General features: G+C 37.7%; 2 protein-coding genes across 2 annotated transcripts; both read left to right on the plus strand.

Moving 5' to 3' along the window:
* Nucleotides 1–419: 419 nt before the first annotated feature.
* Nucleotides 420–54,282, plus strand: LOC141389563 (uncharacterized). The gene is made up of 2 exons (XM_073961257.1): nt 420–2,222; nt 54,128–54,282. The coding sequence occupies exons 1-2, from the start codon at nt 458–460 to the stop codon at nt 54,280–54,282; spliced, it is 1,920 nt and encodes a 639-aa protein (XP_073817358.1). The 5' UTR covers nt 420–457.
* Nucleotides 54,283–62,167: 7,885 nt separating this feature from the next.
* Nucleotides 62,168–63,676, plus strand: LOC141389566 (uncharacterized). The gene has a single exon (XM_073961271.1). The coding sequence runs from the start codon at nt 62,168–62,170 to the stop codon at nt 63,674–63,676; it is 1,509 nt and encodes a 502-aa protein (XP_073817372.1).
* Nucleotides 63,677–72,089: the final 8,413 nt, after the last annotated feature.

Raw genomic sequence — 72,089 nt, forward strand, 5'->3', positions numbered from 1 at the left:
ATGAAATGCATGCAAATTTTCCCTTTCCTTTTGAAATTTAGTCGCAACTTAATAATTTTACTCCTGAGAGATGATTAAAATAAGTTCTTAATTTATTTCAAATTAAGTCAAAAACGGTAACAAAGGTCTCCTAGGAATAATGTAGGGTACTGACAACGGATAATAGATAAATTCATTTACAGTGTTTTAAATAATTATCAACAAAAACATGCATGAAAAAAGAAAGGCCTGTCGCCTGTCTGTGGGTCAAAGAGCAACAAACAAAAGATGGCAAAAATATTCAACAGAGCCAAAGGTTTCAAAAGCGCTGCATGCTTATTTTCGTAAACAGTTTAAAAACTATTATTCCACCATCAGCATGGGCCATCATGTGAAACGGAAAAATATTCTGCTGATAATTATTTTAACATTTCAAAGTATTTCCACAATAAAACTACATGGAATTTTACAACAGAATATGGCACGTATTGAATCGCAACGAGAATTATGGCTGAGATTATTAAAGCAAATGGATCAGGAAAAGGATTTCACAATCGCTTTGTTTGTGGTGAGGCAAATGGATATGGATTTTTTGGATATCTTAATGGATGTAGAATTGGGTAAAAGTGTTATAATAAATGTGGATCTTAGGGAAAGCATCAATTTGAATTGTACGAACTCAGATTTCATAACAATTGTTGATATGCCGGTGGATGTGGCGCTAGATGAATTTGTTGAAACAATTGCAGATAGTTTGGATTTGCGAAGAAGTAATCGTATAATTGTGATACTTAATAAGGATGAAGGAAATGTGGATGTAAACCATGTTGAGATACTTTTCCGTAACTTTATCTATTATAAAATGTTAAATGTTATTGCGGTACTGCAAGATTTCGTGGAGAATAGATTTATATATACTTTCCAGGTGTATCCTGAGTTTATGCTTCAAATCAAAAAGTTTGAGAATACAACACATTTATTTCCCAACAAAGTGAATAACGTTTATGGCAAAGAGCTGAGAACAATTCCCGATCAAGTAATGCCACGTTCTGTTGTTTACACAGATGATCGGGGACAACTGCAAGTTACCGGTTATATAACAGAGTTTATTAACATGTTTGCCAAGTACATCAATTCAACTCTCATATATCCTGAAGATATGATACCAGGCAACACCTTGTTCTATCGTGACTTTGTTAATTGGACTCAAATGGATCTACTCGATATACCCTGTAGTATAACACCTCTGATGGGCGGTGAAACTACCCCGCTTATGTCGTACACCTATGAAGTGCTGAACTGGTGTCTCATGATACCCGAGGAGGAACCTCTTTCATATCAGGATTTTCTCAAAGGTTTCCTAACATTACAAATTCTGCTGGGCATCTTCGTAATGGATGTGATTTTTACCATCCTACTAACACTTTCGCAACAGCTTATGCACTACAGAAAATATCACACAATTGCGGTGGATTTGACAAATATCCTTATAAATCCCCAGGTAATTTTGGCTCATTTGGGTTCCTCATTTAAACTGCATGCATATCCCGGTTTATCACTGCGCATCATTTATGTAGCCATGTTCATATCGGGTCTTTTGTATACCACAGCATTCTCGGTACAACTGAATGCCTTCCTTACCCGCCCCACTGTACACAGCATAACAACCTTGGATGATATGCTAAAATATAAACTTAAAATTTTAGCCGCTAAAGATGAATACACCACCCTGATGAAGCTTTCAGGAGATGATTTTATTCCCTACCTGTCTCTATTTAAAATCATCGATTCATACAAAGATTTTGCCGATATGCGAACTGCCTTCAATCGAACATACGCTTATCCTGTTACATCATCAGTGTGGTATGTTTATGCAACGCGCCAAAAACTTTTTACCCAACCAATGTTTCATCGAACCGATATTTGTTTTAAAAGCATGGATCTGATGGCGTTTGTGTTGCCACGCAACTCCTTGTACAAGGAACATTTGGACACACTCATTATTCGAGCAACAGATATGGGTCTTTTGAGTTATTGGCTACAGAATAGCTTTTATGGTTTGGTTAAAATTGGCACATTAACTTTCGAAGATTTATCAAACTCTGAGGATGCGGCATCGTACATTAAAATGGAGGACTTCATTTATGTTGTTCTCAGTTTGACGAAGGCCTTTAGCCTTAGTTTCGTGATATTTGCTTTAGAACTAGCCTGGTTTTATCGTTCATTAATATTAAAGATGGGATGTTGTAAAGTGAAAATTAAAGAACAAGCTTATGGAAATATCGAATTTTGTAAATAAAATTATACTTGTATAAGTGTAAACTGTACTTTTAATGCTTTTAATGTGGAATTTCGTATATGGGGAAGAAGTTTCTATTACTCCAATTTACTTTAATGCAGTGAATTCAAAATGTACCAATTCTTCGACAGCAAGATAAAGGTGGTCGATATTTAAATGACAAATTCCATGACTTATCTTTCATTACAAATGAACACTGGCAGTCCCTTATTTCAATCGGGGGAACTACATTTAATACTCATAAACACAAGGAGAGATAATTTGTGATGCAGTAAATAATAAAAACCGTATACACTTTTTCAGATGTAATTCGAAACATTTTAGTTGTAATTCGTAACATTTCATTTGTAATTCGAATTATTCAATTTGTAATTCGAATTATTACATCTGTAATTCGAATTATTCAATTTGTAATTCGAATTATTCCAAAGGGAACCCTTTCAAATGATCAAAATGTGCCTTATGGAAATAATGGTTATAGAAGGTGGCTGGAGAGAATAATATCTCCCGAAGAGATGAACCGATTATGTCCAAAATTTGGTCTTCATAATATCTCGTCCAAACTATCGTTTTGTTTTTATACCATCCAGTATGAAGGGTATATTAAGTCTGTTTTTCTGTTTATAATGCATTGAAATATACATTTCCGACCCTATAAAGTATATCAAGAAAAATGTCTAAAATCGTCTTTTCCATTTCAAAAAAATCAAAAACAATTTTTTGATACTACATCAATGATTTTTGGTACATAGATTAAGAAAAAAATCGTTATTCCAACTCTGTTTTCGTTACCAACTTTCATCGTTGCGCGCAAAAGATATGACCGTTTTAAATATGATAATAAGAAAAAATCTTAAAAAATCGCGGCTTAATATAATGAGCTGTGATGCAAAAAAAAATCGAAAAGTATCAATGGATTCGCGAAAAATCAAATTTGTTAAATAATTTTACGTATTTACAAACATATTTTTGAAACAATAGCGCTTATACTTACAAAAAAATATATAAAAAAAATTATAACAGAATCCCGACATTGTAAGAAATAAAATGAAACCTAAGTCGTGAAGGTTGTTATTAGCAAAAAATTCGAAGAAAATATGACGAAAAAAATTATAATCGTATTATTCCAATTTTATTTTTTATGGTTTCATAGGAAATGTTAAAGAAAAAATGTTTGAGTTCTTCGTCATTTTCGTCAAAATTTCACGCAATAAACAAATTTTCCGTTGCAACAAATTTTTCGTTTATAGTTTTCCTATTGGCGAATATTACACCACAAGGAATTCCAATTGTCGCATATAAACCGCGTAATAATGAAAATGACATGATGCGCATCCGATTTTCCAACGTAGCGAATCAATCCCTTTTATTTGGTGTACCGTTTGTGAAATTCTATTTGGCGGCCACGATGTAGCGTCTGTTTCATATTAGGGCGCAAAATACAGTTAGATGGTCATAATTTCCACGAAGTTCATTTACATTTTATGCGCATCCGATTTCGATGATAACCTTTAAAAAATACATCATTTGATGTCCTTTCATTGCGATCCATCAAGAACCGTGGATGTAGCATCCCACTTAATTTTTAGAAAAAATCAATTGTATCTCCGGATTAGCGATAGTTTTGAAAAATATGTTTTCGGACATTTTAAACAGGCATATAGCTCTATTTATCTCAGTAAAAATTATACTTCCAAAACGCGCTTCAATTGCAATTTTCAAAAACATTTTTTGCAGATTTTCGAAATTTAAGGGGTATCATATCCGCCGATCTAGTGGACGGATTTGGATGCGTCATGGCTTATTAGATTCTGAACGTAAAAAAACTAAGTTCACGCAGGTTTCACCGACAATTTAATGACAGTTGCAAATTTTTAATCAAAACAAGTAAAAAAGTATCAGTCGGCTTTGCCGACAGAGATATACCCTCAGCCTGTGAAAATTGAAACACCTTTTTCACAAAAAACTTATGTATTTAGGGGGTTTCAAAATTTTGGTCGTATGAACCGACAAAAATGTTGATTAGGATTAAAGTTCAAGAATTTTGCGGAAAATGCACTTAAAGGAATGGACCGACATAGACCTTGGGGGTGCTATAGGGGGTTTTTACACCCTTCGGGCTGTTTTCTCAAGAAGTATGGACTTGCCCCTGAAACAACTTTTACCATCGTAATTGAGGCAGCGAATGTAAGGTGCTTCGACAAAAATCAAAGTGATTCAATAGCAGGTCTTAAAGTGAACTTATCTAAAATTTTGTGTGGGAGGTACGGGATGGAGTGGACAAATATAGTCCATATTCGAACCTGATCTATATCTGGTAGATATTATGAGAATGTGTAAAGTATGGACCAAATCGGTCACTCCCATCAAGGGTTATCGTGCGCACAATTTTTCCGAATATTTTTGAACTTTTATGGGGTAGGTACCTGAAGGAGTGGAACGATATGGCTTATCTACGAACTTAAATTATATTTGAAAACAATAAAATGAAATGAAAATACGAAGGCCAATTTTTGGCCGGAATCGGCATTTCCGTTCGAGAATTATCTTGCGCTTCAACCCATAAACATGGTGTCATAGGGTTTGTTTTTCAACTTTCAGGCTATTTTTTCAGGAAGTATGGACTTCCCCTGAGGAAACTTGTACCTTCGTATAGGAGACAGTGAATACAAGATGTTACAACAAAAAGCAATGCGATTCGAGAGCAGGACCTAAACTGAACTTTTCCGAAATTTTGTGTGGGAAGTACTCGAAGGAGTTTGCCGATTGAGTCCATATTGGAAAGTCATCTATGTCTGGTAGAAATTTCATAATGTGCAAAGTATGGACCAAATCGGTTACTCCCTTCAAGAGTTATCGTACGCACAAATTTTCCGAACATTTTCGAACTTTTGTGGGGGAGGTACCGGAAGGAGTGGACCGATATAATCCATCTTTGAACTTGAACTAAGTTTAGACAAAATATTACAAAAGCCAAATTTTGGACCGAATCGGCAGATCCGTTCGAGAGTTATCTTGCGCTCCAACCACTACACACGGTGTCATAGGGTTTTCTGTAACTTTCAGGCTATTTTCTCAGGAAGTATGGACTTGCCCCTAAGGAAACTTGCAGCGTCGTATAGATTACAGCGAATACAACTTGCGTAAACAAAAATCAAAGCGATTCGAGACCAGGTCCTAAACTGAACTTTTCCGAAATTTTGTGTGGGAGGTACCCGAAGGAGTGGACCGATTGAGTCCATATTGGAACCTCATCTAAGTTTGGTAGAAATTACACGATGTGCAAAGTATGGACCAAATCGGTTATTCCCTACAAGAGTTATCTTGCGCACAAGTTTTGCGACAATTTTTGAATATTTGTGGGGGAGGTACCTGAAGGAGTGGACATATATGGCCCATCTTCGAACTTAAATCGAATCTGGACAAAGTATTTCGAAACCCAAAATTTAAACCGAATCGTTTGATCCGTTCGAGAGTTATCGTGCGCACCAGCCAGCCAGCCAGACAGACGGACATTGCTAGATCTACTCAAAATTGTCTGAAACGGATATCGTACAAACATACTTGGGGTCTAAAACCATTATTTCGATGAGGCACATTTTTGGTCGTATCAAAGTGTAAATACCCTCTTTAGCCTAAAGGCTGAGGGTATAAAAACAGGTTTTTATAAAAATTTACGCACAAAAATTTCGACTTTAAGCTGAGATTGTTGTGAACCTTTGAAGGCTACACGCCCGAGTTATACATCAAATAATGCGTAATCGCGAGTACTACAATCTTTTAATCAGTTTTTAAACGAGAACTGTTGCGCGTCCCCATTAAAACAAAAAAGCCACTAATTGAAAATTGACTTAAAAAAAACCACAGCTTCCGCTCAAATTATAATTTTAAGAAATCCATCGGTGAATCTTGCTAAAACAGTTTATTTTACCTAAATGTGTTCAAAAGTTATGGTATATTACAACAATAACCCATACCTCAGTTTCAACATAAGTAAATTTTCTACAAAAAGGCCGATATACACTTTCATACGGGCAAAATGTGCTTCATCGAAATAATGGTTTTAGACCACAAGTATGTTTGGACGAAATGTGTCTTAGACAATTTCGAATCGATTTAGCAATGTCCGTACGCCTGTCCGTCTGGCGCACGATAACTCTCCAACGGATGAGCCGTTTTGGTACAAAATTTGGCCTTCGTAATATTTTGTCCAAACTTAGTTTAAGTTCGAAGATGGGTAATATCGGTTTACTCCTTCAGGTACCTCGCCCACAAAAGTTCGAAAATGTTCGGGAAATTTGTGCGCACGATAACTCTTGAAGGGTGCAACCGATTTGGTGCCTACTTTGCACATCGTCAGATTTCTACCAGACTTTGATGGGGTGGACTAAATCGGTCCACTCCTTCAGTTGAGAAAAAAAAATAAAGTTGTAAAAATCCCCTACGGCACAATTTGTAATGGTTGGAGCGCACGATAACTCTCGGACGGATCTGCCGATTCGGTCTAAAATTAGGCCATCGTAATATTTTGTATGAACTTATTTTAAGTCCGAAGGTGAGCCATATCGGCCCATTCCTTTAGGTACCTCTCCCACAAAAGTTCGAAAATATTCGAAAAATGTGTGCCCACGATAACTCCTGAAGGCAGAAACGGATTTGGTCCATACTTTGAACATGGTAATATTTCTACGAGACATCGATCGGGCTTGAATATGGACTACATATGTCAACTCCTTCACAAAATTTTGGAAAAATCCAGTTTAAGGTCTGCTTTGGAATCGATTTTTTTTTGTTGTAACAACTTGTATTCGCTGTCCTTATGACGACGTGCAAGTTTTTTTCAGGTGAGCCATATCGGCCCATTCCTTTAGGTACCTTTCCCACAAAAGTTCGAAAATATACGAAAAATTTGTGCCCACGATCAGGGACGTACGCAGGATTTCATTTCGGGGGGGGGGGCAACTTTACCAAAAATCATGAAATTTAAAAATGTTATGTATCGTTACGTAAAGCTATTTTAAAGGGTTTCTGATGATTTTATGCACGAGAGGCACTAAAAACCTTCTAGTCTAGGCAACACGCAGTGTCGCCAAACGTCATTTGACATTTTTTTGGAAAGTTTAGCCTAAGCAAACTCAGGACAGTTTGACATACGACCATGTGTTGTGTTTTTGTGGCTATTAGCATAAGTTTTAAAAATATCGTCACTAATATGGATTCTGGAAATCCGTTTGGTGAAAGAACTTCCATGCAAAAAGTGCGAATATGTCGAATAGATGTATGCTGTGTTTGGAGGATATAAACAGTTTGACCCGAACATAACGCCGTTTCTTCTTTAAAGTGCATATATTACACACTAATTTCCGTGCCATTAAAAAAGTTTTGTATTATTGTAAGAAAATAATATTCGTTACTAGCAAAAAAACACCAAAGCTTTACTATTTTAACAGAAATGATAGAGTCAATGAAAGCCAACTAAGCTACATCCTGAAAAAAATAGGTTGAGTCGAAGAACTCCGTCTGATACATCAATGGTTTCCAATAACCAATCACTTCTGTCGGCACAGCGGAGGCAAAGTTATGAAAATTCATCATTTTTGATTTCTGGAAAACAAGAAAAAGTAGCAGTCGGGTTTGCCTACATATATATTTTTTTTTTTATTTTATTAATAGATGATATTACTTTTACATGTTCTTTCATACTTTATATAATATATGTAGTATACTTAATAAATAGTAATTCACTTCTATATTTGGCATAGCTACAGAGCTGTAAGCCATTTTATACTTCAATCTCTTGTCTTTAGTACAATGTGATAAGTTACATATATACATTAATTAACTAAATTCATTAATTATTAGGTTTCTATATTTAACACAGGTTGTAATGTACTTATATAACGAATGAAAATTCGCACCATTTAAAACATTCAATACCTCATGTTCTTCGAGAGTATTTGAACCAAAATATTGTCTTCTATAAGCAGAATATATAGGGCATACACCAATAAAGTGAAATGTGTTTTCGGTTACATTCATATTACAAATTGGACAAAGACCGTTTGTATTATTATTTCTTGTAAATAATCTTGAGTTTAAGTCCAGCAATCCACCTCTGGCCTTTATAATCCAACTTGTCATATGTGCAGATAAGTCCTTGGTTAGGGTTGCTATTTCATTATATTCTAAGTGAGAATAGAGATCGTGGGATTGTGAGTTCCTTGCACTATTAGAAAAATCATTATATTCTTTGGCACATAATACTTTAACAATCTCCTTCCAATAAATACTTTTGGGTACGTTATTATTGGGAGGAGAGTATTGCAATTTTACACATATATTTGACCACTCTTTTGCCCAATATATATTAAGTTCAATAACTTTTTCTGCAAGTATTCGTGGGAGACGTTGGGGGTTCAATCGCAACACCCTGTTTATATAGCAAAAATGCATTTTTAGAGTGTGCGTATATAACGTTGAAAGGCCAGATTCTAGATGTATCATGTAGTTTGGGGTATTGCTAGGAAGGTATAACAATCTTTTAACAAAAAATCTTAATAACTTTTCAACGTTTTCATTCCTTTCAAAGCCCCAGATTTGTGCACCATAAAACATAATTGATCTCGAACAAGCATTAAAAATTTTCAATTTATTGGTTTTGCTTATTTTAGGATGCCTTATATATTTAGACCATGTTGAATTGATGGCCATTTTAGATGACGCAAGCTTTGCTTGTAAGTGTGCATTAAAGGATAGGTTATGCGTTAATTCAATACCAAGGTAGTTATATCTGTTAACTATTTCTATATCTTGATCTGCATAGTGCCATTTTAAATTTGAAGATATTCTATTTCCTTTACGAAAAACTAGAATCTTTGATTTTAACAAATTAACCTTTAACCTCCACTTAAGACAATACTTTTCTAGGGCATCTATCATCTCTTGCAATCCGTTGGGTGAGTCAGATAAAATGACAATGTCGTCTGCATAGAGTAAAACCTTAATATTATTTTCTGCGACTTCAATCCCACCAGGTAATGCATCAGGCAAATCGTTTAGATATAGTGAAAAGAGTGTTGGACTGAGTATGCAACCCTGTTTCACACCAGACGTTACACAGAAGGGCTTTGAGTATGTACTGCCATCCCAGACTTTTGTGGTTGTGTCGTCGTATAAACCTTGTAAGATCCTGATAAGTTTGGATGATATACCCATACCGGACAGCTTGTAAAAAAGACTGTTCCTAGGAATTAAATCAAAGGCAGTAGAAAAGTCTACGAAAAATGCATAGGTGTTTTTATTAATGTTTCTTTGCAGGAAGACTATATTTGTGAGGTTAAAGATGTTGTCGACCGTAGAGTAGTTTTTTCTGAAGCCTGCTTGATACTCATTAAGAATTTGATTTGTATCAAGCCAGAACGTGATACGGTTTAATAAAATATTACCAAAGATTTTAGCTATAGTGTCTATAAGTGACAATCCTCTGTAGTTTGTGACAATATTTGGGTCTCCTTTTTTGAATAGAGGGATCAATATTGATTGTTTGAACGCCGTAGGAATTTCCTCATAAAGAAATATCTTATTGAAAACCTGTAGAATTTCCTTACGAAAGTTGAGCGGAGCAAATTTATAAAATTCGTAAGGTATTCCGTCTTGGCCTGGTGATTTTTTGGGCTTTAAACCTTTTAAAACATTTGTAAGCTCGAAAAATTCAAAAGGAGAATCTAAGACGGGATCTATATATGGTAGACACCAGCTTATGGGTTGTACATTGATATCATTGTGAAGAATATTCTCAAAGTGGTATTTGAATTGATCAACGCTGAGATTTCCCCTGGGTGACTGTTTTGAATCTCTTAAGGACTTAGACAATGTCCACCAATCCTTACTACATTTGATCGAGTCTAACTTTTTAATATTACTGTTGTAAAAAGATCGTTTCTTCTCAGCACACAAAGATCTGAATTTGACTCTTGACAAGAAGTAACGTTGCCTGTCAGTTAATGAATTGGTTTTTCTATATTTTTGCAAGTTTCTCTTCATATTGGACCTGAAACGGAAACATTTCCAATCAAACCATTTTTTATGTGGCTCAAATATAGTTTTATTTTTCTTTCTCACGCTAGATTCTTTTATTCTTTTAACAATTTCCTCAATCATGCCATTAACTGAAGAGTTTTGCGAAAATAGTGGTTTTCTGGACAATGAGTTTAAGTTATGTTCATATTGTAATTTATAATTACTCTTCCAGATGAGTTTATGTACAAGTTGTTGTTTGTTTTCAACACTAGCACGATTATTGTTTTGGATTTTTAGTTCGAGGTTTAAAGGCATGTGATCTGAGAATATTTTGGTATCTACTTTTAATTTCGAAACGAACTCCAGAAAAGTGTATGAGCATATATAGTAATCAATTACTGAATTCCCCATTACTCCACAAAAAGTAAAATTCCCATCCATATCGCCTAACGTTCTACCATTCAAAACAGTACCTCCAATGTCTTCAATAATATGTAATAATTTTTTACCATTTGTATTGGTACATTTATCTTTAGAATGGCGTATTTCGTTAATATTCGAGAAATCACAAATAACATCATCCTCTAAAATCTGCTCTTCCCCAATTCTAGCATTCAGATCTCCCATAATACAGAAATTTTCAAGTATTGACTCTTTTAAGAAGGTTTCCAAACATTCCGCATCTCTTTTCCACTTAGTACAATTCAAGTACGAGGGAATCAAATGAAAAGTTCGCCCATTAATGTTAGCTGATAAAACACAGTGTCCATTTACAACAATAAATTCAAGTTTAAGTTTGTCTTTAACATCTTTCTTGAAACCGTAAAGACATCCACCGCTTGCCCGACCTGCCCTATTTATTCTGGTTGCTTCTATCCAATAAATATTATAGTTTTTAAAAAACGATGAAAAATATGAGACTTTATTTGCTTCAACGTGGGTTTCAAACAAAAAGAAAATTTCAAATTTATTTATATAAGTTAAAAAGTTACCGAAATTAAGGGCATTTTGTAAGTTTGAAATATTGTATGCTAGTAAATGGTACGATTCGCATTGCTATTGTTGAGAGGTATTTGCATTATTAGTTTTATGGAGATTATCTTTACAGATTACATTAAATGAGCTGCCACCAATAATTTCAATAAGAAACTTGGCATCATTTTCAGACGCAGCAACTACCTGGCCTTGAGACCAATAAAAACGCTTATTATTTATAAAAATAGAAAATTCAGCTAAACGAACATCAATATTGCTTCTCTTATTTAGCACTTCTTTTTTGAGTTTTCGCAAGTTGTATCTAACGTTTTGATCACTTTCTGTGTAATCACGCTGAATAAAAACGGGTTTTCCAAGCAAGCATCTTTTTGATGATAAGACTTTTTGAGCCTGTGAACACGAACCCAGACTAAATATGAAAATTTTTCCTGAGGCAACCATTCGTGTGTTAACGATATCCACATCTACTTTCATATCGTTTGAACATATTTTCAAAAATTCGTTTTTTGCCATTGTAGATGATGTACAGGGCAAACCGCTAACTACTATATTCGAGAATCGAGATCTCCTATCTATAGTTTCCAGTCTTGAAGTTAGCCTCTTTACGTCTTCTTTAAGTTTACTGTTTTCTTCTTTTAACTCACTTATTTCACTTTTCAATACGGCCAAGTCTTCCTTTTTTGCAACATCATGCAGCTTCTACCTACATATATAGGCATATAGAATACGGACTACATAGCCAATTTTTGTTCTGTAAATTGTAAAGCCAGGAAGTTTCCGAATTTTGTCTCCATTTTTGGACGTATAAATTTTCCGACATTACTTCGAAATATTTGGGGTGTACAACTTCTCGATTATTGGCGTTACCCAGCAAAATTTATTTGAAGTTGTTCTATGTGAAGTAAAGATTGAATAGCTTTTTTAGAAACAGTTTACGCAGAGTCATTAAAAATGCATTCCGTTCTTCACATTTTGACAATGTCCGATTTAAATCCATTTCATAAAATTTTCACATTTTAGCAATGTTTAGATTTATAATAAAATGTTTGTATCCAAAAAGATAATCATAGGTGCAAGAAATATCAGTCTGTATATTTGTTTGTAGCCTAAATTAGTTAAATCATGAGTGCAAGTAACAATGTCTTTTTAAGTGAAAGAAGTCATGATTTTTACAAGGGCATGGTGCAGCTAGGATGCAATCAATTTTAGATGTTTATCACCTATTTCGCATGACCCTTGCATAGCGTTTTAAGATGTTTTAAAATTATTTGATTTTTATTTGCACTCAGTCGCTTTTTACAATGATTTATTTGAGATATTCCATTGTTTTATATTCATTATATTTCAATTTCATTAAGACTATCGAACTATTATCAAACAAATCAAATCAATGAGAAATCAGCGCTTAATAGATTTTAACTTCTCCCATATCCTCAAAATGCATGTTTGCGAATCAATTTTTAAATTAATCGAAAAATCAATACAAAATACATTCCATGAAATATATATTTATCTACTACAAAGAACTAATGCAAAATGTGTGCTTAAGAAGCAAATTAGACAGTATCCTCACTTCACCATGCCCTTGTAAAAATCAAGATTTTTTTCACGTAAAAAGATGTAGTCCGAAATCACTTGCACTCATGATTCAACTACTTCTTTGGCTACAAACATTTTGCTGGGTATGATCAAAAATGTGACTTCGATGAAAGCGCAAAAGTTTTGTACTTTTGTACAGACGATACCTGATATAGTCAATTTTGGAAGTGGAGCTAATTTTGGAAGTCAAACTAGTTGGTCGGCGTAAGATTTAGAGCTTTTGGACCAATCCTGTTATAAACATTGACTCACCCACGAAAAATACAATATCGCTGTAAACAAGACCTCAAGTGAATCGATCTATATTCGAACCTACTGTAGGTCTCGAAAAAATCGATTTGGACTTTGCTCAAGATTTTAGAGAAATATTTTGAAGTCTGGCAAGGGAAGTGTCCAAAATATTGCGAGATCCAAATTTTGGACAAAATCTGTAGATCTGTTAGAGAGTTATAATGGTTTGGGAAATTGCAGTCATGACCTTGTTTTATAAGGAGACAATACAGTCAGTGAGTTGCCCAATTTGAATTTCTATATCTCAAAAACAGTTTTCACTGCTAAAACATTTTTTTAGTTCCATTTGGATAGGGCTTGTGGTTTTCCTACAAAACGGTCAAAACCTGAAATACCCTAAAAATGCGTTTTTTTATTTTTTTCATCTACGAACCCAGGTGTAAGCTTCATTCGTTTAAAGTTGTTTCAAGAGCACCATGATATACAATACAAATAACAGCAGATACAATACCAAATAACCAAAGTTTGAGCATTAATTTCGTTTACGGTTGTTTTCAGCTACAAATACTGATAGGAAAAATTCAGATGGGCATGCTATTTATAGCAGAAATTTGTACAAATTGTTACTGGATGTTGTTCGTTTACCCTACAGGCCAATACAAAAGACCTTGGTCGTTTACAGAAGTTACTGGACTTGTACAAATTTGTACAAATTATTGAGTAAACGATCACACCTATTATCACTTTATGATGCACAAGAATACATTTTACTTCATTATTTTCTCCCACTATTTAGCAATAAGTTAATATAAACAAGTAAGCAAATGCTATAGTCGGACGGGGCCGACCATGTGATACCCTACACCACAACCTGTAGGAATTAGCTATGTGCAACCCGCTTGCACGTTGAATGTCCGGGTTCGATTCCCATCAAATTGTCTACGGTGGCAAAATACTCCTTAGTAATGTTGGCGATATTTCCTGAGTATTTCAGTCATGAAAAACGTCTCTACAAGTGCCAACTTAGGACACGCCGTTTGGACTCGGCGATAAAAACTAGGTCACATATCAATAACATAATATGAATCCATTGATATATGAGAAGCCTCCCTTGTCTTTACTGGGATGTTTGTGGAAAAATATATAATTTATACATTTCTAAATAATATTCAAAAATTGGAAAATTCACATTGATTAGCCCCTCCTGCTACATCTTCACATTGTCTTTGAATATCAGGTTCCTTTTTGGAATACACCTAAAATAAATAAATATATATACCATGCTATTTGGTATATTTGATAATTGGGAAAATTGCGTGTTTATTGAAGATCTATCGTCCAAAAATTGTGCACTTGTACCTCACATATGCTTCGAAAATAGTTCATTGTGGTCATATATTGTGATATCAAAAATATATTTTATCCCGGTAGAAATAACTAACAATGAATAGAAATTCAAAAATTTTGCATGCAAACAAATTTATAAATCCCAAAATTATTCATATTCAATTATACCGCAAAGAAGATAGTATAAGTCAGCAGCGCTAACGGTGATATATATACCTTCAGCCTCTAAAAATATATTTATTTTATAACACGAGTTTGCTTCAAAATACGTGGAATCTGTAGGTATCGTAATATGGGGCTATACCAAATCAATTTTAGTAAGCTAAACGCTGGAAATATTTGAGAATTATTTTTTCAGATTTGTAATTTTAGTTGGAGCCGGCAGGGGTTTTTGGAACTTCTGGACTATTATCTCAGGAAGTATGATTTACCCCTGGAAAGGGACCAGAATAGGGAACGTATAAAGAACCTTTTTCAAAAAAAAAATAATAATCAAATAGATCCGATACGGGTCCTCAAACGGACGGACGAAGGATGGACTGATATGGTCCATATTCCGAGCTAACACATGACTGGATGAAATAATACGATGTGTAAAGTTTCGACCAATCAGAAAATCTCATTGAGAGTTAAATTGCGGCGCAAGTACAATCTGCTGAAAAAAATTCAATACGATTCGAAAGGACTCTTAAATGTCCCTTTTCCGAATTTTGTGTGGGATGTACCTTAAGGAGCGATATAGTCTTATCCGATCTATATCTGGAAGGAATAATAATATATGGAAAGTTTGGAGCAAATCGCTTGCTCACTTCACCAGTTATCGTTCACACAATTTTTCGAGCAATTTTTAACTTTTTTGGGGGAGGTGTGGACCGACATAGCCTACATTCGAACTTAAACAAAGTTTGGGCAAAATATTACATTGTATAAAATTTGCTTGTAATTGGTAGATCCGTTCGAGAGTTATCGTGCGCATCAGCCAGTTAGACATTAAGAGAGACAGATGAACGGACAGCGCTAAATAGACTCCAAATTGTCTGAAACGAATTTCGTCCAAATATACTTGGGGTCTAAAATCTATATTTCGATGAGACACATCTTTGGTCGTATCTACACAAAACACATTATATATCAGGCAGAAGGTGCGTATCTAGCAGACGCATTATTGCAATTTGCATCAGTGGGAAGATCAGTAGTTATTTTTCCATATGTAGGCTCCTTTGCCGGTATATGCCCTCCAGGAATGAAAATATGGACCAAAAATAAAATTTGTATATTTTTCATACAAAAGTAATGGTCTATGTCAACCGTTAAATAATATTAGATAATCATGCAAAATTATAGGCATTTTCTTGAACCTAAACTCTTACCTCGTGCAAAATTTCGTGACTATTGAGCTATAATTGCTACCTCTAGCGGGCTTATGATTACACTACAAACAAAAAACTGGATATATTAGGCTGTAATTCTGTTATCTGATCACGTACATCAACATAATTGACATCAATTAAAAGGTCAAGAGATCGTCTTCCAAATATAACTCACGAGTGGGGAATATGTCTTTCAGGGGCAAAGATATAAGCTGTTTGTTAAAAATTTCCACAATTTTCACACAAAAGTTATGGTCCATTTAACCCTCTAAATAATATCTGATCGCCATTTCGAATTGCAAACTTCTTCTTTGTCATATAATCTTACCTTATTTATTCGAGGCGATCGGACTATTATTGCGACCTACAGAGCAGCTACAAAATCGGATAAAAATTATGTTTTTGGTCCATTTCACCCGCTAAATATTTCAGAATCATCACCAATTAAAATAGCGATCTATTCTGATGTGAAACCGATCTCCATACCAAATTTCGTGACGGTCGGTCCATAATTGCGGCCTGGAGTTTGATTACAATTTATAATGGACAGACGGACACACGGACGGACGGACGGACACACATCTCAAGATCGCATTATCTCGCCGAGATATGAAGATTGGTATACCATATGATTGGTTCTCCGGCGAATATTTCGCGGTGTTACATGAATTTTTCCCAAAACAAACTTATAATACCCTTTCCACATAGTGGTGTAGGGTATAAAAAGGAATACAAAATACTGATTAAAGCAGTAAATAAATTTTCTAATTGGTTTTCGAGATATACTCCACGTAAAACCTTTGATATGTCGTACATATTGTCCTATAGACACTTCATTTTATGTACTTCTAATCCGCACGATAATGAATTTGTAATCCTTTCGAATACGAATTCCAAAACACAGGCATGGCATAAGGAAGGAATTCAGTTTTACTGGAAGTTTCTCTCAAATAGCGTACTCAAACAAAAAATTTTAAATATTTCTTCAGACAGCTTGTTGATAAAGTATGTACATTTTCAGTACAGAACCTTGAGAACAATATCAGTTTTCATTTGAAATTTAAAAAAAAAAAATTTTCTAGAGAAAAAATCGTAATAATTTGTTAAAGTAGCTCAAAAAAATCTTGTCGTACCAAACCATTTCGGGGGGGGCCCGTGCCCCCCCCCCCTGCGTACGTCCCTGCCCACGATAACTCCTGAAGGCAGTAACGGATTTGGTCCATACTTTCAACAACGTAATATTTCTACGAGAGGGTTGCTTTGGAATCGTTTTTATCTTTGTTGTAACAACTTATATTCGCTGACCCCATGACGACTTGCAAGTTGTTTTCAGGGGCAAGCCCGTACTTCCTGAGAAAATAGCCCGAAAGCTGTAAAAGCCCCTATGGCACTGTATGATAACTCTCGAACGGAGTTAGTCTAAACAAAGTTTAAGTTTGAAGATTGACACTGTCGGTGCGCACATTCCGGTAACTTCCCCAAACCCAAAAATTAAAAAAATGACCCTAAAAAAGTACGCGCTATATTTGGTGAACGGAGCAACCGTCCAAAACTTGGATCCTTTAATATTTTGTCCAAATGTAGTTTAACTTCAGAAATTGGATTCCTCCGTACGGTACCTCCATCACAAAAGTTCATGGGAAAGTCCATGCTTCCTGACCAATTGAAATGACTGTTGGGCACAAAATCTATCAAAAGGAATGAATCCCAATATAACATTCACTTCCAAAATGGACTATGTCGATCCATTCCTTCAAGTCTGAGCTTCAAGCCAAATATATTTTTGTCGACAAATTTCAAAAAGGGCTACAAATTCCGTAATCCGTAGATTTGATATTGTCAATAGATGGACGTTTCAATTCACACAGGCTGAGGGTATAACTCTGTCGACAAAGCCGACTGATACTTTTTTACTTGTTATACCCTCAGCATTTTTGCTAACGAGGGTATTAGGGTTATGACTTTTTGACATTTTTTCTCAAAAATGATTTCCTGTAGCAGGGATGAATGAACTTTTGCTTAATAATCACTTCGCTATCGTGTATTCCACTAAAATATAAAAAAAGTTCACGCACAAATCGATTTTAAAAATATAATTTTTTGAAAAAATTTACGAAACGAAAAAAAAAATTTTTTTCAAAAATTATTTTTTGTTGCACGAATGAATAAATATAAGCCTACTAATAACTATAATAATGTTTATTTCATTCAAATATTGAAAAAGGTCATGCACAAACCACTTTGAAAAAATTTTAAATTTTTTGCTTTTTGTTAAAAAATTATATCTTTAAATAAAAGAGTTTACGACATTTTTACGATTCTCAGAATTGAAGAAAATTAGTGAGAAATAAATGTTATGTCAGTTTAATTATCTCATGTGACTCTATAGTTTATTTTCAATTGTATATCTGATTACAGTGACTTCAACAAATTTTCCATAATTTTGATAAATTCAAATTTTAAAATCATTTTGTGCGTGAGGTTTTTTCACCGAATCATCTTATAATTATGATTTTATGTAATCTTATGGCAAAACTCATCACGCTATGATACAGGGATATGAGGTTGTAAAAAAGTCATAACCCTAGAGGGTATATACACTTTCATACGGGCAAAATGTGCCTCATCGAAATAATGATTTTGGACATTCAGCTTTCGTAATATTTTGTTCAAACTTATTTTAAGTTCGAAGATGGGTTATATCGGTCCACTCCTTCCGGTGCCTCCCCCACAAAAGTTCGGAAAACTTCGGAAAATTTATGAGCACGATAATTCTTAAAGGAAGTAACCGATATGGTCCATACATTGCACATCGTGAAATTTCTACCAGGTTTAGATGAGGTTCTCTCCTTCGGGTACCTCCCACACAAAATTTCGGAAAAGTTCATTTTAGGACCTGTTCTCGAATCGATCTAATTTTTGTTGTAGCTACTTGTATTCACTGCCCCCTATACGACGCTATAAGTTTTATCAGGGGCAAGGACCAAAAACCCCTATGATACCGTGAGTAGTGGTTGGATCGCAAGATAACTCTCGAACAGATCTGCCGATTCGGTCCAAAATGTGGCCTTCGTAATATTTAGTGCAAACTTAGTTTAAGTTCGAAGATAAGCCATATCGGTCCACTCCTTCAGGCACCTCCCTCACAAAAGCTCAAAGATGTTCGGAAAAAGTGCGCTCACGATAACTCTTGATGGGAGTGACCGATTTGGTCCATACTTTACACATCCTAATATATCTTCCAGATATAGATTAGGTTCGAATATGGACATTATTTTTCCACTCCTTCGGGTACATCCCACACAAAATTTTGCATAAGTTCAGTTTAAGACCTGCTCTCGAATCACTTTGATTTTTGTTGAAGCAACTTGTATTCGCTGCCTCAATTACGACAGTAAAAGGTTTTTCACGCGCAAGTCCATACTTCTTGAGAAAACATCCCGAAAGTTGTTAAAACACCCTATGGCACCATATGGAGTGGCTGGAGAGCTGGAACCGAATACTGCGTTCGTCCAAACTTTGGATATTTTATATATTTCTTCGAATATTAGATGAAATTCGAAGGTGGTGCTTATAGGTCCATTCCTTCCGGTACCTCCCCCACAAAAGTTCGAAAATATTCGCTAAAATGGTACGCGCGATTTCTCATAGACGTAGCAACCGATTTGGTCCAAACTTTGGATCTCTAAATATTGTCGAAACTTAGTTTATGTTCAAATTTGGGCCCTATCTGTCCAATCCTTGTGGATCGAGGTTCCTTTGGACATTTTTACCGAAGCTTTTGCTAGTGGCCCTGCTTACAGCGATATTATGTTTTTCGTAAGTTAGTGTGATAAAAAAGCCCTATCTAACGTTATCCCCGCAAATTTTTGAGATTTAATCCTATCCATACTTTTGTCGGTTCATACGCCCAAAATTTTGAAAAGCCCCCTAAATAAATTTTTTTTTGGGGAAAATGTATTTTAATCCACACAGGCTGAGGGTATATCTCTGTCGGCAAAGCCGACTGATACTTTTTTACTTGTTTTATTTAAAACAAAAAAAATCAAAATATTTTTATTACAGTGTTTTATTTAACCGTTTAGTTCACACAGTTGCAGTTGACCAATCGAACCAATTTTCAGATTTGGATGGCAATAGATGAATATAAAACCAAAACCAGTGTCCACATGTAATGAAAGAGGGACCAAGATAAATCCTGGGCTTTACCATGATAAAGCCGGTCGGGACCGTTCCTTGGTATAGTTCATCCCCTACGACACCCATCTCCTATATGTATGTATACATTAAAACTTTAGTATCCCCCTAAAAGAAATGTTTACGAGTGAAAAGCTTATTCACATGGGGAAGTGGTGTAGGGTATCTCATAGTCGGCCCGTCGCGACTATAGCCTTCGCTCACTTATTTTTCTTCGCTTTTATAGGGTAGTTTAAAAGGGCAAAGCCAAACTCATGTTGTTATCATTAGAGATGGACAGTGGGTAAATACCCAATGGGTAAATACCCGTTAAATTGGGTAAATACCGGGTAAATACCCATTTGTGGGTATTTATTTGGGTATTTACTATATTGAATCGCTAATACAACATCTTAGACCCTATTTCTGGGTTTAGGTTATGAAATCGATCCAAAATGGGTAGTTTTACAATACTTTTAACAAGTGGGTAAGTACTTGGGTAAATACCCGAGTATTTACCCAAGTGTTGGGTAAAAACTCATTAACTGCCGTACCACTTGACGTAGGCTGACAAAATTTGGTTCAAATCTTATTTATGTCAAGAGAATATCTAGCATTGAAAATGGGGTCTCTGGGTCCATGTTTTGGTATAGCCCCCATATAGCCGTACCTCCCGATTTAAGGTATTTTTCATCTATTAGCCACATTTTACAACCAAGTTGGCTGAAATTTGGCATAGTGAGTTCTCAATATGTAGGAAATACCCTTGCAAAAACTTGTCAACATAGGTCCACGTTTTCTAATAGCCCCCATATATGGGTACCCCGATTTCGAGTATTTACCCAAATATTGGGTAAAAACTCCTTATCTGCCGAACCACTTGACGTTGGCTGACAAAATTTGGCTCAAAACTTTCTTATACCCATAGTATTAAACGTATTAAAAATGGAGTCCCTGGGTCCATGTTTTGGTATAGCCCCCATATAGCCGTACCTCCCGATTTAAGGTATTTTTCATCTGTTAGCCACATTTTACAACCAAATTAGCTGTAAAGCGAGTCCTCAATGAGTATAAAATATCCTTGCAAACATTTGTCAACATAGGTCCACGCTTACTTGCAGCCGCCATATAAGGGTACCCCGATTTGAGTATTTACCCAAAAGTGGGTAAAAACTCTTTAACTGTCGAACCACTTGACGTTGGCTGACAAAATTTGGCACAAAACTTTCTTATATTAATAGTATTAAAGTTATTGAAAATGGAGTCCCCGTACCTCCCGATTTCAGAAACCATATTGGGGCTACAAGAAAACGTGGACCTACGTCGGCAATTTTTTGCAAGGATATTTTATACATATTGGGAACTCACTGTACCAAATTACAGTCAGTATGGTTGTAAAATGTGGCTAATAGGTAAAAATACTTTAAATCGGGAGGTACGGCTATATGGGGGCTATACCAAAACATGGACCCAGGGACTCCATTTTCAATAAGTTTAATACTATTGTTATAAGAAAGTTTTGAGCCAAATTTAGTCAGCCTACGTCAAGTGGTTCGGCAGTTAAAAAGTTTTTACCCAACATTTGGGTAAATACTCGGGTATTTACCCAAGTATTTACCCACTAGTTTAAAATATTGTAAAACTATCCATTTTGAAACGAATTTACAACCTAAACCCAGGAATAGGGTGTAAAATGTTGTATTTGCCATTCAATATAGTAAATACCCAAATAAATACCCACAAATGGGTGTGGGTATTTACCGGGTAAATACCCGGTAAATACCATCTCTAGTTATCATTCAATAGTGCAATACCTTTACTCCATAAAATGGGGGGTATAAATAACTTTGTCATTCCGTTTGTAACATTTCGAAATAATAACCTATAAAATATATATTCTTGATCAGCGTAATCGAAATAACGATATCCATCTGTTGAAATCACGATACAGCTCGCAATATTTAAGGCAGAGCTTTATAATTTGGTACAGAAGTTTCTATTACTCCTAGGATGCTTAGTATTGAAAATGGGCTATATAGGTCCACGTTTTGAGATTTTACTCTAATTATCATACCAAAATGGCTGAAATTCGGTTTTTAATCATTCATTTGGAAACTTGTAGTAATAAGACCACGTTTTAATATAGAGGACACTATATTCCGATTTTCGATATATTCAAGGTTTTAGCCACATTATAACACCAAAGTGGTTGAAATTTGCTATTTATTTTTCTCCAGGGGGATGTAGGGCATGCAAGATGCCAAGGAACAGTCCTCACCGATTTTAAGATGACAAATCCCTGGATTTGTCTTGGTCCCTCTTTCCTCTCCAGTGGACACAGACCTCACCTTGGTGCCACCTTGGGAGCTGCCTTTAACACCTGTTAATGGTGGTGAGCTAATATGTCGCTCGTTCACCCACAAGAACTTTAAAAACTTTGGTTTGGGAGTCGGGATAGTAACCTTCCCCTAGAAAAAAGGAGCCTGCCAGAAGTTGAACATCGGTAAGCTGCAATAATAACAGATAGCCACATCATATTTCACTCAACAGGCCCAATTGCTTAATCAAAGCACTCCTCGTCCCGACAACATATCAGCACAATGACAAAATATTACCCACTCCATGTAAACAGCCGCAAAATCAGTGCTTGTTCACCAAAGATCTAACCAAGGAATCCATGGTATGACCGAAACTCCAGGTGCTGCTACCGAAGAAAAAATGTGGCATATAGGGCTACTTTACAGTCAGTAGCAACGCGTAGTGCGCGATAGAGGTATCTGGAGAAATGGAGAGAGGAGAAACGTCTTTTCCGCAAGAAAAATATAGAAATGGAAAAACGGCAGTGTGAAAAAATCGAGATGTGTGAGCGAAACATCAAATGAATGGCTTTGGAACAGTCACATTTTCCTGTAGAGACCAGCAAGGTAACTTGTTACCTATGCAGATAGTGTGCTAATATTACGGAAAGAGCACTTTCCAAACTGTTCGTATCCAATAGTAGCGAAGACGACGAAGATATCACGGATACAACCCCAGAAGATGGTATTGAATGTATACCACCCGGCTAAGGTGAAGTAAAGACAGCAATAAGCCGGCTGAATAATAATAATAAGGCAGCTGGAGGGTATGACCTACCAGCGAGCTGTTCAAAACCGGAGGCGACACACTGATAAGGTGTATGCATCAGCTAGTTAGAACCATGCGATGACCAGTAAAAGAAGTGACTGATACCATTATCAAGGTCGAAGGAGAATTTACCAAACTGGGTTTTACGGTAAACGGCAAGAAGACCAAGTTGGTGTCGACGCGCAATGCTTCCGTAGAGCTCAGACCAACTGTTGAAGTTGGTTCCTATAAGTTTGAGGGAGTAAAAGACTTCGTCTACCTCAGCACAGCCGTAAACAGAGCAAACAACATCAGTTGGGAAATAAAAAGAATAATTGTAATGGCGAAAAGATGCTAGTTTGGGTTAAGTAAGCAGTTTAAAAACAAAGCCACATCTCGTCAAACAAAAATAACGCTTTACAAAACACTGATACCAGCCTTGCTGATGTATGGTTCCGAAGTCTGGGTACTTGCGCAAGCAGACATGACAGCGCTTGGTGTGTTTGATAGAGAAATTCTTCGAAAGATCTACGGACCAATCTGCGTTGACGGTGAATATCGACGTCGTATGAACCACGAGCTGTATCTGGTATACAACGACATCAGTATAGATAAATGTATCGAAATGCAACGACTGCGTTATCTAGGCCATACCATAAGAATGAGCGATGATGAACCCTCTAAAAAGGCGTATAATAAGGCCACCTAGCGGTACACGCAGAACTGGTAGGCCAAGGCTGCAATGTAGCAAAGAAGTGGGAAAGGTGATGGAAAAACGCGGTATTTCCAGCAGCGAAACAACAAACGTAGAGAAATGGAGATCTTTTCTTAGTTCTGCTTATGGACCAAATGTTCTGTAATGGGCCACCTAAGTAAGTAAGTACTTTTCTCTAGCGGTAGAAAAATTCTTACAGAAAATTGTACAAATATTTAGCCCCTATGTAGCATTTTTGGATCGAAGTGTGAATACAAAAGTTTTCTTCGGAAAATTGTTAATACAGGGCAATGTTATGGTAGGAACACCGTGGCGGAGGAGCTTGGTGCATTCATAAACTAAAGGAAAATAGTTATTTAAACCCGCGGCCCGGTCGAACTTAATGCGTTTTTACTTGTTTCGCTTTATATGTGAACGCTTTCAACGACACAAATTTGCCCACTATCATTAAAGTGAACTAACTAAATGTACATATCTACATAGATAATGAATGAGACTTGAATTTGAGAAGAAACCAAGATAAATCCTGCCCCGCTTGCTAATGAAAATCAGGACTGTTCCTTAGAGTGCACCAAAACTTAAGTTATTTATTGTATTTATTTTTTAAATATGTTTACCCACTTTCTTGAAAACCGAATGTTCAGTCTACGTTTAGTTCACACACACTTACACATCTAACTTTTAGACTCTCTTATTAACCATCACCCTTTGTAATACAAAAGCCCTGACATGGAATCATACAGCCACCGAAAATTTACAACATTACATAAACATCAAAACTCAGTGAAAATCTATGAAATCCTTTAATTACTTTATATCCGGCTTACTAAAATAAATTTCCCTCATGTAAGCATTGAAAGATGACATCAAATGTCATCAGCAAAGCTGCTTAGTTAAGGGAAAATAAAAACAAAAACAAAATAAATATTTACACTTATGAAGAGTTAAAAGTGTTCTAATAAAAACTTGATTGTTTATTTTAGGGCTTTGACCAAAGGACACAAAATCCAAGAAAAGTAAACAACAGCAACAACAACAAGGAAAAGAACGACCAACTGACATAAGTTACGATTAATATAACAAATCATCAGAGCAAACAAGTGTGTGATGGTTTGTTCGTTTGTTTGTTGGTCTTGTCGAACATATGAATTCTGTAAAAAGGACATAAGAGTACTAAGTAAAGGATAATAAACATTAAATAAAAAGAGATTAAAACAAAGGCAAGAGAAGAGATGAAACGATAACGGGTAAATTATATGTATGTGAGTGTCTGTGTATTTGTGTGTGTGTGTGTGTGTGTGTGTGTGTGTGTGTGTGATGAGGTAAAAGCAACAAGAATGGATGACAACATTTACAAACCAAAGAAAAAACAGATTATTTATAATGGGTCATATACGTTAATAACAGCAACAACAACAAAAATAAACAACAATGATAATAATGGGAGATAGAGAGAAAACGACTGCAAAGTACCACAGAATAGGACATGAACTCTTAAACAACAAAGCTTAGCTACAACCTAAATTTTCAAAATTATCACAAATCCAACACTCTCAACCATAAACAACAATATCCTTTCTCTGAAAAAAAAAACAAAACAACAGAAATAACAATAACAGCTAACACAAGAGGGCGATATACAAACGTTATGTGAGGACGGCTGGTTCCTGCTTACTGCTCACTTCAAACATTGTCCTCACATTCTTCCACACTTCCTGTTCTGTTTTTGTAGTGTGTTGCTGTTCTAATGTAATTATGAAAATGTTACGAGTTTAACATTGTATACTGTTATATTTTAATCATGTCACTGGAGTGTGAGAGTTAACATATGATAGTTGTAGTTGAAGCTGCTAATAGCATTACCAGTGTAGCAAATAATGGGTGCACACTGAGCTAGAAAGAAATTAGGACACACAAAACAAATTTTGCGGAAATTGTACTGGTTGATTCCGTTTCTGAATCCGAATTCTTACACAGAATATGGAACGTTTTGTCTAGGGTAATTCCAAAAGTTTTTTAGTTATGAAAAAATTTGTTTGGGAATTTAAGTGTGAAATTTTGAGTTTGGGAATTTAAAATTTTTCCCACTAAGAACCACAATATAAAATTACCGCAAATGTGATAAAAAGCCGTCTAGATACAAAAATCGGGCAGTACCTTTACATGTGGGTAGTAATAAATTGTAGACCAATAACGACAATTCTCAATTTTAGCCATTTCGGTAGGATAATGCGACTAAAACCTTGAAAATACCAAAAATCGAGCAGAGCAACTCTATGGGGGCAATATCAAAACGTATTTGTACGGACAACATTTTTAGGGAAAGTATTACATCTCCAACGAAGGCTAAATACCAAATGTCAACCTTAAATTGGATAGTAAGGCTAAAACCTTGAAAATATCATAAATCGGGAGGTGGGTTATAGCAACGGTGGTTTTGTGGTGGAGGGCATAAAAACTAGGACCAAAATTTAATTCGATCTCAACCATCTATTGGTCTTGAAAAGATAGGAATAACAACTAAAAAGGCTGTAAGTTCGGCCGGGCCGAACTTTTTACATCCTCCACCATGAAATACTCTGATCGGTCGGTCAGTACCGTTATATGGGGGCTATAATAAAACGTGGACGTATGTCCATAACTTTTTTGGAGAAGTTTCTTTATCAATGGGAACCCTAAATGACAAATTATAGCTAATTCAGTCTGCAAATGTAGCTAAAAGCCTCAAAATACTTTAAATCGGGAGGTACCGGTTTATGGGGGCTACACCAAAACAAAAACCTATCTTCGCAATGTTTAATAGAGAAGCTTTTTGGTCATTGGTAAACTCAAATCTCAAATTTCTGCTAATTCGGTAAAAAATGGAACTAAAAGCTTCAAAATAGCTTAAATCGGGAGGTATCGTCATATGGGAACCTATCTTCACCATTTTTGGTGCAGAAGTTTTTTGATCTCTTGAAACCCCAAGTGATCAAGAATATATATACTTTATATGGTCACAAATGATTAGTTCGTGAAAACCTAAAAACCCTAAAAATGTGAAATTTAGCCGCAATTTATTTAAAAAGCGCTCCTGCGATTTTGTTTTTTTAATTATTTTTTTATCTATGAACATTGTAGTTTCAGAATCCGCAAAAACTTCCCAGGTGTAAGTACCTTTCATTTAAAGTTGCTTCAAGTGCACCGTGCCCCTCCACAATAAAAAATTCTGAATAAATTCACTGTGTGTCATTTTTGAGTCATAGATTATTAATCATATTCTGACACTGCAGCGTGATAGAAGACCAAAAATAAGAAGACACGAGTTGCGGCTCTCGTGTTAAAGAATAATATATGTGAACACATAAAATTCATTCTATCTCATCTTCAAAGTCAAAATCGTCAAGGTCAAATTTCTGTTGTAAGTTTTTCACGGATTTTGGTCTACAGATATCAAGCCTACAACTTTGCTTGCAGGAGTAAAACAAAATTGTTAGTGCTTTGGAAGATATGAGCCTGACAAAATGATACCTTTTTCGCATCAAGGCATCAGGTTCTGAAGGATGGAATCGCAATAGTCAATTTTGGATCTTATTTTATGAGTCATTTCTTTTCGATATAAAGCGCATGCCCCAGTCATTTCAGCTGGTTTCCGTATAACTTAGAATGCATGGACTTGCTCATGAGAAACCTAATATGACTATAAACCGGACCACAAGGAGTAGCATCGGAATAAATTGCCACAACAGACCGTAATTTGCACTTAAACATGCACACATTTTATGGGAGAGGTACCCTAAGGAGAAGCCTAATATGGGCCATTTTCGAAGTTAAACTACATTTGGACAAAATGTTATAAGATTTAAAGTTTGGACCAAATCGGTTGTTCCGTTCAAGAGATATCGCGCGTAAAATTTTTTTTAAATTTTTTGAACATTTGAGCTGGATGTACCGGAAGAAGTGGACCAATATGACTCATCTTCGAACATAAACTAAGTTTGAACAAAATATTACAAAGAACAATTTTTTGACCTAATGGGTTGATCCGTTGAAGAGTTATCGTCCCAGCAAAATTTGAAGGGAGGGGTTCCATGCAATGACGTGATTTCATGGCATCTTTTGCATTGGTTCAAACGAAGTTGTGAACGATCCGATCTTTTCATTAGCATTTGAACCAGTGCAGCAAGTCGTGAAAGACCCGATCTTTTCATCAGCATTTGAACCCATTCCATCGATCCAATAGAGATGAACCTTTTTTTTAAATATATACGATTAATTATTTACAATAGGCTTGACATTGTCGGAGACTCGAAATCACAACCAATGTTGTTAAAACTCTCGTAGTAATGATAATGTCATTGCAAAGGTTTGATGAAAATGACATGTCAAAGCATTGGTGTAAATGACATGCTTTGGATTCAAAAATGAATAGCATCTTTTGAGGTCCACGCTCATATAAAATTTATCGATGAAGATGCTAAAAAGATGACAAGCCAGATCACTTGCACCCATGATTCAATGGGTGGGAGTACGCTCCGAACTCTTTTGGTCCGTGCCGGGATAGTGGTGAATCCTTCCGTTTGCCAGATCCGCATCCACCACCTGTCAGTATCGGTGAAACCCGAGGGCCTTAAACGCACCCGGGATCACAGCGATAGGTATGCTGCTGCTTGCTGCGCCAGAACATCGCCCAGTCGTCTGACTTTTCGTTTTCGTCGGAATACGAGACGCCCCCGCAGTCTTCCCAACAACAAAGAACGCAGCGTCTAACACCACAAGTTGTTTGTCCAGTAAAGACCTATCTCGCTTGCGCTTTACTCTAGTGACCCCCATGGGGGTAGCAGTAAAGAGTGGTACTGCCGAGATAGAGCTGCTTAATGTACATACCGCCGATGAATAGCTGTGCCCGGCGTTATATGCCCGATATTACCTTGTTTTTAGAGGGCAATAACCGACTGGTGCTAGGGGACTTCAATGCTCATCATGAGCTTTGGCATTCCGTCCTAGGTAATGACCAGAGGGGTACAGCGCTGGCCGAGCAAATTGATAGCTCCACGTTTTGTACGGTGAATGAAGACGCTACTACGAGTATTAGAGGAGATTGGCACAACTCGCCATATATCATCATTGTGGCACCAGGTCTGATAAATGACGTATCCTGGCAACCCGTCATTTCCCTTGGCTCGGACAACTAATCGTCACCGTAAATAGACCACCCGATTTCATAACCTCTGAACGCCGTACTTTCCTGAACCATAGGAAAGCTGATTGGCAACGGTTCAGAGATTTTACAATCACCGCTTCAGATAGCTGTCCATTCCCTCAGAACCTCGGGTAGCTGAGAGAACTTTCCAGAACATCATCATTGCAGCAGCCGCTCGCTACTTACCTGCTGGTCGAATACCCGAAGTAAGACCAAATTTCCCAGCAGAGGCGACGGGACTAGCAAATGAGCGTGATGAGCTTCGTCGTACAAACCCCGACGACCCGAGTATTAGAGAGCTTTCTCTTGAACTCAACAGGTAAGTAGGCGAACACAAGCGGAAAAAGTGGCAGATCACCTGAAGCAATGCAACATTGGTACAGGATTAAGTAAATTTTGGGCAACGGTTAAATCACTCTCGAATCCGAGAAAGGAGGATGACAAAACGTCTGTTACTTTTAACGGCGTGACAGTACCTGACCCAAAGAGGTGCGCGTGTTATTTTAACCAGCAGTTCATAGAGCACTCCGATAGTGATTCATGAGGAGGCGAACGTTTTACCCGTGTGTCAGCACAACAAGATGTTATCGAAGCAGTACCTGCTTGGGTGTTATCGCAGTGAGCATCCCTGACACGATTTAATGGACAGGCTTCCCCCACCCAGGCACGTCAAGAGAGATCTTCACGATCTAGAGAGAGAGAGGTCCAAAGGTATAAGAGAGAACCTTTAGATCAACGAGCCTATCAGACAGGCTTGAATAGCATTCGCACAGGCATTGTTGTGCAGGCAGTGCAAAGATACAGTGTGAATTCCGTACTTGGAGAACACCCTCCATCCATCGCAGCAGAAAAACGCCAGCTGCCAAGGCAAACACGAGTGGTTTTAGCCCAGTTATGATCCCGACGATGCAGCTGCCTCAATTCGTATTGGGCCCGAATTGATGCCACGATACCCAACACATTCCCGGCATGTGGATTGGGACCTCACGACACACTGCATTTGTTTAGCTGCCCAGCTAACCCCACTCACCTGTCTCCTGATTCTTTATGGACGCAACCAGTCCAGGTTGCAGAATTCTTGGGTCTGGATACAGAGGTACCAGAACCTGATAACTGAAATAATACATGAACGAACATATATGCGTTGCTACAACAACAACAACACGACATGTTTCGCATTTGTTGACGGAGCTCGTCAGGTGTATTATATGGAACAAATAAATTTTCGTTTTTATCACTTTGTTCCCCCTGAGATGAGGTTGTTGAAAAGTATAAATGCTTATGATTTGAAGGCGATCGGTAACTGTGTTGATTGTGTGTGTTAGCTAAATGATTGACGGTTCGGTGATTTTCTGGTAATCGGCCAATGGTTTTCGGGAAAGACGATGTCGATTGATGTAGATTCGTAATGACAAGGTTGGTTCATGGCTAGATTTGTTGATGATCGGATTCTACGATTGCAGGGAGTTACCTACACGGGTTGGGACAGAAGCTACTCTAAGTCCCCCAACTCACACCTCAGTGTCGTTGCGTTGGGAATTATATTTGAGGGAACTTCGTGCTATTATCCAATTGGTCCTTACGATCAGCCGTTATACAGGGACTTTGTGCCACTGTTCCACTGCGACTTCGGTTCAGTTCATCCACAGGGATTTCGTGTAAGTGTTCCACGTGGTCTTCGGATATCGTCTACACCCGACCACCAAACACATCCTTTTCCCGATCATCTTCAGCCGAATATCATCATCGATGCATCAAATTTTCTGATTATCCACTAACTGCGATCAACGTACCGGATTATTCAATTATCTACAATTCGTGATCAACGCACCAGATTCCCAATTATCTACATATCGTTTAGTAACCACATAGTTTCCCGAGTCATCAGAGCAAGTATAACCACCTTCCTATCATATAAATAGACCTCCCAATTTCATAACCTCTGAACGCCATACGTCCTGAACCATGGGGAAACTGATTGGCAAGGGTTCAGAGAATTTACCATCACAGCTTCAGAGAGCTGTCCATTCCCATAAATCCTCGGGTAGCTGAGAAAATTTTTCGGGATATCATCATTGCATACCTGCTTGTCGAATACCCACATCAGAAAAAATTCCCTGCAGAGGCGACGGGACTAGCGTTGTACGAACCTTGAGGACCCAAGAGTTAGAGAACTTACTCTTGAAGTCAACAGGCTAATAGGAGAACATAAGCGGAAAAAGTGGCTAGACCACCTAAACAAAGGCAACCAATATTGGCAAAGCTTTAGTAAATTGTAGGCAACGGATAAATCACTCCCGAGTCCCGGAAAGAAGCACGATAGACTGTTACTTTCAACGGCGTTACAGTAACTGACCCAAAGAGGTGCGCGTGTTATTTTAACATCCCGAGAGTAATAGGGCGAAGATGATTGGGCTACGCCATATAAGAAGAGCCCTCCCAGCCGAGGAGTGGTTCCTCCACAATTAACGATGGGCTATATTGCAGACGTCATCCAAAACGCAAAATCATCCAAACCGTTAGGCCCACATAGTATATCAATGATAATGCTTTAGCAACTGGATTAACCCTGAGATGAGTATTTAACAAGTGCCTCAATCTGTCGTTAGCTACCGATATTGTACCAGAAGCCGCGACGGTTGGCAGGGTTTCCCGCTACTTAAAAAAAAATAAATAAATAAGGCAGGCAAGGACGCCAGCAGAGGTGAATCGTACAGGCCGATTTCTTTCCTGTCGCCAGTAGCAAAGATTCCAGTAGCCCAAAATCAACATGGATTCTGGAAAATGCATAGTACCATATCCGCACATACCAGTAAAAAACTGAACCAGAACTGGCCGTGTGACCGAACAGTCATGGTGGCTCTTGACCTATAGATACCGATACAGTCAATCATGCCAAGCTGTTCGAGGATGTAGAGACTTGTCTCCAGCCAGTCCTGTGAGTTCCAGTCCTTTGCGGAACTCAGGAACAAGAAGTCAAAGATCCCTTGAGTGAAAGGAACTGAAACTGTTCAAAGTCGACCTTTTAGATATTGCAGACCTTACAGATGGCATAGAGATTTTAATATATGCGGATGAATGTGCGATCTTAGCGTCAGGTCCTATCGTCGATAACATATGTATGTCTTAGGTAAAATGTTTAGATAGCAGACTTAATGCAGTTCGTCCCTCTAAATCCAATGAGGCTCCCACTGAACATATTGGTCGATGGTGTCCTGATTCCGACCACTAGTCTCAGCTATTTGCGATAAGATCAGAAGTAGGAAGGAGGTCCTCAAATCGCTGGCCGGCAGCACTTGGGGTGCTGACAAAGAAACCTTCTTGACTTTTTACAAAACAGTAGACCGGTCTGTGGTAAGCTATGCTGCATCAGCGTGGTATGCAAATGTTAGCGCTGTGCAGTGGACGAATATTTAAAGTTAAGTGGATAATCTTCATGAGGAGACGACTGTTTTACAGTTGCATCAATACAACAGGATGTTGTCGATGCAGTACCTCCCGTGAGCATCCTGCCACTATTTAGTGGAAAGGCTTCCCCACCCAGGCATGTCAGGAGAGATCTTCATGATGTAGAGAGAGAAGGTACAAACGAGAACCGCTAGACCAACGATGCTATCAAACAGACTTGGATAACATTCACACCGAAGCCAGTACAGAGATGCGGTGTGAATGCTGTACTTGGGCACCATGCCCATCCATCGCAGCAAAAGAATGCCAGTTGCCAAGGCAAACAAGAGTGGTTTTAGCCCAGCTAAATCCAATTCATATTGGATCCGAATTGATACCAAGATACCCGCTGCTTAGCTAAACCCACTCAATTGTCTCCTAATTCTTTGTGGACCAGTCCAGGTTGCTGAACTTTTTAGAACCAGATAACAATTCTAAAACTAACATATTTACGTTGCTACAACAACAACGAATCCTTTACATTTGATCCCGCCGACCCTGCTCGAATTCCACAACTGCCAAATATCCACCTAATCTGCCTGGGCTACCTTCACGGCAACAATCGGTCCCAACCCAATCAAATACCAACTATCGCTTAACTATCGCTTAATCAGAAAAAAACGTGGTTACCTCCCAGAAAAGGGAGAATATTAGTTTTTTCATACGTAAGGTTTGATGGGTCATTATGGAGGCCACGGAGGTGAGTAAATTAATCCCAGCCTACTACAAACGATGACGTTACATTAAAGAGGCAGAATCTGGTTGATCTGATGGCAGTCAAAGCTTTTCTAGATACTTTGACGTCCACTTTGGGCTGTAGATTTTAGCGAAGATATAAGTGTAAGTAAACTGAAAATGATTTGGACATCCAATATTCCTCTACAAAAGTAAAGACTCTGGCTGGAACCAAAACTTCATTTCATTACAATGGGTACAGAATTTCGGCCTTGAGTGTGGTTCCAATTTATAACGGACGGACGTGCATAGCTATATTGGCTTATCTCATCGAGTAATGAAGATCTGTATATCAAACGGTGGGTCCAGAATCGAGTTGATACACTATTTATGGCTAAAACGAACCTAAAATATCCTCTCCACATTGTGGTGTAGGTTACATAAGTATACAAAATAAAAATCAATTTAATCCTTTTATGCCACTGTTTCCAAACCCCTTTTTTGAAAAGAGCACAAATTCATTCATTTTCATTTTGACATCCTTACATGAGATTTAGTTGTAAACCAACATACATATATAGTTTCAAACAAGCAAATGAATATGAATGTCTGTCTATTCTATTTATGCCCTCGCATAATATAAATTTTCCCATTTTCAACGAGCAAGAAGTAGTGCAATAAAGTAGAGTGAGTGGTGATGATAATTCGTTAGGATACGTTTGTACAAATGTATGCATGTACATACATATGTATGTATATGTAGGAACTCGTTAATACGGTTGAAATGAAATTTTCAGTTTCATTAGTTAAATTGAATAATGAAATGGCGTCTGTTCATTATTCCAATGTATTTTTATATTCATGACTCAAGTCATGGCATTATCTTCTTCTATGACAATATGTTTGTCTAGCACCAGCGAAACAGTAGCACCCCGCTCAACAAAAAGTTTCATTGGAAATGGATTTGCAAAGTTCTTATTCTTCTTCTTGTTTGTTTGTCTGTCACTGATGTCTTTCTGCATTTGTTTTCAAGCTCTTTTATTGTTCTTAGCCCATGTTTTACTACTAAGTTCTTTTGTTTTGTTTCTCTCTTTCTTTTTTTTTTTTGGTAATTTTAGTTTTGAAAGTCAGTACAAGTGCTTTTTGTCTTGATGACTGGGGGGAAACTTTTATTTCCGGTTTTTGTACACAATATTAAGTTGTTAAGCTCCGAAGAAGGATTAAGGCATGACATTTCTATGCGAAATAGAAAATACTTTAATATCTTTGAAAATACTTTAAATGGATTTCCACGAAGTTTAGATAAAACCGCGAAAATTTTTTCATCAAATAGGTGGATGCTATTTGAAAATGATTACGGAGAGAATTTAGGAATAAGTGACATTTTGTATTCTGCTAGAATAAAAGTAAGATAAAGAAGTATATAAATCTATATGTGATCACAAAAAAAACACTTGCCCTGAGCATTAGTTTTCACGGAATTTATTTTATATTATTGCGATACGAAATATGTTATTTTAAGATTTGTATTAAGAAAAAAAAGCAAAAGCATTTAAAAATAGTTTTAGGTAATTTTTACCGAACTCACCAAAGAACAAGTAAGAATTCACCAGTCAGATGTGCTGACGGTGATATACCCTCAGCCTCCGACCAAACAAAGAAGCAAACACGAACATTATACCGTATACAATATATATTGATTTTGTATTACAAGTTTGCCTCAAAATTCGAGGAATCTGTAGGAACTGTAATTTGCTGGTATAGCCCCCAACTACAATCACTGACATATTACTTACTTAGCTGCTCCATTACAGAACATGTGTTCCATAAGCCGAACTATGAAAACATCTCCATTTCTCTCTGTTTGTTGCTTAGCTTTTTGGAATACCGCGTTTTTTGGTCTCTTTCCCACTTGTTCGCTCCATCTAAGCCTTGGGTTGCCAGTTCCGCATGTACCGCCATGTGCCTAGACAGCGGAATTTTATGCAACCCCTATTTTTGGGCCCATTCATGTCAAATTTTGGTACTGGGAATATTTTTGGCTTCTGATTAAATTGCAATCGAAACATATGCAAAATTATGCAAAGTGCATACATTTTTGCATATGCAAAATTTATGCATTTTACATATTTTCTTATGCAACAAATATTTCAATAATAGGTACAACAATATTCGTATGTGTAATTTTTCTGTTTAAAATTCTTCCCAAACAAGTTAATAAAATAGAGAAATCTATAACCACAGCCTCAACCTTTAAAATACCAAAAATCGGAAGGTATCGTTCTATGGGGGCTATATGAAGGCTTGAACCTAAACCGACAAATTTTAAGTGGAAAGTTGTTTACCCCCAAGGAAGACTTAATACCAAATTTCAGCCATTTCGGAAGGATAGTGAGGCCACAACCTTCTAAATAACAGAAATCCGGAGGTACCGTTCTATGGGGGGCTATATGAAGACGCGGACCTATACTGACAAATTTTAGGTGGAAAGTTTTATACCCCCAAGGAAAATTTAATACCAAATTTCACCCATTTCGGAGGGATATTGAGGTCACAACCTTCTGAATACCGGAAATCGGGAGGTACCGTACTATGGGGGCTATATGAAGACTTTGACCTATACCGACAAATTTCAAGTGGAAAGTTTAATACCCCCAAGGAAGACTTAATACCAAATTTCATCCATTTCAGAGGGATATTGAGGACACAACCTTCTAAATACCAGAAATCCGGAGTTACCGTTCTATGGGGGATATATGAAGACGTGGACCTATACCGACAAATTTCTGGTGGAAAGTTGTATACCCCCATGGAAGACGTAATACCAAATTTCAGCCTTTTCGGGGGGATATTGAGGCCACAACCTTCTAAATACCAGAAATCCGGAAGTACCGTTCTATGGGGGCTATATGAAGACGTGGACCCATACCGAAAAATTTTAGGTGGAAAGATTTATACCCACAAGGAAGACTTAATAGCAAATTTCCTCCATTTCGGAGGGATATTGAGGCCACAACCTTCAAAATACCAGAAATCGGGAAGTACCGTTCTATGGGGGCTATATGAAGACGTGGACCTATATCGAGAAATTTCAGGCGGAAATTTTTATACTTCCAACGAAGACTTTATACAAAATGTCAGCCATTTAATTGTGATGTTGAGGCCACAGCCTTCAAAATATCGGAACTCGGGAGGTACCGTTCTATGGGGGCTATATGAAGACATGGACCCATGCTGACAAATTTCAGGTGTAAAGTTTCATACCCCTAACGAAGACTTACAGCCTGTTTCTGTATGTCGAAAGAAGAATGTGTGCGAATGAAACACGCCCGAACTTTAGTTTTCGAAATAGTTTTACCTTTGCTTTTGCTTCAAAACAAAAAAAAAAAATTTGGAAAACACACAAGAGTTTGGATGTGTTTCTTTCGCACACATTATTCTTTCGACATACAGAAACAGGCTGTTAATACCACATTTCAGCCATTTCAGTGGGATTTATAGACCACAAATCCTTGTATATATTTTTGCATATGGTTTTGCATATGCTCGTTTTATGCAAATATGTAAAAATATGTCAAAATATGCACGATATGCAGAATATGCAAACATTTCTGGGCCTAATTCGTTTTATGTTGTGATAAAACGAGTTTCTGTCTAATCAGATTCTGTCTACGACCATCCTAACCATATATGCATTTGCATAGGATTCCGCTGTCTAATCATCGCTCATTTTTATGATCTGGCCCAGCCAACGCAGTCGTTGCATCTCGATACGTTTACATATACTGATGTCGTTGTATAGCAGATAAAGTTCGTGGTTCATACGATATTCACCGTCAACGCAGATTGGCCCGTAGATGTTTCGAAGATTTTTTCTCTCAAACACACCAAACATTGCCTTGTCTGCTTGCGCAAGTACGTACCCAAGCTTCGAAACCGTACATCAGCACGGGCAGTATCAGTGTTTTGTAAAGTGTTACTTTTGTTTGACGATATGTGGCTTTGCTTACTTAAGCCAAAGTAGCATGTTTTAGCCAATATAATTCTTCTTTTTATTTCAGAACTGATGTTGTTTGTTGTGTTTACGGTGGTGCAGAGGTAGACGAAGTTTTTACTACCTCAAAATTATAGGAACCAATTTCAACAGTTGATCCGAGCTCTACGGACGCATTGCGCGTAACAGATTCTCCTTCGATCTTCGCAAAGGTATCATTAACTTCTTTTACTGATCGTCCTATGATGTCTATATTGTCAGCATAAGCAAGTAACATGTGGCTATTGGTGTAGATTGCGCCATTTCTTTTAACGTTTGTCTCTCGTATGACCTTTTCCCGCAGTATGTTGAAGAGATCACACGAAAGGCTGTCTACTTGTCCGAAACCTCTTTTGGTATAAAACAGTTCGGAGCGGTTCTTTCCTCTTTTAACTGAAGATCGAGTGTCAGTTAAAGTCATTTTACGAAGCCGTATGAGTTTTGCGGGGATACATAATTCAGACATGGCTTGGAATACATTTGAACGTAGGGTGTTCGACAGCCCCCTACAACTGCTTTATAATCGACAAAAAGGTGGTAGGTGTCGATCTGCATCTCTTGGTTTTTCTCTAGGAGGGACCAGATATTTGGTCCACGGTGGACTTGTCAGGTCTAAAGCCGCATTGGTACGGTCCAAATATTTCGTTGATCATAGGCTTTAGTCGTTCGCACAATATCCCTTACACTATCTTGTAGGTAATAGGAAGAATACTTATGCCCCTATAGTTTAAGCATACAGTCTTATCTCCTTTCTTGTGGACAGGGCACAGGATGGTCAGGTTGCAATCGTCGGGTACTCGTTCTTCCTGCCAGATGGTGCTAACTAGCTGATGAATACACATTATCAGCGTGTCGCCTCCGGTTTTGAACGGCTCGGCTGGTAGACCATCGGCTCCTGCTGCCTTAATATTCTTTAAGCGGTTTATTGCTGTCTTTACCTCATCTTGCCTGGGCGGTATACATTCAATACCATCTTCTGAGATTAGATCTGTGATATCTTCTCAGTCTTCGCTACTATCGGATACCAACAGTTTGGAAAAATGTTCTTTCCATATCCTGAGCACACTATCTGGATCAGTTACCAAATTACCTTGCTGGTCTCTACAGGAGTATGTGCCTGTACCAAGCAGTTTGATGCTTCACTCTTTGGTATAATTTTCGGACTTCATTCTGACTCTTGTTCATCTCGATCCTTTCACACTCCCGCTTTCCATTTCTCTCTTTTTGCTGCGGAACAGATGTTTCTCCTCTCTGCTTTTCTCCCGATACCCTGTCGTGCGATACGTGTTTCTACAGATTGTAGAGAAGCCTTATATGACGCATTTTTCTCTTCGGTAGCAGCACGACACTCCTGGTATTACCATGGGTTCCTTGGAGCCATGGGTTCTCTGTTATCCAAGTATGGTTTTGCGGCTGTTTGCATGAAGTGGGCAATACTTTGCCATTGCGCTGATATGTTATCGAGACGAGGAGTGTTTTAATTAAGCAATTGGGCCAGTTGAGCCGTTCCTTTGTTGCAACAAGGTAGTGGTCCCAGTCTATGTTTGCTCCTCGAAACGATCGTACATCCAACACGCTCGATGAATATCTTCCATCTATCACAACATGATCAATTTGATTACTTGTTCTTTGATCTGGAGACAGCCAGATGCACTTATGAATATCGAGATGCTTAAATCTGGTACTGCTAACTACCATGTTTTTTAGCAGCTGCAATGTCTATCAGCCTCATACCATTGTCAGATGTTTCACTGTGGAGACTGAATTTCCCGACTGTTGGGCCAAAGATAAGCTTCTCGCATGGTGTATTGACAATAATCTTGCATTAAATTTCTCTAAATGTTTTCATGTCTCATATTATAGAGTGCTTAATCCCATTCAAACGTCCTTTAAAATTGGTCGCATTACTCTTAATAAGCTAACTTCAATTCATGACCTCGGAGTGATTTTTGATTACTCATTGTCATTTGTTCCTCACATGTTATCATTCCAAAAGCTTACAAAATGCTCGCTTTCGTTAAGAGAAACTGTTCAGAATTTACAGACCCTAATACCATTAAATTGATTTATACTGCTTTTGTAAGATCAAAGTTAGAATATGCATCCATTATTTGGGATCCTTATAGTTTGTCCCATATTAACCGTGTTGAGCGAATTCAAAGACGATTCACAAAATTTTGCCCTAAAGCCGATATCTTTTGCTGACTACCTCCATATCGGTCTAGGTGCTTACTTCTTGGATAACAGAGTTTGGAATGTCGCAGAAAATTTCAATCTACTGTATTTATTTATGATTTGATTAACAACAATGTTGATTCACCGGATTTGCTGGCATTAATTCCGTTTTCTGCTCCTTCAAGGATATTAAGATTTATTGACTTGTTTAACATCTCTTTACCTTTGACGCGTACACCTTAAACTCTAAATTTAATAAATCTCAACTTTCAAAAGAATATGAACCCATGCATCGACTTTAGCACTTCAAAAGAATCTTTTAAATCTGAAATATATTATGCTTTAACTTAAACTATAATATTTATTATTGAATTGTCATCTTAGTCTGTAAGGAATTGTAATTCCATTGACAGAATAAATGAAATGAAATATCCTCCTTTCCAATTTTGGCATTAAAATCGCCTAGAATAATTTTATTGTCATGGGCAGGGCAACGGTCATACATTTTTTCTAAGCGCTCATAATATATATCTTTGGTCTGTTCGTACTTGTCTTCAGTGGGAGCATGAGCGCAAATAAAGCTGATGTTGAAGAATTTAGCTTTGCTTTGCTTTAACGAATTGTAGAGAGTCTTTCATTCACTGGGGTGAAGCTGGACACCAGATGTTTTAACCTCCGACCAACTACAAATCATGTTTTTGTCATGGCAGCTATAATAAAGTGCGTCACCTTTAGGTGTTGTTGTGACGCCTTTCCCAATCCATCGTATTTCCTATATTGCAGTAATATCGGCATTGTACTTCTCAAGTTCATCTGCCATTGCATAGACTGCACCTCCTCTATACAGAGTGCGAACATTCAGATTCGCAGATCAATTTCCTTAAAACGTTTGCGGGGTTCGTCAACTTTACAGGGGTTCGTTTTGGTTTTAGCGGAGGGTTACTAACCCGGCGGCCAAACCCAAATTTTTCACGTTCTTATGTGTTAGCTCACTACCTTTAACGGGTGTTAAAGGCAGCTCCTCAGGTGACACCAAGGGGAGGTCATTGTCCACTTGAGGTGAAAAAGGGACCATGATAAATCCTGGGCTTTGCCATTTTAAAGCCGGTCAGGGCCATGCTTGAATAGCATTTTTGGCATCGAACATTTTGCTGGGTTATTTCTATCACTTTTGCAACAACAACTGTATGAAGTTCACTGCAATTATGAAATTATCGCCTAGTCTTAATTTACACTGTATACATAGATATTCTTGTTGTTCTCTTTCTGTCTATCTTGATAATTCAATTGTGCTTCTGCATTGTGACGTCATGCATTGTGACCCTTCTCCCTTATTTACTGCCACAGCCCCATTAGTTGTTTACACTCACCGGTCTGTTTGTATGTATTTATTTGCCAATCGGTCAGCAGTTCGTCTGAACATTGTAGAACCTCCCAGATTAAGGGAACTTGAACGGTCTATGTATCAGCGGACACGTATAAATACGGAACTATAACAGTCAGTGTCATCTAAAGCGGGGTACACACAATCAGTTTTGACTGTCGATTTTTCGGAAATATTGAAAAATATTTTGTGGTTGCCTGATGACTAACAAAAAAGAAACGACCACACTGGCAAGCAACCAATTATTTGAGCAAAACTGACTGTCAAAACTTATCGTGTGTACACCGCTTGAAGAGTACAGAAGTATAGCTTGGTACTTACTAAATATAAGCTGTGTGCTTAATAGCAATCAAAGTCTTGATTCAAAAACTGAAGTAAATAAAGTCAATAAAGCATTTTGGAATCCAAAGCGAACCCTAGTTTTATTTGGTACAAATCGTATCGTAACGTCTACTTAATCCCGTAGTAGGGATAGGTAATGGAAAGCAATAATCGATTTTTAGACTATTAGATTTTGATCGATTTTTCGGACTGGCGATTATTCCAGTTGTCTTAAAACTCAACTTTCGAATTTTTCATAACCATAGAAAATCACTTATAATCGACTATTTGCCGATTTTCGAGTTTTCTGTCGAAAATGTAATACCGCCAAGTCAACAATCTATGGGCAAACTCAAAAATCGATCACAAGATAATCGATTATGCGATTTTCCCTACAGATAAACATCGACTACGATTTTTATACTTTTGACTGCAAAAAATCCATTAATCGGAAGTCGACTTACCTATCCCTAGAATTAAGTTAAACTCTAATTCCGTAACAATAATATAATAAGGGATGATCAATGTTTAGAAATGCTTTTGCGATGTACTAAAGAGTTCTAAATTATTGTCTTTGTTACAAGTTGTGCCTTAGTATTGGTTAGAAAATCTCCATGATTTGGCTGTTATATGTCAAAATATCCAAACAAAAAGCGACAACAGACTGATAAAAAACTTCAAATCAAAATCGGGAGGCTCAATTTTCACCGTAAACGTATGGTCTAGTATTTTTTTTGCTCAGTACAATTGCAGGTATCAGAATAGCGAAGCGCCCCTTAAGATGTTTAAATCGCCCCCACCCTAGCCTGTAACCGCAAAACACCTCTCTATAGTCGAAATGAGAATCTTTCATTTACATGTTCTATAACTTCTTTGAGCTCTGGTGGTAGGTGACAGATTTCCCTGTTTTTCGTTAGCCACAGCAACCATCAGGTTTTCCTTAAAGGGGTCCTTTTATTGTTGAAGAGGTAGTTAAGTTTTTCTTTAGTTTCTTTCTCTTAAATGACCAAAAGTGTACTGTGGAATAATCAGTCCGCCTACTTGGCTCGCGACAAGACCAAAAGCGAACTATGGAATAGTCAGTCCACCTACACAGAAAAAAAATATTTAAAGAATTTTTACATATTTTCGTTCGTGATGTAGTTTTTTCATACTGTACAGGTACCTCACATAAAATACATGTGCACTTTCATATATACATCCGAAAGCCACTATTTTTTCAAAAATATGGAAGATTTTCATGAGATGCAAAATCACTTTCTTATATTTTCCCTACATTCTCTCACAATTCCTCTCTTGTTTGGTAAACGCTCACTACTTTGTTCTCGTTTTCATCGTCCCACCATCCAAAAACCACGACACAACCCCCACCATCGTCTCACCGTCACATTGAGACTTTATCAACAAACCACAACACACACAACAACTACCACTGCCGCAACAATTTTTGTTAGTTAACTATCAAACCAAACAACTACAGTGCGTTTGGTGTCGAGAAACCAAAGTTCGTATAGTCAAATACTTCGCAACTACAAATTTGTAATTTCTTTAATATAAAGGCAACATCTAATATATCAACCTAATGTTGATTGACTCAACATGTATGTACATATGGTTCATATTGTTCTGCTATGCTCACAAGACGATAACAACTCAGTGGAAGTTATTAGAAGTGGTAAATTACAATATTACAAAATAAAAGCATTAATAAAAAGCAGCAAAATGTGTCTCTGGTTTGGTTTGGGGTGGTGGTGAGTGGCGGGTTGTTGTTAGACGATAAAAACAAAAACAACTCGCCAAAATTCATTTTTTTTTCAATCTCTCAGAAGAAACCAGTATTTTTGCCTTATGAAACGCGTTCTTGAAATGCAGAACTTTGGCAAGACTTTATGAACACTATTCTCATAATACAGTAATTTTTTTCTGTGTACGTGGCTCGCAAAAAGAGCCTCCTCCTTCCTCAATATGACTTGGGATCGTCTCTGGCTTTGAAGACTCCTCTTCGCTAAAACAGTGAAGACATGATTGATTTGCCAAGTCTAAAGCTACACTAATATGCTCTGCTAGTTAGGTTTACATTCTGACTAAGTTACTTATCGCAAGCATTTAACTTACCGCTTTTAACGTGGTTTTGTGGTCGCCATAAGGACCCACTAAGCCTTACGGAATAATATGACGAGTAATATCCCTTTCCTGGTTGTTAAATCGGATATTTATTGATGTAAAACTAATTTATGATCTACTGATGTTTAAATACGATAAGAGGGGTTTAAATAGCAAATTGTAGATGGGATAATTGACGTTAGAGGATCGGCAACAAGGGTTCAGTATTCGTGGTTGGAAGCTTCGTACGAGATAAGTGACTGATAGAGTGATAGGGCTCAACGATTCGTTGTTTGGTTCGGATGTAGAATGATTTGCAGTTCAGTAGTAGACAATTCGAGAATGTTGGGGCTCGGTGATTTGTTGCTGGGTAGTAGACGATCTGATGATGTTCAGGGACTCGGTGAATCGTTGCTGCGATTTGAAGGTAATCGGGAACTAGAGGATTCGTTGTTTGTGTTGCTAACGTTCGGGTACCCCACGTTCATGCGGTGGGTAGTCGTGTCGTTCATGTTGAGCTTGATCGGCCATCGGTAATTCAGTGATCGGGTTGAGTTGGTTAGGCCATTCGGCGTTCGTGTTGAGGTGGTTCGGCATTTCGGTGTTCAGCGTTCGGATTGGTTGTTTGGCCACTCGGGGATTCGTGTTGAAGATGTTCGGTGTTCGGCCACTCGGTGATTCAGCATTCGGGTAATCGGCGCTATCTTCTAAAGTATATTAGAAGTACCGACTAGTGGAACAACACCCGAAGTTAGAGTGGAACAACACCCGAGAGTGCACAGAGAAAAATATTTCAAGAATTTTTACATATTTTCGTTCGCGATGTAATTTTTTTGATACCTCACATAAGATATATATACAGTTCCTTATATCTACCCGAAAGCCACTATTGTTTCAAAAATATGTAACATTTTCATGAGATGCAAAATCACTTTCATATTTTTCCCTACATTCCCATTATTTGCTCTCATATTTCCTCTCTTGTTTGGTAAATGCCATCAACGTTGTTCACTTTTTCTCTTAAATGGTTCCATGGTCTCACCATCACATTGACACTGTATCAACAAACCACAACACAACAACCTGGCTGAAATACAGCTAAACGTGGTTTCTCCCCCCCCCCCACTGTCACATTGAGCCTATAGCAGTGCTCACCAACCCCTAAAAATGCAACCGCTCTGTTTGTGTTAGTCACACACACGAGATTGTGTCTCCCTCTCTCGATAAACATCGTGTGCGTTAATTCATTGTTTTCTTGCTAGGAAACAAAGATGATCAGTGGTGAAATTAACGTTGAAATTCACCATAAATGAGATTGTGTGGGTTCACACAGTAAGAACTCGCGAGGCCCGTGGTGAGGGACACTGGACTATATCAACAAACCACAAAAACACACAACCTGACCGAAGTACAACTAAACGCTTTACGCAAAAATACCATCGTCGTAACAAACCAAACAACTACAGTGCGTTTGGCGCCGAAAAAAACAAAGTGATTGGCTGTACGAAAAAGTTCGCATCTACAATTTTTAATTTTTTTTTATAAAGGTCACATCTAATATCTCAATCTAGTGATGATAAACTCAACATGTATGTACATATGGTTCATATTGTGCTTACTATGCTCACAAGACAATAACAACTACAGCGAAAATTATTAGAAGAAGCGGAAAATTCAATAATACAAAATAAAAGCATTAATAAAAAGCAGCAAAATTTCTCTCTAATTTGGTTGGTGGTGTGTGGTGGTTGTTAGTCAATAAAAATAAAACAAATCGCCAAAATTGTTTGTTTTTCAATTTCTCAGAAAAGCAGTATTTTTTGGTTTATGAAAGGCTTTCATGAAAAGCAGAAATTTGAACCTTGGCAAGTTTTTTTTCCTTCCAAAGACATGCATGTTAACCCAACAGCACAGCATAATTTCATCCAATGTTCTTGTAGAAAGGAAAATTGATATTTAAATGTTTTATTCGTGACATTTCAAAGGATTTGCTGATTATTATTATCATCGCATTTTGCATAGGAAAGTAACATTCTTTGTGTTTTCCTCTCTAAGGTGGTTCTAACTGTTTTTATACCCTCAGCCTTTAGGCTAAAGAGGGTATATACACTTTGATACGACCAAAAAAGTGCCTCATCGAAATAATGGTTTTAGACCCCAAGTATGTTTGTACGATATCCGTTTCTCACAATTTTGAGTCGATCTAGCAATGTCCGTCTTTCTGTCTGTCTGCCTGTCTGGCTTGTGCGCACGATAACTCTCGAACGGATCCATCGATTCGGTTCAAGTTTTGGGTATCGAAATATTTTGTCAAGGTTTGATATAAGTTCGAAGATGGGCCATATCGGTCCACTCCTTCAGGTAACTCCCCCACAAAGGTTCAAAATTGTTTGCCAAGATTGTGGGCATGATAACTCTAGGAGGGAGTAACCGAATTGAGCCAAACTTTGCTATTGGTAATATTACTTTCAGGCATAGATCGGGTTCTAATATGGACTATATCGGTCCACTCATTTGGGTACCTCCCACACAAATTTTGGAAAAAGTATAGTTTAACAACTCCTCTCTGATCTTATTAATTTGTGATGCAGCAGATTGACTTGCGGCCCCTGTTACGACGTTGTAATTTTTTTTTTCGTGGGCAAGTCCATACTTCCTGAGATAATGACCCAAAAAGGTGCAGAAAATCCTACCGGCACCACCTAAACTGGCTAATGTTCAAAATAACCTTTTTAAAGAGAAATCGATTTAGCTCAAACTTGTAAATTGAAAAATAAAATTGTAATATATTTAAATTCAGAAAATTAAGTACAACATTTTTAATTATATAGTCTGTAAGGAAAACATCCATAGACTAATAAAGAAAAAACATTATTTCCTACAGATTTGTGTTAGGTCCGAATATGTACTACATCGGATCACTCCTACGGGTACACCCTACCCAAAGTTTGGACAAAATGCCCTCGTCTTAGATCATTCTGAAGTTTGTTGCAACATGTAGTTTTTTGCGGCCCTTTCCATCCTAGAAAATTTTCCCAACAGCTCAAAAACCTACAGAAGTATTGTGTTACCTTTTTTCTTCGGGAACGTGGCTGACGGTATATCTCTGTCGGCTCAGCTGACTGATACTTTCTTACTTGTTTGTTTTCGTTTTTTATTTCACATTTATTTAGTCTTTTGCTGTCGACACTTCGTTGTCGTGGGGTTCAAGAACGTCAGCGACATTTTTCTGTGGTTCTTTTTATTTCATTTCCGTTTCCGCATGTTTTGCTTTACTAACAATATTGTTGCTCAAGCGCCCACAGGCACGTACGTAAACACACACATTCACCTTTCTTTGCACATCAATGAACGGCACAGCTGGTGCTCACTTTATACAAAAACAGAAAAAACGAGGAAAAAGCAAAATGTTTACTTGAGTTTTTGGCCTCAGGTTATTGTTACCCATTTCTGGCTTTCGTGGTATCGTTACACTGCTCTGGTTTTTTCTGTCATTTGTAAAGCAAATGTCGTCTCGATGTTTTTGTGGGAGTTTTTAGAATAAAAACGAAACGAAAACTAATTTTAACAATCCTCGCAAAAAGTAAATAAATAACATGTTTAAGCTTAATGCAGTTTTAATGGTTTAAAGTGTGCCTCCGATCTTAAAGAACTTCCTTCCTTTTGGGAATTACTATGTGGTATTGGGGACGCACAGTAATGTTTAATAAAATGAGCAATATTTATGAAAATTAACTACCACATTTGAATCGAGTTTAAAATTTTATATAGTCCCCATATAAAACGAACGACCGTTTTGAGACATGGAGGGAAAATATCCATACATAAATTAGTCAACATAGGTCGGAGCTATAATAGTCTACTCTCTTTTAAGTATTTTGAAGCGTTTTCAATTATTTGAAATTGCAAGTTCCCCGTATTTCTATCTATTCTATTTCTATTGGTAATGTTAAAGCCAGTTAGTTGTAGCCGTATTTCTCTATTATTTTGTCTGAAATTTGCCACATCAACTTTTCCCTCCTTCAACCCTCCTTCATTCTAAAATACTCTAATTGGTTGTTGTAGCAACGCTGGCCCATTACAAAACATTTGTTCCATAACTAAGACAAAGATCTCCAACTCTCTCTATTTACTGCTTCGCTTTCTGGAATACTGTGCCTTTTCCCACTTGTTTGCGCCTTCATCCACTCATTTGCTCTATCTAAGCTTAGGCCTTCCAATTCTGCGTGCACCCGCCTTTTATGGCCTTATGATATGGCCTAGCCAACGCAATCGTTGCATCTCGATACGTTTATCTATACTGATGTCGTTGTATTGGCATTGCTCGTCGACACCATCAACTTCTCGCCGTTAACCGCCAGACCCACTTTAGAAGATTCCCTTTTCGACTTTTTCAAATGTATCAGTTACTTCCTTTACCGATCGACCCATGATGTCAATGTCATCGGCATAAGCTAGTAACATATGGCTGGTTGTATATATCGTGCCACTTCGTATGCATATTATCCCTGACACTATCTTGTATGCAATGGGGAGAAGACTTATAGTTAGAGCATACAGCATTATCTCCTTTCTTGTGGACATGGCACAGGAACCTGACCATGTTTCAATCCTCGGGTGCTCGTTCTTCCTGCCAGATGGTGCTAACTAGCTGATGAATACACCTTATCAGCGTGTCGCCTCCGGTCTTGAACAGCTCGGCCATCGGCTCCTGCTGCCTTATTATTCTTCAGCCAGTTTATTGCTGTCTTTACCTCATCTTGGCTGGGCGGTATACATTCAATACCATCTTCTGGGATTGGATCTGAGATATCTTCGTCGTCTTCGCTACTATCGGATACCAACGGTTTGGAGAAATGTTCTTTCCATATCCTGAGCACTCTATCTGTATCAGTTACCAAATTACCTTGCTGGTCTCTACAGGAGGGTGTGCTTGTCCCAAAGCCATCAGTTTGATGTTTTAATCTTTGGTATAACTTTCGAACTTCATTCGAACTTCTTTCACACTCCCGCTTTTCCATTTCTCTCTTTTTCCTGCGAAAAAGACGTTTCTCGTCACTACTTTTTTTCCAAACATCTCTCGTGCGCTACTCGTTGCTACTGATTGTAGAGTAGCCCTATATGCCGCATTTTTCTCTTCGGTAGCAGCACGACACTCCTGATCATACCATGGATTCCTTGGTGAAGGTCTCTGGTATCCAAGTATGGATTTTGCGGCTGTTTGCAAGGAGTGGGCAATGTTTTGTTATTGTTCTGATATGTTAGGAGTGCTTTCATTAAGCAATTGGGCTAGTTGAGCGGAATATGCTGTGGCTATCTGTTGTGTTTGTAGCTAACCAATCTCCCATTTCCCAGACGTGTGTGTTCTTACCTTATTCGCTACGTTTAAACTGGTACGCACCTGGTGGTCCGAGGCTATGTTGGCTCCTCGGAACGATCGCACATCCAGCACGCTCGATGAATGCCTTCCATCTATCACAACGTGAACAATTTTATTTCTTGTTCTTTGATCTGGAGACAACCAGGTGCCCTTATGAATACCGAGATGCTTAAATCACTATAGAGACTGAATTTCCCGACTTTTTCCCAAAGATATTCTCCTTTCCAATTTTGGCATTAAAATCGCCTAGAATAATTTTAATGTCATGGGCAGGGCAACGGTCATAAGCTTCTTTTAAGCTCTCGTAAAATATATCTTTGGTCTGTTCGTCCTTGTCTTCAGTGGGAGCATGAGCGCAAATAAAGCTGATATTGAAGAATTTTGCTTTTAACCGGATTGTGGCGAGTCTTTCATTAACTGGGGTGAAGCTGGAGACCACATGTTTTAACCTCCGACCAACTACAAGTCCGCAACCAAACTCATGCTTGTGTCATGGCACCTATAATACAGTGCGTGACTTTTAGGTGTTGATGTGACGCCTCCCCAATCCATCATATTTCCTCTATGGCAGTAATGTCGGCCTTGCATTTTCCAAATACATCTCCATAAAGAGTGCGAACATTCCAGGTGCAGATTCGCAGATCATGGTTCTTAAAACGTTTGCGGGGTTCGTCAACTTTAGAGGGTTTGTTTTTCTTTTCTTTCGTTTTTTCATAGTAGGCTGCTTTTTCTAGGGGAGGGTTACTAACCCGACGCCCAAACCCAAGTTTTTAACGTTCGTATGGGTGAACGCGCGGCACATATTAGCTCACTACCTTTAACGGGTGTTAAAGGCAGCTCCACGGGGAGGTCAGTGTCCACTTGAGATGAAAGAGGGACCACGATAAATCCTGGGCTTTGCGATGTTAAGGCGGTCAGTACCGTTCCTTGATATCCTACATCCCCTACGTCACCCAGTGCACACGCAGGATATTCATTGGGTATCGTGCTATCAATTCGGGCCCTATACGAATTAAGGCGGCTGCACCGTGCATGCGTGTTTACCTTGACTGCTGGTGTTTACCTTCTACTTCTATGGATGAGGGTTGCCTGGACAGCTGCATCAACGTAAATGCTATCCAAGTCTATGTGATGTGCTCGTTGATCATGAGTTCATCTTTTGTACCTTTAGACTTCTCTCTAGATCATGAATATATCTATGCATCGACAACATCGGTAACATTTTCTGTAACATCATGGCAGATTTGAATATTATTCCACTGCGTAGTATTAATATTTGCATACCACGCAGGCGCCGCATGACTTACGACAGATCTATTGCTTTGTAAGAAGTCAATAAAAGTTTCTTTGTCAGCACCCCAAGTGCTGACGGCCACCGACATGGATTTTCACTTCTGGCAAAAAACTGTGGCTTGCACGGACGTCTTATGTATGTTATCGACTTAAGCTTGGGGTAGTCAGTGGAAGGAATCAGGACACAATAGACAAATATATTCAGACAGAACTCATTTCAGCCGTTCAGGCGGTGAACAGTGTGGAAGTGGTTTTAGCGGCGGATATTTTCATGTTCCTCAGGTATACAGTCAGCTGTGTAGATATTTAACATATCACATATGTCATTAGCAGTGAGATTCGACGTCAAGATCGTAGGCGGACCAGACGGAAGTTCAGAAAGATAGAGGTTAAACAGTTTTTGAGTGCTTCTAGAATCCTTTCAATTGGCGACAGGAGGGAAATCGGCCTGTACGAGTCACCTTTGCAGTTATCAATGCCAGACATCAGTATTGGACCACCCAGTAAATTTTTTATGGTTCTGTTACAATACTGATTCGTAGCGACGTTTCGGATGACATCTGCAACATCGCTCATGGTAAATTGTGGTGGTACCTCCTCGGCGTTCGCTATGGTGTAGCACATTCCTCTTTCCCCTATCACTCTCGCAGCGCTCTATAAATGGCCGCTTAAAATAACACGCGCAACTCTTCGGATCTGTCACTGTCACGCCGTTAAAAGTAACAGCCGCTCTATCATCCTACTTTCCCGGAGTCGAGAATGATTTAACTGTTCTCCAAAATTAGCTTAATCCTGAACCAATCATACCTGCTAGCCTGTTGACTTCAAGGGTATTCTCTCTTAATCTTGGGTTTTCAGAGTCAGTACGGCGAAGATCATAATGCTCATTTGTTAGTCCTGTCGCTTCTGTAGGGAAATTTACTCTAATTTCAAGTATTTAACCAGTGGCAACAGCTGTGGTCATGTGCCGAAAAATTATTCTCTCAGCTACACGAGGATCTGGGGGAATGGATACCTCTCTTAAGCGATGATTGGTAAATTCTCTGAACCCTTACCAATCAGGTTTTCCATGGTTTAGAAAAGAACGGCGGTCAAAGGTTATGAAGTCGGTTGGTCTGTCACTGAAGACGATGATAGGTAGGTGGTCTGATCTGAAGTAAATGATCTATTACCAAAACATGTATTTTATCAGACTGGGTGCCACAATGGTGATGTTTGGCTCCTCATAGGAGCGTCTAGTTGAAGTCGGTTGGTCTGTTAACGGATACGATGATAAGGAGGTTGTCAGAGCTGAGGAAAATGATTACCAGGACATGTCATTTATCAGACTGGGTGTGGCAATGGTGTGTTTGACTCCTTGTAGGTGCGTCTTCGTTCACTGTGCTCTGTACCCCTCTGATCATTGCCTAGGATGGGATGCCAAAGTTCAAAAAGAGCATGCATGCCATTAGAACCAGACGGGCAAACTAATACCAGGCACATAATGCAAGGCACAACATTCATCGGTGGTAGGTGTACATTTAGCAACTCTTCCTCTTCAATTCCATACTTAACTGAGTCAAGTCAAGCCAGATAGGTCTGTACTAGGCAGCCTGGGGCTCAATTCTGTTTCTATGAAAAGGTGAAATGAAAACTTTTATAAAGGAAAAAACTGTCAAATGAAAAAAATTATAAAGGAAATATTTTTCTTTTTAGGTTTTCATAGAACAAGAATCCAGCCCCTGGTGTACAATGAAAACAAGTTCTCCTCCATTTCTTGTACGATCCTTCGCAAAACGTTGTAACTATCACAACGATGTATGCTACAGGTGACAGTGGGCTTCTTCCTAAATAGTGGCGATTTCTCAGACTCACCAAGTCAACAATTTTGCTGACTTTGCAACTGAATTCCAGGAACGATGCATTTCAGAGGCGCTGACTACCAAATCGTATTCTGCCGACGAAGTTGGATGCATGCTGGGAGATGTTTTGGCGCAGCAAACATCAATCTAGCTCCTATCGGAATGGGTGGCGGCTAAGAACATTACATCTTCGGAAATGCTCTCAATCCCTTCATATATTACATTGCACCGATGTTGACATGTGGCGGATGCGGATCTAGCAAACCGAACGGCCCCGGGTTTTTCACTATGACGTCATGGACTACAAGAACTCGGAGCAGTAACTCATGTGAATATTGCAATACACGAACAACAACATATAATTATGTCAGTTTCTATAAAAAAATAACGTATTACCTAAGCACAACTACTGTGTCATACGTATTTAAAGCGATAGGTATATTCTCAAAAAATAAATTCCAAAAATTATCCACTGATGTAATGTTCATATACATTTCTATGTACATACTTATGTATGCAAATCGTAACTCATAATATGTAACTATGAACATTTTGTTCATTTAAATGTTGCCGTTGTTTTCGAGTGTTAACCTGTCACCACCCCTGTGCTGCGGGTTGTATTTGGCTTTGTGTAGGCTGTCCCTAATGAATTTTCGCTGGAAATGTATGTACATATGCATGTATTTTATTTTATGTGCAGGAGCATACGTTAAAGTAGGTTTACTTATAACTATGGTGGTATCAACATACAAACTACTAGACACTATAACCGTACGGTTTGTTATAGTCTCTAACCATGAGAACTTCTGGAATGTGTTGAATGTTAATATTGTTTAATTCCTAAAAATGGTTTTAGTCTGCTAAATACTTTGTTTATACGTTTTGACTTCCTACGTGGGAGCAAGTTGTGTCCAATTTTTTGGGTTACAGAGATGGGATGGGTTACGAGATGGAATAGTACGTTGATATAAAAGAAAATTATTTAAAAATATTCGCAATGATGACATTAAACCAACGAACCTATGATATTAATAAGGACGTGTTTGTTTGAATTAAAAATTCGACATAACTAAGTGAAGTAGATCGTTGATAAGTTTCCTCTGTGGTTTTATCAACAGTGGTCACAAAACTTCTCCACGAAATATTGTAACGGTACATGCCGATTTTAGGTATTTTAAAGATATTAGCCACTTTTTTCGACCGAACTACCTGTAATTTGAGATTCCCAGTGGTCACAAAACTTCTCCACTAAACATTGTCAACATATGTCCATGTTGTGGTATATCCCCCATATAACGGGGCTTGCCGATTTTCGGTATTTTCAATTTTAAGAAACATTTTTGACCGAAGTACTGCAATTTGACATTTGAAGTCCCCAGTGGTCACAAAAATTCTGCACAAACATTTTCAACATACTGTAACGATCAAAAGTCGTTGCCTCGTTTTTGATTACAAGATCTCTTATTTATTTCATCATTATATTGAAATAAATAAATTTATAATCATCAATTTAAATTAACGGACGCGAATCTAATCAACAGAAAGTCAACGAGGCCCTGGCGGCCAATAGTATAACTAAACAACGACACCATACTATCAGCTGGGCAAACAACGACACCATACTATCAGCTGGGCAAACAACGACACCATACTACCAGCTGGCGTAGCTGTGTCGGAGTGATGGCCAGTCAAAAGGAGGTTGCAAACAGACAATCGGGGCAGTCTGTTGATGGCTGGTGTGCTAAGTGGGGTTTACAACGTTCCCTTGGCAAATTGTAGATGTAGTTTATTAGTAGTTCTGTGGAGTTGAGTGGGGTTTATAACGTTGCCCTCGGCTAAACAGAAAATAGTAGTGTTGTTGTTTAGAGTCAAGTGGGGTTTACAACGTGCCCTTGACTGTAGGCATATTGTGTAGTGTTGTTGTTTAGAGTCAAGTGGGGTTTACAACGTGCCCTTGGCTTTAGGCATATTATTTGTGGAGTGTTTGGAGTCAAGTGGGGGATTACCGTGCCCTTGGCCTCAGACATATTTGTGGAACGTGTGTGTGTGTTTAGAGTCAGGAGGGGGATTGCCGTGCTCCTGGCTTTAGACATCTGTGTGTGTGGGTGTTCGAAGTCAAGTGGGGGATTGCCGTGCCCTTGGCTTCAGACATATATGTGGAACTTGTGTGTGTTTAGAGTCAGGAGGGGGATTGCCGTGCCCCTGGCTTTAGACATCTGTGTGTGTGGGTGTTCGAAGTCAAGTGGGGGATTGCCGTGCCCTTGGCTTCAGACATATTTGTGGAACGTGTGTGTGCGTTTAGAGTCAGGTGGGGGATTGCCGTGCCCCTGGCTTTAGACCTATTTGTGTAGTGTGTGTGTTTGCAGTCAAGTGGGGGATTGCCGTGCCCTTGGCTTCCAACGTATATACAACTGTAGTTCCGTGTCAACGTTCTTCGGCTTCTGCTGTGCCAAACAGGTTACCAACAATTCTACCGTCAGTATTCATCGGGACGCTGCCGTCGCAAAGCCGATGCCAACTATTCTGCCGTCAACATTAATCGGACCGCTACCGTGCCAAAGCCGCTGTCAACTATTCATCATCATAATAATGCTCAATATAGTGTTGTGTAAAGTGTATTTTTTTTAATAATAAATAAAGGATTGTTTATAACGTTTTAAAGAAAAATAAACTGTGTGCCTTCCCTCTCTCTAATGCCCTATACCAAATAAATTCTTGTGACGACCCTGGCCCCGCTGAACCCACCCCAGCTTCAAAGTGAAAATAATACGTAGTCACAATACATATGTCTATATTTTGTCTATATACCTTCCGATTTTACCTATTTTAAAGATATTGGCTACATTTTTTGACCGAAATACCCGTTTTTGGACTTTTTAGATTTTTAGTGGTCACAATCGTTCCCCAACTAAAATTGTCAACATAGCGGTACCTTCCGATTTTAAGTATTTAGAGGATATTTCCTACATTTCTTACATAACTACCGGTACTTCATCGTTTTAATTAATGTCTTGACCTCGTTTTGGTATTGACCAGTTCTAGTGCTCACGTTTTTCTTGCTCTTTCTTCTGAAAATATGCTTCTCTTTTCTACTCTTCTTCCGATGTTTTTTCATTGGAGCCCTGTATGCCGCGTTCTTCTCTTAAATAAATAAAATTTCCCCCAGAAATTTGTCGGTATAGGTCCACGCCTTCCTAAAGCCCCCATAGAACGGTACCACCCGATTTTGGGTATTTTGAAGGATTTAGCCTCATTATATCACCGAAATGGCAAAAGTTTGGTACTTAGTCTTCGATGTGAGAATTAAACCTTCCCCACGAAAATTTTTCGGTATAGGACCACGCCTTCCTATAGCCCCCCTAGAATGGTACTACCCGATTTTCGGTATTATGAAGGTTATAGCCCCATTAACACACAGAAATGGCCGAAATTTGGTATTTAGTCTTCGTTGGGTGTATAAAACTTTCCCCCGGAGATTTTTCGGTATAGGTCAACGCCTTCATGTAGCCCCTATAGAACGGTACCTCCCGATATTCCGTATTTTGAAGGTGGTGCCCATAATTATCCACCGAAATGGCTGAAATTTTGTATTTGGTCTTCACATGGGGTATTAAACGCTTCATATGAAATTTGTAGGTATAGGTCCACGCCTCCACATAGCTCCCATAGAACGGTACCACCCGATTTTTGTTATTTTGAAGGTTTTAGATTCATTATCACACCGAAATGGCTAAAATTTGCTTCTTCGTCTTCGTTGGGGGTATAAAACTCCCAGAAATTTGTCGGTATAGGTCCACGCCTTCATATCGACCCCATATAACGGTACCTCCTGATTTCCAGTATTTTTAAGGTTGTGGCCACAGAAACCCAACGAAATGGCTGAAATTTGGTATATAGTCTTTGTTGGAGGTAAAAGCCTTTCTGGCTGAAATTCGTCGGTATAGGACCACGTTACGATATAGCCACCATAGAACGGCATCTCCCGATTTTCGTAATTCCGAAGGTTTGTTATTTACTTTTCCATGTTATTTAATTTCAGTATAGATCCGCGGTTTTTTTTATCCGCCATAGAAGCGTACTTCTTGATTTTACCGAAATATCGGAAGTTTGGTATTCAGTCTTCTCTGAGTCTAAAAACTTTCCCCCAGAAATTTGTATGTATAGATCGCCGTTTTGATATAGCCCACATTGAACGGTGCAACCCGAATATCGGTATTTTGAAGGTTAGCCACATAGTTTTACCGAACGTGCTGAAATTTGGTATTTAGTCTTCTTCATAAACGAAAGGAAACTAATTGTTCCAGTTTACTTCAATTCAACTCGTGGTGGAGGGTATAACAAATTCAGCCTGGCCAAACTTAACCCCGTTCTTACTTGTTAGCATTAAAATCTCCTAGAACAACATTAATATCATGTCCAGGTGGAATGATTTCTCTATCTTTCTCCAGGTGCTCGTAGAAATTATCCTTGGTCGGTTGGTCTTTCTCTTCGGTAGGGGCATGGACGCAGATGAGACTGTTGTTAAAGAACTATGCTTTTATAAGGAGTGTGGCAATTCTCTAATCGACCAGAGTGAAGCTGGAGACCAGGATTTTAAGCCACCGATTTACCATAAATCAAACACCTAGCTCATGTTTCGTTCGATGGCAGCTATAATACAGTGGGTAATCGTTTGTGATCTTTACATCTGCACGATTTCGTCGCACTTCTTGTAAGGCGATAATAACATCTTTGTACTTACCAAGTACATCCTCCAATGTGCAAACTGCACCTAATCTGTACAGAGTCCACACATATTACTCGAGGACTCAATCAGGGTAAGCGGTGCGATATAGGAGTATTGGTGGCTCTTTACTTGTTAAAAGCATTTAATACTGTAAGCACTCGACGCTGTTTGAGGGCATTGTGTAGACTACCCTCCGGCCAAGTTTGAAACGTTGCATAATCATTTACAAGAAGTTCAAGCCACGTGGTGTGAAACAGGGAGTTCCGCAAGGTACAATGACCTCTTAGAAACTGTTTAACATATACCTTTCCTGTATTTCACACCCTCCACACGGCATTGAGATTGTAACGCAAGCGCATGATTGCACGTTCTTGGCGTCAAACCTTATGTCATTTGTGAAAGGCTGAACTTTCATTTGACTGATCTTATGACATCCCAGCAAAATGTTCGATGCCAAAGATGTCATTCAATCTGATCTGACATGTCATCTTTTTAGGATCTTCATCGATGAATTTTATATGAGCGTGGACCCCAAAAGATCCTATTCATTTTTGAATCCAAAGAATGTCATTTACACCGATGTTTTGACATGTCATTTTCACCTATGCTTTGACGTGTCATTTCCATCGATGCTTTGGCGTGTCATTTTCACCAACCCTTTGCAATGACACTATGATTACGACGAGAGTTTTAACAAGATTGGTTATGATTTCGAGTCTCCGACAACATCAAGCCTATTGTAAATAATTAATCTTATATATCTAGAATAAAAATGGGTATAAATAAAAACACAACATTTATCTCTATTGGATCGATGGAATGGGTTCAAATGCTGATGCAAAGATCGTATCTTTCACGACTTCCTTTGCATGGGTTCAAATGCTGATGCAAAGATCGTATCTTTCACGGCTTCCTTTGAACCAACGCAAAAGATCCAGTGAAATCATGACATCTGATAGAACCACTTCCATAAAATTTTGCTGGGATCTTTCCACGCGAGGAATAAGGAAATATCGATCAGATGAGGAGTTATTACGACGTGAAAATTTTGGGACCCAATCGATTATGGATGGAAGATTAACAAAAAAAAATTGAGAAACTTCAACATTGTATCCAAAAAAATTCAATCAATTAGCAACATGCTGGCAAAAAGATGGCCATAATCATAATTATGTTTTACACCGAATGTTTTTATACCTTCCACCATACTATGGAGGGTATAATTAAAATTGTCATTCCGTTTGTAACACATCGAAATGTTTGTGGGAGACCCTATAACTTATGTATATATGTATATTAGGGTTATAACTTTTGTGAAAATGTTGCAAATATCAAAAATACCACCGCATAGACGTGTAGAGCATGAAAAACTACTATGAAATATGGTGTAATTTTTAGGCATTTTTGACAATATTGCAATTTTTTGTTTTTCTTTATAAACTCTCGAATTTTATGTTTATATTTTCTGTACCTGTCGGTCAAGAAAATATATGGTCATATGCAACGAAGTCGCAAAAGTTACAGACTGTTTTTCATGATTTTGCCTATGAGAATCGTATTTGTTTCTATAAATATTTATTCAAGTAAAGCAAATTTAAAATTTTAAATGAAAAAATATCAAAAAGGCTTTAGTAATCGCAGTCGATGCGAAAACTTTTTTCACCGAATCGAACTAAAACACCCGTTTTCATTATCAGGACAATATTCCGCACATAGTACTGTCGTGGTATTTTTTGGTTATAGCCCTAATGTATATATTTGTGATCAGCTTACAATTCGAACTCAAACTAATAATGTCCATCCGTCTGTCTGTCGAAATCAAGTTACAGCTCGCAATTTTTAAGATAGAGCTTTACAATTTGGTACGGAAGTCTCTGTTACTCCTATGATGAGTTGTGTATATATCGGTCCACGTTTTGATATAGTCCCCATACAACGGGTTTTCCCAATTTTCACTTTATTGAAGGTATTTGGCTCCAATATTTATGGTAACATGGGGCGCCTTCGCCACGTTTTTGTTCAAAATGTTCTCATATCGACACCGTTAAAGTTTTTTCAAATATTATTTTTGGTAAAAATAGTAGCATATCTTGACTATATGTTCTGATATATGAATGGTTATAATTTTGTTTTTATAATATTATTTTTGAGAATTTACAAAATGTCTAAAAAGTGGCGAAGCCTCCCCACCCATGGGGCAGCTTCGCCATCGATATGGGACATTCACCAACGGGCTCTTAAACTGCAAATACCATACTTCTTCGTTAAATATCAACATTATGCGAAAAAGGAACATGTTTTCTATTGAATAATCACAAATAATTTTAAAATTCACAAAAAGAACCAGAGTCAGTACTTAATTGAAGTAGGTACCTTGAATTTAGGTACAAAAATCATAATATTACTAAAACAAGATACGTTTAGGATAACAATTGATTTTAACTTCACATTATATGTGGTATATCTATGGCATAAATAATTTAAGTTAAACATTACAAATGTCTAACATTAATCCACCCCTCCCCTATCATGGCGTAGGCGCCCCACCCCTTACATATTTCATAATATTACTATATTCATATTTGTAATTGATTTTTTCATGCGAATTATTTGGATTTATAATCTTCAGTAGTTGTCTTTTAACGGCATAAAATATGTTTTTGGTATCACAAAAGATAAAGAAGATATCACTTAACATACCTACCATAATTATTTTTCCCAATACCCTGAAAACACAAAACCGCGTTCGTCCGCTATCATACCTATGACACAACTGCCAACTTTTGGGAGATGGTAGACCTACATTAAACTCACAATTTTTCCTTTAACGGATTTTTTCTAGCATTTGTAGTTTGCGAGAAAATCGGCGATGGCGTAGCCGCCCCAGTGGCGAAGGCGCCCCATGTTACCATATATATTTTCGAATCGAGATTGCTGCAATTTAATATTGTGTGTAGTCAGAGGATCTAAATGTTCAATTCGGAAAAATGTAAATTCTGGTCAATGTTATAGAAAATACAACGACAAATCCCCATATAAGCTCTTTTACTTATCACTTTCAAAAAATCGAAAAGTATTTTATTGACTTATTTTGAAGCAGAGGTAGTATTGACTCAAATATGACCGTTCAAAGTGAAGAACCCGTTGTGTTTTGTGTGTAGAGCCGCAACTTAAAACGCGTTTTTCTCGAATTGGCATTTTTGGGGTCGGTGCCAACGATAGCTCGAAAACGAATGGACCTGTCTTCATATATTTTGGCGAGCTTATTAAATAGAGAAAAATCTTGTCGCTAAGCTAGACTTTTCTTTGCCCGATTTTTGGACACAATTTTTATACCCTCAGCCTTTAGGCTTAATAGGGTATTTACACTTTGATACGACCAAAACTGTGCCTCATCGAAATAATGGTTTTAGACCCCAAGTATGTTTGTACGATATCCGTTTCAGACAATTTTGAGTAGATCTAGCAATGTCCGTCCGTCTGTCTGTCTGCCTGTCTGGCTGGTGCGTACTATAACTCTCGAACGGATCAATCGATTCGGTTCAAATTTTGGGTTTCGAATTATTTTGTCCAGATTCGATTTAAGTTCGAAGATGGGCCATATAGGTCCACTCCTTCAGATACCTCCCCCACAAACGTTCAAAAATTGTCGCAAAACTTGTGCGCACGATAACTCTTGTAGGGAATAACCGAGTTGGTCCATACTTTGCACATCGTGTAATTTCTAAAAAACTTAGATGAGGTTTCAATATGGACTCAATCGGTCCACTCCTTCGGGTACCTCCCACACAAAATTTCGGAAAAGTTCAGTTTAGGACCTGGTTTCGAATCGCTTTGATTTTTGTTTACGCAAGTTGTATTCGCTGTCCTCTATACGACGCTGTAAGTTTCATTAGGGGCAAGTCCATACTTCCTGAGAAAATAGCCTGAAAGTTACAAAAAACCCTATGACACCGTGTGTAGTGGTTGGAGCGCAACATAACTCTCGAACGGATCTGCCGATTCGGTCCAAAATTTAGCTTTCTTAATATTTTGTCCAAACTTAGTTCAAGTTCAAAGATGGATTATATCGGTCCACTTCTTCTGGTACCTCCCCCACAATAGTTTGAAAATGTTCGGGAAATTTGTCCGTACGATAACTCTTGAAGGGAGTAGCCGATATGGTCCATACTTTGCACATTATGAAATTTATACAAGACTTAGATGAGGTTCCAATATGGACTCAATTGGTAAACTCCTTCGATTTCGGCCAAAATTTGGCCTTCGTAATATTGTTTCCAAATTTAGTTTAAGTTCGTAGATAAGCCATATCGGTCCACTCCTTCAAGTACCTACCCCACAAATGTTCAAAAATATTCAGAAAAATTGTGCGCACGATAACTCTTGATGGGAGTGACCGATTTGGTCCATACTTTACACATTCTCATAATATATACCAGATATAGATCAGATTCGAATATGGACTATATTTGTCCACTCCATCCCGTACCCCCAAACACAAAATTTTGGATAAGTTCACTTTAAGACCTGCTATTGAATCACTTTGATTTTTGTTGCAGCAACTTACATTCGCTGCCTCAATTACGATGGTAAAGGTTGTTTCAGGGGCAAGTCCATACTTCTTGAGAAAACAGCCCGAAGGGTGTAAAAACCCCCTATGGCACCCCCATGGTCTATGACGGTCCATTCCTTTAAGTACCTTTTCTGCAAAATTTTTGAACTTTAATCCTAATCAACATATTTATCGGTTCATACGAGACCAAAATTTTGAAACCCCCTAAATACAAAGTTTTTGTGAAAAAAGTGTTTCAATTTGCACAGGCTGAGGGTATATCTCTGTCGGCAAAGCCGACTGATACTTTTTTACTTGTTAATTCTGTTTCGCTCAGAGACAAGATTACTAGGATTTTAAAACACCAACAATCATTTAGAAGACCGACCTATTCGTTTTCGAGCTTCACATGTAGCTATTTACCACAATACTATGCAATATTTTTCAACAACAAAAATCCCAAAAATAGTAAAAGATGTGTTCTTTCAGATGAAAGAATAAACTACTTAAAGACATTGGTAGGTCCTTTGAAAAAAAAAATCATGAAAGTTTGTGTTTTTGTTCTGCACAACCAGGGTTAAGAGGAAGAGCTTATTCTTTTTCAATACTTTATTTCAACACAGTTTGTGGTGGAGGATATAGAAAGTTTGGCCCGGCCGAACTTAACGCCATTCTTACTTGTTAGCACATATTTTTTTTTCAAATAAATATTACATTGTTTTCTTTCTAAGCCTTTTCACATTTAATAATACCTTTGCCGTTGACAAGGAGGGCATCAACTACCATTTGATTGATTTCAAGTAGTATTATTAAGCCATCAGTAGGCCGCCATCTAGATATGATAAATGATACAGCACTGGGTAATGATTTTCCATCCATTAATATAACAACAGCCAGCACTTTTAAGACGTCAGTTGCAATGAATCCTTTCACTTCGACGGTGGCACTTTTTATTGCCTCTTTACTCCTGCTAACGTGGAGTACGGCAATTACAACGATCCAAGAGAATGGACAAGTGAATTTCTACAACAACGTTTTAAAAGAAATATACCACGAAAGAGCCTACGACACATTGGTGGTAATACTGAATGTCTCTTCGGTTGATCCAAGACTAGAAGATATCTATAGTTTTTCTTATCCTAAAATTTATTTATCCAAAAATTTGGTTTTCGTTTGGAAATTGGAAAAATATAATTCTGAAATTTTTGCATTAATTTTAATGGAAAATTCGTTGGATGTGGAGCTAATGGAAATCGCTGCCAGATCCCTTTATTACCTGCGACAATCAAGAGTGCTGATTATTGCTCAGAATATAAGCGATACGGTAGATTTTATGGAGACATGCCTAAATTTACTCCAAGAATATCACATGACCAATGTTCTGTTACATTTTCTGGAAAGCTCGCAAGAAATATCATGGGATTATCAACAACTGAAACCCTATCCGGAATTTCATTGGCAATTGAGAAGTCTTAAGGACAAGAAATTGGTTTATTTTCCGCAGCATTGGCGTAACTTGCAAGGTGTCAATATTACCACCCACACCGATCAAGCGACACCCTCAACCATTGCATATAAAGATGAAAAGGGAAATTGGAAATTAAATGGACATGCTGCCAGATTGGTTTTACTTTTTGCTGAGCATTTTAACGGCACTCTGCGTATGTATAAACCTTTAAATGAGGGTGAAATTGGCCACTTTACCATAGTTGGCGACATGGTCACAAAAGGTTTGATTGACATTGCAATGTGTCTGTATATTGGTTTTAGCCTAGAGTCTTTTATTTATGCCTCAGATATTTATGAAATTGGACAAGGCATGATTATTGTACCCTGTGCCCAGCCACTCACCACACGGGATATGTTTCGAATTTTGCTCAATGAATATTTCTTTGGCACAGTTGTTGTTTGCTGTGTTCTATTTTCAGTTCTACACTTTGTCATCGATTATTATTTCGACGGCAACCTTAACTATTTGGATCTGGTATTCAATAATCGTATCATAGGCGGAGTTTTGGGTTTATCCTTTTCTGGCCGTCGTTCACCTTGGCGTAGCTTAAAACTTGTCTATATTATATTATTTATTGCTGGTCTTAATATCAACACGCAATTTTCGGCAAATATGAATACGCTGTTCACAAGTCCTCCACATTACCACCAGATTGAAACGTTAGCTGATATAAATGAGTCAGGTTTAAAAATAAAAGTTGAAAAATTAGATTTGTCGCTTATGGGTGGCATTTTGCTGGACATATTTCGAAACATTATCATTAGCGAAGATAGAGTCGAGTATTGGAAAATGCGTTTTAATTTCAACACAACAGCCGGTTACTATGCGCCATCATCTCAGTGGAAATTAATTAATTTAAAGCAAAAGTATCACCGGTATAAATCCTTTTGTACGTATGAAAATTTGACTATACATCGTTTTATACCCTGGAGTATATTACTGCAGCCGAATTCTCAGTATAAGGAGGCATTTAATAATCTTCTACACCGAGTGCATCAAGCTGGTTTGTTGGATGCCTGGTATGAAAGTGCATTTAATGATTTAGTAAAACTGAAGCGTTTATCTCTGATCGATCCAAACCCTGAGCGTGGTCCACGCACTATGGCTTTCGATGATTTACAATTCGCTTGGCTGATAATTGTAATTGGTTCAGGTGTCGGTGGAGTTGTTTTCATTATTGAACTATGGTATTATCATAATTTTAAATATACAGATTAAAGTTATCAATAAATGTAAAGTTTGTACATACATATATGGTAAAAACCAAATTTCTATTGCAATCCTAATTGAATAAATTTAAAAGAAAATTTTGCCAGCACATCTACGATTTTTGGTATAGAGGTTAATGAGAAAATGTTGGTTTCAAATCCGTTCGCGTTCACAAAATTGACCTATGCGCGCTAAAGATATAGGGGTTTTTATTCTCATATAAATAACAAATATTTAAATATGTCTTATTATATCTCTGTGGTTTTCAAACAAAACGACATAAGTCGACCTTTTAAATACAAGTTTTTATTACTAAAAAGTGCAGAATGGGGTTATTTCAAACATTTATTATTCTCTCCGCCATAAACTATGCATATTCAAATCAGATTTCAGCCATTTCGGTTGGATGATGTTGGTGAAATTTTATGGGGCTATATCAAAAAGTGTACCTGTGCCGACATTTCTCTGTCGGAATGCTTTATACCCCAACGAAGGGTAAATGCCAAATGTCAGCCATTTCAGTTGGATAATGCAGCTAAAATCTTCAAAATCGGGCGGTACCTTTCTATGGGGGCTATATCAAAAAGTGGACCTGTACCTACAATTCTCTGTTGGAATTTTTTATACCACCAACGAAGACTAAATGCCAAATTTCAGCCATTTCAGTTGGACAATGCGGCTAAAATCATAAAAATTACATAAATCGGGAGGTACCGCCCTATGGGAGGTATACCAAAAAAAAATATATAAAAAAAAACAAGTAAAAGTGGGCTAAAGTCGGACGGGGTCGACCATGTCATACCCTACACCACTTCCCCTGGACACTAGTTTTCCGCGGAATTTGTTTATATGATTGCGAAGTCTCCCTTGTACCTTCGGGGATGTTGTGGGAATATATCGACACCTCCAAATAATAGTATGCTAAGTCTAAAAAGTGAGTTTTGCAGGAGAAGCTCTCAAAGTGTGGCAATTTTTTTGAACTTCAGTACTATGCTAAGTCAATATTTATTTATAACTTCTGTTCGGATTGTCAGATTATTACCAAAATTTGACAGAATTTAAGTTAAAGGACGATCGACACCTCCAAATAATAGTTTGCTAATTCTGAACAGTGAGTTTTGCAGGACAAGCTCTAAAAGTTTGGAAATTTCTTTGACCTTCAGTACTATGCTAAGTAAATATTTGTTTATAACTTCTGTTCGGATTGTCCGATTATTACCAAAATTTGACAGAATTTAAGTTAAAGGACGTTAAATATAAAAATGTAAAGAACTTGAAAACATGCTAAGTCGACTTAGCATACTATTGTTTGGAGGCGTCGATATGTATTTATGTGCAACATGTTATATATTATTTTCATTATTTCGTAATGGACAGGTGGACCAATTTGGCTACATACCTACATATTTCTTCAAAAAATTTAAAAAATATTATTAAGAAAGAAAAACTATTAAACGTATTTAGAAATAGCTTTTGGTGACCTTATCCTATTCGGACAATGAAAGAGATCAATATTTCGAATTTTTAAATTACTTCTAATCAAAGGTAGTATAAAAACTTCAAAAGCCCGCACAACATCGTAATTTGCATCAATTTAAAAACAAAAACTGGAAGTTCCTCTATCATGATTTTAATACTTTTCTATCATGATTGCGAAATTTTGTAGCATGGAATATAAACGTAGATCTTTGCAAACAAACACAAACTATAAAGGGAAAACACACTTATATGCCACGGTGCGCCTGAACCAACTTTAAATGGAAGGTGCTTACACCTAGGAAGTTTTTGAGGATTCTGAAACTACAATGTTCATAGATGAGAAAAATAAAAAAAAAATCGCCCGAGCGGTATTTAGGTTTTCACGATTTTGCTTGGAAACTGCTAGTCCTATTGAAATGGGATTGGAGAAAATGTAGAAGCTGTGCAAATTCTCTACAAGATTGACCTTTATGACTTTTTCCTAGGTTTTAGCGTTTTTGAGATATATAAGTTGATATTGGGACGACCAACTGAGTGTCTCTCTCCTTACAAAACAATGTCATGGATGGTGCGCCTTAAATAACATTAAAAATCTTTAAAAATCCCTCCAGTGATTCTTTCTTGTTTTTGGATTTTTCCCATCTATCAAGATTGTAGATTCAGAATCTGCAAAAACTTCCAGGTGTAAGCACCTTCCATATAAAGTTGGTTCAGGCGCACCGTGATGTGAGACAATAATTTCTATATCTAACTGCCACATTGATATAAATTGCATCAAGTGAGAGGTCAAGAGTTGGTTTTCAAGTTTAGTTTCCGTAAGTTGTCCGAATAGGCCCCCAAAATTTGAATTACTGATTAACATTTAAATTGCAATATTTTCCCACAAAAGTTATGGCCAATTTTACACGCTAATAAATTTTGAAGCCGGAGAAATTATTGAACAGGTTGAAGTTACATCTAATTGAGTTGTATTTGCTGCTGTTAAAGATAAGGTGGTTATCTGTTTCCATTGTGTTGTATGTTTGTTATATTGATTCTGTGCAGGTAATGCTTTCCAAATGTGTAACCAGACAACAATCTGTTATTCAACTTTATGTTTCCAGGTGAAATCGATGATCCGTTGTGCCAATGTTGTCTGGGTGGCTCGGGAAAGAACTGATAGAAGTAAGGTAAATATTTCTTTGTATTTTATTAGCCACACATTTCGTAGGTTTTCATATATGGCTGCATAGGCATCTCTGACAGATAGTGAGTTTGGAGTGACACAGCCCGCACCGGTAGCTAGCTTCGCATATTGATCTGCCCTTTCATTGGCTGGTATTCCAATATGTGATGGAGTCCATATAAATGTTAATGGATGAAATTGCTGAGGGATTGGCTTTGTTGATGATTGTATTCACTAAATACACAGACAAATTTCATGAATTTTTACATATTTTCGTTCATGATGACGTTTTTTCATACTCTACAGGTACCTCACATAAGGTACATGTGCAGTTTCTTATATACATCCGAAAGCCACTACTTTCTCAATAATATGTAAGATTTTCATGAGATTCAAAATCACTTTCCTAATTTGTTGCCTACATTCCCATTTGTTGCTTTCATATTTCTATTCTTGTTTGGTAAATGGTCTCAACTTTGTTCTCTTTTTCGTTTGAATGGTTTCATCGCCTCACCATCACATTGACACTGTATCAACAAACGACAACACAACAACCTGACTGAAATACAGCTAAACGCTTTACGCTAAACTACCACCGAACAGTGGTTCCAGCCATTGGCCAAAAACAAAAAAAAAACTGAAATTATTGGTAAAACATCTGGCAACTATGTCATCTATGCATAGATCTTTTTCAAGATGCCCTAGAATATGGTTTCTATGGATATATGAGGGTATAAATATGTTATCTGACCAAGTACTTTAAAACAATGGAAAGGTCAAGATGTATTCTTTCAAATAAGACTTACGGTGGTACGTGTCTTCCAGGAAGAACGTTATAAGCTCTGTATACAAAATTTTTACCAATTTTCAGACAAAAATGTTGGTCTATTTAATCAGCTATTTTTGGTTGGTTTTTATGTTGTTTTGGCGATTGTTTTGTTTCCCCTTGCCTATTTTTGCGCCATATGATAATCGGTGCTTTTGTTCATGACATTTTGTATTAACGGAATAAGCCAATTCATACCGTGTACCCCCTCCAGAGGGGAAAGAAGGGAGAATGCTGCGCTCTTGGTGTCTTAAAACAATCTGCGCAGCAGCACAATGCTGTAACCAGCTTATTAACTTGCTATTTGCACTAGAAATATTTTTGCCATGAGGATGATTTTGGATATGAGGTTGAAAAAAGTCATCACCCTTATGGGTAACCACAAACCCACTGTCAAATTCATATATAGTTTCTTTGCAGTTAAAATATTGTTTCGAAGGTAACAGGTGGTTTCTGTTTGTTTGATTCAGTATTACAACCACAATTTCGGTATACGAGGGGCACTAGAAAACTATGTGGCCTAGGCGACACGCAGTGTCGTGTTATTTTTTTTGGAATGTTTGACATTTTTTAGCCTAAGCGTGCTAGGACATTTTGACATACGACAATGTGTTGGATTGTTTACAGTGGCTTGATTGAGACACTTCCAAAACAGGGTTTTTGAACGCTTTTACAGCAACTTCGTTGACCACGCCTTTTTTCTTGATATGCGGGAATCAAATGAAGTCATTGGATCCCCCAGTCAGGGCTGTACCGCGAATGACCCATCAATTCCACGTTTAATCCGGTCAAACAGGCGCTGATTTGAATCGATGTGTGAGAGCTTGCAGTGTCATGATGCAGAACGATTCGTCTTCTCTTGTCCGTTTTTTGAATTTCTTAGGAGACTTCAGGCAAACAAAATGTATTGTAACACCCAGAATTAATCGTTCTATATTTCTCAAGTCGTATAGTCGCCATACGGTCTGTTTTGCCGAGGAAACAGGCGACCATTTGCTTCGAAGTGCTTATTACATGAACAACTTTCGTTGGATTTGGCTCGCTTCCGAAGACCTAAACGGTCGATTCCTTTTTTGTTTCTGGCTCCTAAGCATAGATCCAAGACTCGTCGTCTGTGACAATTTTATAAATGCCGTTTAAAGCACCGCGATCGTGTTTATTCACAAGTTCTTTGCACTAATCCACAAGAGACTTTTTTTGAGCGATTGACCAATTTTGCTGGATCTACGGAGAAAAATCCATTTTTGCGGCCAAGTGTTCCTGCAATATCAAATGTTAGTTGGTGGAAGAAGTGCCCAAGTGTGCCTCTAAGTGTATATAACATGGCGATCTTGCATTATCCATTTACGCGCGGCTTTATTTTTTCTGGCACAACGTCCGATTTTGGGCAATCCTCTCGATCTTCGTTTTTTGGCGGTTTTCGGCCATGATTGAATTCATTAAACCAGTTTTTCATAGTGCTATAGGATCGACCTTTATCGACATTCAAATATTTAATTTTATCGATGCACTCTTGCCGTAATTATCCACGTCGCAAATTGTGAAAAATTATCGGACGACCATGTTCGTAAATTTAATTTTTTTGCAAAGCGATTTTTTCAAGTCACTGTATACAACCCAGCCCACCCAGTAGGGTATCACTTGGTCGGACCCGCCCGACTGTAGCCATCTTTTACTTGCTAAAATTGTAATGACAAGGCGTAACTATGACTCACACTTCCATGCGATGATGTGGTTTTATGGCATCTTTTGCAATGGTTCAAACGAAGTCGTGAAAGATCCGATATCTTCATTAGCATTTGAACCAATGCACGATGGGGCCAATGGCAGGTTTTTGAGGCAAAAAGTCATTTTTTCAAGTCAGCGATTGAAATCAAATAATAACGGAATTATATTCTTAACACTTTCAAACCTCCAAAACCAAAAAATTACAATCTGGCAACGACCCACGGCGACATGCCAAGCTGTCAAAGATGTCATAATTATGATTCCGTTTATTTCTGACATTCAGTCGTAATTAAACAACTTAAGTATTTTGGCGCCAAAACCTGATCTGTTGATATTATCTATTTTTTAAAAATGGAAAATACGGGTAATGTTATGTAAATTAAGATTATTATTAAAAGTGTAAATGTAATATTAGATGTGGTCAATAATTTGTTGTGTCAGTAAGTGATGGTTTTTGATGTAGTCTGTGGTATCGTCCATGTGTTCTTTGGAGTAGAACTTTCGACTTCAGGGTGCTTTCTCGTAAAAATATGTATCTGGTAAAAAGTGACAATGTCGGCTAACAGATTTTGAAAAGAATTTTTGCGTATACTTGCGAATAAAAAAATTATCAACTTCCAGATTTCGTAAAACCTAAAAACTTGGATATTTTTAATTTTCGGTTGGAAAATCAGCGAAAACCTAAACTCCTTATAGAATGGATTTCTGCAAAATTTAATCGAGGTGCCAAAGACAACTTCATGACGGAAGTTAAAAAGCAAATTTATAATATTTGTGCACGCCTTAACCAAAAATGGATAAAAAATTGGAGTTCAAAAAGTCGTGTATTACAATTTGAAAGCTTATGGTTAGCTAGCGACACAGTATTTACGCTAGAACAAGGTAATGATAAAAAGAAGAGAGGGCGCCCTAATGTGGATTATAGTGAAGGAAGAAAACTTGCTTCGGAAGTCTGCTATGAATGCGGCAACAGTACCAAGCCCTTGGTTCATGCCGCCTCTGTTTCGGCCAATTTGTCAAAAGAAAAATATTTAAACTATGTTCTCAAGGAAGTTCGGTATCAACCAACTAAATTGAGAAAACAATTAACTTCGACAGAGAAAATTTATGAACGATATATCCAAATCTGAACCGATTTCAATATGATGTCTCAATAATATTTTCTAGACCAAATTCCGTCACACACTTTAAATTTCATCACAATTGGACATACATATGTAGCGTGATTGCTGCACGAAATACCTAAAATCGGGTGAAAATATATATGGGAGCTATATCCAAATCTGAACCGATTTCGATATAATTTGGCATACTTTTTTTTCTAGACGTAATTTCGTCACACATTTTAAATTTCATCGAAATTGGACAGAATTTGCGTGTTTGTTGCACCAAATACCTAAAATCGGGTGAAAATATATATGGGACCTATATCCAAATCTGAACCGATTTCAATATAATTTAGCAAACATATTTCTAGACCAAATCCTGTCACACGTTTCAAATTTCTTCGAAATTGGACAGAAATTGCGTGTTTGTTGCACGAAATACCTCAAATCGGGCGAAAATATATAAGGGAGCTATATCCAAATCTGAACCGATTTCAAAATAACTTGGCAAACTTATTTCCAGTCCGAATTCCGCAACATATTACAAATATCATCATAATTGGACAGAATTTTCGTGTTTGGTCCATCAATTGCTCGAAATCGGGCGAACATATATATGAGCGCTATATCTATATATAAACCGATATCAACCAAATTTGGCAGATTAGCTTCTAGGCCGATTATAAACATCTGCACGAAATTTTGAAGGTCTAGCTTGCCCCTGTGATTTTTTGCCTCAAAAACATATCATCGGCCCCATCGTGCAATGCAAAGGAAGTCGTGAAAGATCCGATACGTATTTTCATCAGCATTTGAACCCATGTAAAGGAAGTCGTGAAAGATCCGATCTTTTCATCAGCATTTGAACTCTTTTCATCCATCCAATAGAGATGAATTTTGTATTTTATTTATACACATTTTTCTAAATATATAAGATTAATTATTCACAATAGGCTTGATGTTGTCGGAGACTCGAAATCAAAACCAACGTTGTTAAAACTCTCGTCGTAATGATAATGTCATTGCAAAGCAGGAGGAGGCATTGTGACTCACAAGAGAGCCCATGTGCTCTAAGTGAGCGTAAATTTCTTATCGCTCACAGCCTGTGTAGATGCTAACACGTTGTGAACAACAACAAATTTACGCTCATTGAGAGCACAAGAGAGACCCAAAAATTTTCTCTGCCTCACTCTGTTGCAAAGGGTTGGTGAAAATGACATGCTAAAGCAATGGTGGAAATGACATTCCAAAGCATTGGTAAAAATTAGATGTCAAAGCATTGGTGTAAATGACACGCTTTGGATCCAAAAATGAGTAGCAGCTTTTGGGGTGAGATGAAGATGCTAAAAAGATGACATGCCAGATCACTTGCACCCATGATTGAATGACATCTTTGGCATCAAACATTTTGCTGGGTAGCTAGCCAAATATCAGTGCTAAATTTCTGTGCAAGATCAAGTATGATTTGAATTGTTTTAGTGCTTCATAAACTCAAAAAACTGTTGCGTTGAATTATGCGAAGCTCGTAGTAAATGAGCTGTAACTCGCTGAGTTTTAGAGACATCTGCATGAAAATTTGACACAAGATAAAGTAGAAGTTGTAGAAAAAAAATTGCTAACTCAGAAATCGCATTTTTTGAGTTATGCTACTCTTTGAGTAAATTAGCGATATGTTCAACGACTTGTTTAATCGTCCTTCCATCTCTGCATTTATACAATTCTAGGTTTCTGTTAGAACTACATTATGCTCACTCACATGTGAGTTCACGATTATACTTCGTTTTAACAGCCTTACTGTCATTGTCTTTCAAGGGTCGACTTTAGTTTCGTTTCGACCAAAACTTTAATTGTTTACACAGCAGGTAACCGTTTTAACAAACATCCGGCTGGAGTTATGTATACACATATAATCTTAAATGTCTGCCTTTTTGGCCCATATTAACACGGTAGTCGACAAGAACATACGTCGTCTATTCATAAATCATTTTTTGGACCCTCTTGGAAAACCGAAAAAGCTTAACACACATTTTCGTGTGTGTGTGTGTGTGAAGTGTGTAAAAGTGTAGTTCATATGTTTATGTTATTATGTTTAGGCTTTTCTAAGGCCATCAAGAGAGC

Source organism: Musca autumnalis, unplaced genomic scaffold (assembly GCF_047663935.1).
Source record: "Musca autumnalis isolate F117 unplaced genomic scaffold, ASM4766393v1 scaffold_1, whole genome shotgun sequence".
NCBI classification, from domain to species: domain Eukaryota; kingdom Metazoa; phylum Arthropoda; class Insecta; order Diptera; family Muscidae; genus Musca; species Musca autumnalis.

Bases quoted from the DNA above. Each gene is read 5' to 3' on its own strand.
- LOC141389566 (XM_073961271.1), top strand. From the start codon at position 62,168: ATGGAAAATTCGTTGGATGTGGAGCTAATGGAAATCGCTGCCAGATCC.
- LOC141389563 (XM_073961257.1), top strand. From the start codon at position 458: ATGGCACGTATTGAATCGCAACGAGAATTATGGCTGAGATTATTAAAG. The intron at 2,223-54,127 runs GTTGTAAAGTGA...TGTGCCAAACAG, and splicing joins ATTAATATTAAAGATGGGAT to GTTACCAACAATTCTACCGT.